General features: G+C 46.8%; 2 protein-coding genes across 4 annotated transcripts; both read left to right on the top strand.

Annotated features, from left to right (window-relative positions):
- Positions 1-1,248: 1,248 nt before the first annotated feature.
- zbtb4 (zinc finger and BTB domain containing 4) lies at positions 1,249-33,762 on the top strand. 2 transcript variants are annotated; one of them, XM_063187152.1, is made up of 2 exons: positions 1,249-1,365; positions 23,380-33,762. In XM_063187152.1, the coding sequence occupies exon 2, from the start codon at positions 23,854-23,856 to the stop codon at positions 29,377-29,379; it is 5,526 nt and encodes a 1,841-aa protein (XP_063043222.1). In that variant the 5' UTR covers positions 1,249-1,365; positions 23,380-23,853; the 3' UTR covers positions 29,380-33,762. The 2 variants fall into 2 exon arrangements, with proteins under 2 accessions (XP_063043222.1, XP_063043221.1); XM_063187151.1 differs by lacking the exon at positions 1,249-1,365 and adding an exon at positions 11,808-12,363.
- A 3,197-nt stretch (positions 33,763-36,959) lies between these two features.
- LOC134437677 (sex hormone-binding globulin-like) lies at positions 36,960-59,598 on the top strand. Of its 2 annotated transcripts, none has more exons than XM_063187176.1 (8): positions 36,960-37,150; positions 37,750-37,841; positions 38,054-38,243; positions 49,372-49,533; positions 49,955-50,114; positions 51,572-51,711; positions 58,989-59,202; positions 59,415-59,598. In XM_063187176.1, exons 1-8 carry the CDS (start codon positions 37,055-37,057, stop codon positions 59,549-59,551), a joined length of 1,191 nt encoding a protein of 396 aa, XP_063043246.1. In that variant the 5' UTR covers positions 36,960-37,054; the 3' UTR covers positions 59,552-59,598. The 2 variants fall into 2 exon arrangements, with proteins under 2 accessions (XP_063043246.1, XP_063043247.1); XM_063187177.1 differs by lacking the exons at positions 58,989-59,202; positions 59,415-59,598 and adding exons at positions 56,084-56,294; positions 56,741-57,054 and having other exon boundaries at positions 36,962-37,150.
- The last annotated feature ends 1,350 nt before the right edge of the window (positions 59,599-60,948 follow it).

The raw sequence follows: 60,948 nt of genomic DNA, 5'->3' as shown, positions 1-60,948 counted from the left end.
AGAAAAAAAAAAGGGGGGGGGGGGGAAATGCACCACTAATGTCAATCCTAAATCTACCATTAGCGTTTCACCCTCAGTGGCTATGAATGTGAAATAGGGTGCATAGGTAGGATAAATGGCTCTGGCACATAGTGTGCCACCGAGGTTGCATCCCTGTACTGTGTTGTGGGATTACTGAACAGAACATGTACATATGCATATTTATTATGCATGTTAACTGAGTACAAAGTTAGAATATTAATTTGTAAAACTGTAACGCCACACTGGTAAGCCAGAGACCAGGGTTCAATTTTGGCCCAAAGGTCATTTCCTAACCCTTCTCCATCTCTCTCTCCCAACCAACTCTTCAGCCCTTGTAATATTGAAGGCAAAAAAAACAAACAAAAATAAAACCAATTAAAATAGATTTCCATAGTATTATTTAGGTGACATTTTCTACTTGGATTTATTTTGCATTGGAGCCAGTTTGAGATTCTTGCCAGCCTTTTAGAAAATATATATAGGCCTACCTTTGCATGTTGATTTGGTTTCAACTAAACAAATAGTAATTTTCATTTTTCCTCTGCTCACTTCATCTTTCTACTGTTTAGGGCCAACAACCTCTAGATAATGTGCATCACCATTTGATGTTTACCATAGAGGCCTGCGATGATTTTAATTTAACGACATTTTGAACACACCTCTAATGACATTTTGGACATTTGGGTTTCACCCACAGTGAATATGAATTTCAAATGGGATGCAAATGTATTAGGTAAATAGCTGTCACACACTGGGCACCCTAGGTTGCAACTCGTGCAAGGCCTGCGGAATGCCTAAATAGAACACATGAAAATGCATATTACGCATGTTTGACTGAAAGCCCAATAGGTATTAGATAAATGTCTGACTGGGCACCCTGGGCTGCATCTGTACCCTGGGAGGCCTAAATAGAACGCATGATAATGCACATTTGTACATGTTTGACTGAAAGCCCAGAAGGCTTACAGATGTAATGGGAGTGTGTGCCTGGCATCTACTTCTGGCTGCATTTAACCATGGGGGGGCTCTCTGCCGGCGGTGGCTTCCTGTGTGTGTGTGTGTGTGTGTGTGTGTGACAGGCGGTGAGCTGGCACATAGGGATGGAGATGTGGGTGGGTGGGAGAGGAGGGAAAGGGGGGAGGGAGGAGGGGGCTCTGAGGCACAGAATAGCAGGCGAACACGGAAGAAAGAAAAGAACGGAGAGCAGCAGCTGAGCTTAGAGAAGAGAGAGCGTCAGCTGCGTAGCCTGCCTCGCCGCAGGACGGAGACAGATGAGAGAGAGGGAGTCCATATTGGCCCCGGGGACCTGGATGCTGCCTGAAGAAAAGGCCATTGCAATGAAAGGTAGGCACCACTTACACAGAGACGACACGATTGTGGGTGGCATCACGACCTGGGTGGTATGGAAAATAAACTTGTCATAGGCACAAGCTTGTGTCTGGGTGGTATGGCAAATAAGCTTGTCATAAGCACAAGCCTGTGACATTTTGGCACAGCGTCATTGCAGTGATTGAATGTTAAATGAGAACTAGGGAACTCCCTGAGCTCGGTGCAGATCAGCTGTGTGACTGTGATACATTACTGATACTAATTTCATAGTGCCAATTGAAGTTCACTGTTCTATTTCAGTGTTCTCTTCGACGGCCAGGCAACAGGCCATGACCCCCCCCCCCCTGTACCGAGCCATTTCCTCCTCTGCCCCTTCCGTCCAAAGGCTATTTTTGACCTCTGAACTTTGAATTGTGCTTTCAGACAAGCGAAGACATGGCGGAAAGGGTACTGCTGGTAGTCATATTACATAACAATCATAGTTTGATAGCACGATGGACTCTTGGTTTTGATCATACATTTTATGATAACAGAGCACTGCAGTCTAACAGTAGTCTAACAAAATTACACAATATGTGATAGAATCATTGTCAGGATAATGGAATATAGATTTAAATCCATGTTGACCCAGTTTCAAATCTCGTGTTTAGTTATGGACCACAGCGGTGGTATGACTGGTTTCTCACAGTTTTTTTTTATTTCCTTTTTTAGGGGGGGTTATAATTCCATATTTCATTGTAGGCCTTTCTATTTGATCTAAATCCAAAGTGATAAACTAATGGGTAATTACAAGGAAGAAAACCTAGGTTAGAGTTGAAGAAAAGAAGAGAACCAAACTAGAACACACCTTAGACTGCTATGAAGCTATAAACAAACGGCAGAGAAAGTAAAGGTGGGGAGTTGTTGAGAGCACTGAGCCACCACCGCGCCGCTCTCTCTCGCTCATCAGAAAACAAGTGAGGCCTTCAGACGTCAGGAATCCCGGCAGGCAGCCGCAGGGATAGGAGGAGTGGAAGGAGGGAGGGGGGAGGAAGGGAATGTCCTGTTCCCGCCACTGTTTGTTTTCATGATGTTACCGTTCTCCGCAGATGTTGTGAAAAAAAGAAAAAAAGATAGCTCACCAGTGCCCTCCACAGAAACCAATCCGGGCCTTGAGCTTTTGATGTTTTTTGTTTGTTTGTCTTGGGGTTTTTTAATCAGTGTATTCATTTTCGGTCTTACTCAGCAGACGATTAGATTAGATCATCTGTGTATAATGCAAACAGCTAAAGGGCAGGGAAGTAAATTTGTCTGTACCTGCTTAGAAAAATTATGTCATGCACCAGTTATAGCCTAAAGGAAAGACCAAACCTTGCATTTATCTTATCTTAAACTGTGTTACACTAGGCCTCTCAAATGTGCATAAAATAAAGTTGACAACAGGGATGGATTTTTTCTTTTTATTTTAAGTCAGGAGTGAATAACAACCTAGTATAGGTCTTATGACAGTGATATTGAGATTGTAGCGTGGAAGCTTGGGCTTCAGGGCCCCCTTGGCTGTTGGGCCCCTGGGCCAAGACCTGGTAGGCCCTTGTCCTTGGCTGACACATTCAAATCCACAATTGTTTTCTCAACGTATTTCATTATACTTTTTTTTTTTTTTTTTTTACTTTTCAGGGTTTTTTTTTTCAAAAGCGTTGTAAACACTGTGAATGATGAACTAATTAACATAACAATAACATGCAATGAGTAAAAACACTATTTTAACACCGTAGACACAGCACAGCTAAAGCAATTTCCATCCTGCTGTGCAGCTGTAGGTTTGATCTTACTCATTTACAAACATTGGTAAATATTCTGTTTATGATTAGGTAGTTCATGAAGTCTTTTTCAAGGGACCCTACCCTATTTTTTTATAGCCTATTATACATATGGGCCTACATGATTTTGGCCAATGACAGGGCAGGCGCTGCCCAGCATATAGTTCATGCTGCTGAATAGTTAACGGTCTGTTCCAAAGGGGGGGGGCGAACTGGGGTGCTAAATTAATTGCACTTGAGTCCACCTCCCCATTTCAATCGGCTTAGTATTAATCTCTGGTCTCTTTGGAGAGTGCCAAGTCGGGACATGGTCAGAGCCACGGCGGCCCTTCTCCTCTCCTCTCCTCTCCTCTGCTCTCCTCTCCTCTCCTCTCCTCTGCTCTCCTCTCCTCTCCTCTCCTCTCGTTCCCTTCTCCTCCTCACTACTCCTCCCATCCCAGCAGAACTGAGTGACTCACTTTCTTTCACCATGGCCAGACCACTCCCCCACACATTCTCTCTCTCTCTCTCTCTCTCTCTCTCTCTCTCTCTCTCTCTCTCTCTCTCTCTCTCTCTCTCTCTCTCTCTCTCTCTCTCTCTCTCTCTCTCTCTCTCTCTCTCTCTCTCTCTCCTTTCTGGTCATCGTCTTATTCAGCATTTTGTTTTGGGCCTTGATCGTACCTGTCTAAGCCCCAAGGCAATTGGCTGGTCACTGTCTTCTTCATTAAGCCAGCAGACGCACACAAGATAATCAGGCCCAAATGCTGGCCAGACTCTTTCTATCCTGTCCATGCATTGCTACGGCAGGACCACACACACACAAGCGCACACACACACACACACACACACACACACACACACACACACACACACACACACACACACACACACACACACACACACACACACACACACACACACACACACACACACACACACACACAGAGTTTTTTTTGGTTCCTCCATCTCCTGGGTGGCTTCTCGTTTTGGCGTGTTGCCATTGTGTCTGACCATCTGCCTGTCCTTCCATTCTTATCCATCATGCTGATGATGATGCTCTGAATAATGTTGTTTTTGGTCTACTTTTCTATGTTTGGGATGGTGGAGGTTTTTTTAAAAAAAAAACGCCAATGAATATCCCTCTCCAAATGCGTTTTGTTTCAGTTCCGCGTGTTTTATAGATGCTCTACCAAAAACATCTGTCTCTCTCGCTCTCGGCATCGACCTTTTCAAATAATCCCATGTCCCAATCTCTCTCTCTCTCTCTCTCTCTCTCTCTCTCTCTCTCTCTCTCTCTCTCTCTCTCTCTGCCTCCCTGACACACACGCACGCACGCACGCACACACACACGCACGCACACACACACACACACACACACACACACGCACACACACACAGACAGACAGACTTTCTATATCTCCCTCTCTTACTGTCGCACTCTCTCCTTTTCTCTCTCTCTCTCTCTCTCTCTCTCTCTCTCTCTGTCCCTCTCGCTTGCTCTCTCTCCTTATTCCGGCTCATTCCATTTTCTGCCCATGCATCTCGGCGCGCATCGCCTTGAAGTGGGTTCTATTTAAAGAGGCAGGATGGGAAAGGCACGGACGGGGTGTTGACGACAGCGACGCTAGTACCAGCAGCAGCAGCAGCAGTAACGGCAGCAGCACTCGGCAGCCATGACTGCAGTAGAGGAAGAGGAGCTGTGGCGCAGATAGGCAGCCGAGACCGGTCTCATGAATAACGCGCATACATGCACACAGCGCATACATACATAAATTACTTACATACAAACACGTACGTACAGTACTATCGTACAGGGCCACTGACAGCTTTGGCCAGGTCCGGGACAAAACCACCCCCGAATCCAATACACACAATGCAATGATGAGGACCCAATTCTGGGCCCCCGCTCACCCTGGGCCCGGGACAGCTGACCCCTTTGTTGGCCCCCTGTCAGCTTCCCTGCGTACATGCATGTGCATAGTGTATAGTATAGCTATACGTACGACTGGATGTTGTGGCCCTTGGGGTGGCCCTCACGGTACTGTACTCCAGGGACTGAGCCTCACTGTGTTCCATGCATGCAGCAAAAACAATCCTCCCCCTTATCAGACAATTATACCCCCCCCCCCCCTTCTACCCCCTCACCCACCCACCACACACAGAGACACGCAGTCACACGCTCGGCCACACGCACGCACGCACACATGCTCGCACGCACCACCCCATTCCCACACCACACTGCCACCGAACGCCATCCAGCAGCAGCACCACCCATCTCCACTGAATGGCGCACATACACAACAGGGCATTCACCACCGCCACTGCCTGCCGCCACCCCCTCCCAACCACCCCAGCCCCCTCTCTGCATGCGCCCCCTTACCACCACCACCGACAGCAGCAGCAGCAACACGGCCAGGATACGTCCCCCCACCCCTCCCCACCCCTCTCCGCATTCTCCTCTTTCTCTCTGGCTCTCCCGGTACAGCATGCCTGAGTAGCTGCCTGGAGATGAAGAAGCTAATTAATTTGATTTAGCCGTTCTTTCCCTGGCAGTGGAAAAACTAGCTCCTCTCCACTCCTCTCCTCTCCACTCCACTCCTCTCTCCGTCTCTCCTCCTCGCGTCCCCCCTCGCCTGCACACCCCTCCACCGCACCATCAGCTCCGCCACCCCCCCTATCAGGCACCCCTCCCAGATGATTTTCCACCAATCTTTTCTCTATGCTTGCTCTCTCTCTCTCTCTCTCTCTCTCTCTCTCTCGTTTCTCTCCCTCCCTCCCTCCCTCCCTCCCTCCCTCTCTCTCTTCTTCACTCTTTCTCAGTCACTCTCTCTCTATCCTTCTCCTGTCTCTCTCCTCCTCCTGCTCTCTCTACTGCCGTTTCTCTCTTTTTTAACAATCTCTATCTCCCTTTCTCTCTTCTTTCCTCACTTTCTCAATTTCCCTCTCTTCCTTTCTCTCTCTCTCTCTCTCTCTCTCTCTCTCTCTCTCTCTCTCTCTCTCTCTTGGCAGTTCTTGTTCCGCTTCCCTCCTCTTTCTCTCTTGTCCTTTTCCCCTTGCAGAAAAATATGGCTCCGGGCTTCGCTCACGGATCATAGAGATTCCTTCAAAACATTACCCGGCCGCCCGTAACGGACCGGACTGTACGCAAGTCCTTCCTCTAGGCAGTCTTTCCTACGACACCCCTTGGACAGCGCGGAACGTTAATGAAAGTCGGCCTCCCTCTAACACCTATCACGGACAATATGTTTATTTTTACTCCTGTGTGTCTTTGCAAGCTGTCCGGCGTAATAGCAGCCCAGCATGTGTGTGTGTGCACGTGTGAGTGTGCATGTGCGTGTGTGTGTGTGTGTGCGTGAGTGTGTGTGCGCGCGCGTGTGCATGTGCGTGTGCGTGTTTGACCACCTTGTGATCACAGTGCTTTGAATTAACCTTTGACCTTTCCCTTATGGTCATTTCCGTCATCTGATGCGCTTACGTGTTCTTTCCACGGTCTAGGCCATAGCGACAACCAAGAATGCTCAAACATGGCTGCTTCGGTAGTGGTGCAAAGGGATTAGTGGTTGTAACATGGAGACAGAATGTTATAGGTCATAGCAACATGATTTTGGTGAAATGTGGCGGCTTTGGTAGTGGGGAAAGTGGTTAATGGTTGTAGAGTGGAGACACAGAAAAGTTAAAGGCCATAGCGACAATGATTGTGGTTGATCATGACTGCTTTGGTAGTGGGGTAATGATTCATGTGGGGAGTGGGGACAGGAGAAAGTCACGGTTTTGATAGTTGGCTATTCTGAATGTCAGTGAAGCTATTCATTTCCTCTATTTATAGGGCCAAGGGCCAAGAATGAGCAAACTCATCCCCCACCATCCTTCTGTCTATTTCTCTTAACTGGACTGCATTCATATTTATATTCATACTCAGCAGAGCAGGCAGAGAACACGTTTGAGCATTTGTTCATGAGTGCTATAATTGGCCATTACTAGCACCAGATACCTGGTTGTTCCGTCACACAGGCAACTGCCGCTTGACGATAGTAACACATGGCCTGGTTGGCTGCAATGCATGAGGCTTGTTCATCCCCAGCCATTCATCCATCCTGTGGCTTATCGCTTGTCTCCTATGTTGTCTCTGTGTCCGTCATGGTGGTGGGGAAGGGGTGGAAGGTTGTTGTTGGTGGTGGTGGACATACATACGTTCTGGACAACTTAACTCAGTTAAACGTAGCTGTTTCTTCCTCACGCTCATAGCTCATGGCTATGTTGTCCTTGTCGCTTTCAACAGCCCACCAGACCCGAAGACACCCCAACACACACCCAGTACACCTCTCCCACCCGACCCTCCAACACCTCTCTTCCCGCTCTTCCTTCTCCTCCTCCTTCTCCTCTAATCTTCCCCAGATACTCACCAGACCCCACACACCCCTCTTTTCCACCACTCCCACCCACCCTCCAACCCTTCTCCTCTTCCTCCTCTCCATTTCTTTCCCCAGATACTCACTCACACTCCCCATCCATTTCTCCCACCACGCCCCTCCAAACATGTAACCCCTCTCTTCCTCCTCCTCTTCTCATCGTTCCCCGAGATACTCACCAAACCCGTCTCACCCATTCACCTCTCACCTCACCCCACCTCTCCCCTCTCTACTTCTTCCTCCTCCTCCATCTACTCCTCTTTCTCCTTCTCCACTCTCTTCCTCCTCATCCTCGTCTTCCTACTTCTCCTCTTCTCCTCCACTTCTCTCCTCCTCCTTCTATATCCTCTTCCTCCTTCTCGTCGTCCTTCTCCTCCTCCTTCTCGTCATCCTTCTCCTCCTCTCCTCCACCTCCCTCCTCCTCCTCCTCCTCCTCCTCCTCGTCCTCCTCCTCTCCACTCCTCTCTCCCCAGATGCCCACCAGGAGGCCTGCTCTGCCCAGCCCCGCACGTCCTTTCCTCTTTCACGCTGCGCTGCCTCGCTGGCCCACTGCTTCACTAAGTGTCTACTGACCCAGATGTCACTCCCCCACACCACCACCACCAACCCCACCCCCAAAAAACTACAAAAAAACATCCTTTGATTAATAACATTCAAGATCGCCTCGAGGATCTAACAGAACGTGTTTTTGGATAGAACTCGAGACGGGACTAAAAAGATGAAAGATGACATCAATTTGAGGACACTGGCTTGGTGACAGGGTGTCCAAGAGGACGAGGAACACTAATCTCCTTGTTAAGTCTCACACAAGTGCTCGTGAATTTTTAGTTTGGGAGGAATGAGTCGTCGATACTGATAATTTGACCAACATTGTCATTCTCAGACGGAAAATGGTTAGCGAATGGTATTTGGAGGGAAATACTTTGCTGCTCTGCAGGCTCTGCAGGCGGTTTTCCATTATGGAACGCCACATCCGACAGCGGAGATCCCTGTTTTGGGAATGTTGTTGATGCTACGATACCTCTGTGAGAGCTTACATGTTATCCTCAGTAACTCTGTTATCCTCAGCACTCCTCTGTACTCCTCTGTTCATTTTATCTGGAGTGCACTTTTTAGTGTTGTTTTTTTATCAATTTTAACCACAATCTCAATATCAACCATGTGCGACAGTGTGCAAAAATGCCAGGTATCTACATCCGTCTCACATGCAGGATATGAATAGGTCTTAATAGAGAGTTGATAACTATATACATGGAAATAATTAAACTGTGCAGTAAATTTTAACTTTAGGGGCGCTAAACCGTTGGTTAGTTTCGAATCACGGATCAGTGGTCTCTAACACACTCTACACCTTTCTCTCCTCTGGAGCAAGAGAAGAGGAGTGCACTGGGAGGAAGGAAGGAAGGGAAGGAAGAGGAGGGGGGGGGGGGGGGGTGGAGCACCAAAGTTCCTCCGAAAGCCAGGGAGGTCACAGGAACAACACCCAATCCCAGCACAGTTCCCATGGAGACAAGGCTGCTGCCGGGCTGGTGTACAATGAGGAAGACTGAGAGAGTGGGGGATACAGAAAGAGAGAGGGAGCGGGGGAGAGGGAGAAAGAGGGATCGGAAGAGAAAGGAGGGAGAGAGGGAGTAGGAGAGGAACGTGCAACGGGTGGTGGGGTGGTTCAGTGGGTTGGGTTGGGAGAAGGAGGTGAGGAGGGTGGGGGGGGGGGGGTAGGTTTGGTGGGATGTTCAAAAATGCCACAAAGAATGGCGAGAAGGGGAAAAAAAGAGGCTTATGAATATTCCAACGGTCACTCTTCCTCTCGTTGCCTCGCCGCTCTTCCTCTCATCTTCGCTCTCCTCCTCATAGTGCCTCTTCTCTTCTCTTCTCTTCTCTTCTCTTCTCTTCTCTTCAGTAGTTGGTTGCAACGGGTAGCCAAGAATGTCCTGTACTATGGGAAAGCCTGATGGGAAGAAGAGGGCGCAGGCATCTATAATTTAAACAGGTCCTGGACCAAAAAAAGAAGACGAAATCCAAGAAATACAAGAACAGAAGAGGTCCACACGCACTTCAGCTCCCTATTTCACTTTTTATTCAAGCGCTTCCTCACGCCAAAGGACGCTTCGAGCCAGCCAACTGCAGCCTGACGATGAAGACCAGTAGGCTCCAAAATGTCACTGAGGTGACGAATGTCAATAAAAAATGCATAATAGGGAAGTTGAACTTTGTGGGCCGCTCGTATCATGTCCAGGATATGTGAGCCACGTCTCCCCACTGAAGAGGCTGCAGTTAGGTTAAAAAGGTTAACATGGCACCTAACATGGCCACAGCGCGTATGTAGGCCCATGTACTTTTAACCCGTTAAGACACTGCATTACAAATTTGTTGTCACCAGAATGGCACTGACCAAGTCGTACCGCATTACTAAAGGCCCTGTGTTATGTTGTAGTAGTATAGTGCTATGGTAGTTACATGTTCAATGACTATACGGCGTTCCACTCGTGGAATGGCGTGCATTCTAGAATCTGCGCATTCGTTTCCATCTAAATATTAAAGGCCATTTTTCTTCCTGGTTGAATCGGTGTTGCAGATCAGTGTTGCCCTAATTGGTCTTTTAGGGCCTTTTTTAAAGGTCTTTTTAGCCTTCATTTTGACAGGACAGTGGAAGTGGAAGTGGAACGAGAGGACAGTGGAAGAAAGACAAGAAATGAGTGGGGAGAGAGAGACGGGGAAGGATTGGCACATGACCCGGGCCGGAATCAAACCCGGATCGCCGGCATAGTATCCTAGTACCAGCATCCTAGTTAGGCCACGGCAGGTCCTGCCCTGGTTGTTCTTAGCGTATAGATGCATTTTGAATGACAACGGTTTGATCCCAGCCACAACCCTCAGTTTCCTGAATTGTGTGGTGCCAGTATAGCTCGCCTGGCCAGACCTTTTATTATACTTTTGAGTGTCACGTCCGAATTCCTTTTTCTTTTGCATTCTGACTTCACCCGCGTAGCAGATGAACACCCAAAGTAAAATCATCCCCCACGAGTGCCCTTGCGCGCCTTAGTAACGTTTCAGGACAGCGGTGCTCTTCTGTTCAACCAGGCCTTGGCTATCAGCAGCTGAAGGACACTCCATGCCCCATGCGCTCCACACAAGGCCAGAGGTACCGCAGGCCAAGAGAAGGGCCCCCGGGGGAAAAGTACCCATGCACCGTATACCCTGAGTGGCACCAGCCAGTGAGAGCCAGAGGCTCGAGTGGAGTGCTCTCCCATCATGACTTCAACCTTGTCCCCCTGCCCGGTGCCCATGGTGTCAGTCAGGGCACGGGGGCTGGCTGGAGAGACGTGAACCCAGTGTCTGGTGCAGCGGTCTCAGTCTCTCTCTCTGGCCCTCTCGCCCGCTTCGCTTCGCTTCGCTCTGCCCCCTTGGCCACTTTGATCTCTCTCTCTCTCTCTCCTCCGCAAGTCCTTTCAACTTCACTTATTAAAGCGTAGTGCTTCCACCCTGGCATTGTCTGTCCTCCGTGTGTGCGTCTCCCTCTCTCACACACACACACACACACACACACACACACACACACACACACACACACACACACACACACACACACACACACACACACACACACACACACACACACACACACACACACACTGGACTCCTAACTGCCTCTCTCTCTCTTTCTGTCTCTCTGTCTCTCTCTCTCCACTCACTCTGTCCTCCGCTCTCTCTCTCTCTCTCTTCCTCTCTCCCTTTATCTCCTCTCTCTCTCGTTCCGTGTCTCCCAGTACCCAAGCTTTTTTATGTTGGCACAGCTCCTGTTTGTTTTCAGCCATTTTGGGGACTGGCAGTGCTCGTAACAAACTGCTTAAATGGCGTCCTCTCTCTCTCTCTCTCTCTCTCTCTCTCTCGCTCCCTCTCTCCCTCCCTCCCTTCGTACTGCCTCTTTCCTTCTCTATCGCCAGGCTTTGTGTATATAGTGTGTGTGTGTGTGTGTGCATGTATGTGTGTGTGTGTGTGTGTGTGTCTGTATGTGTGTGTGTGTGTGTGTGTGTGTGTGTGTGTGTGTGTGTGTGTGTGTGTGTGTGTGTGTGTGTGTGTGTGTGTGTGTGTGTGTGTGTGTGTTTGTGAAGAACAATACTTCCAAATAGAATGAGAAGAGCGAAATCAGAATAAGAGTTGGGGAGGGAGGGTGGGTAGTTTGTTGGGGGGAGGGGGGGGGGGGGTGATGGGTGTTTGCTGGGGTGGGGGGGCAGTTGGGGGGCAGTTGATGAAAAAAAAAACACTTGCTGGAAAAAAGTACAAAAAAAAGCACCCAGAATCATGTGTCAGCGGCAAACTGAAGTGAGAAAGAGGGAGGGAGAGAGAGAGCAGAAGCTAGGCGATAGAGGGAGAGAGAGAGAGAAAGAGAGAGAGCGAGACGAGAGCAGGCAGGCGAGAGTTGCAACGCGAGAGAGAGAGAGGGAGAGAGAGAGAGCGAAGGGGAAAGAGGAGGGGGGATAAAGGGAGAGAGAGAGAGAGAGAGAGTCAGAGTGTGAGAGCCGTTCCTGCCCTCTGTCTCTACACACACACACAGCTCGCCTGTGAGTGCGTGTGTATATGTGTGTGTGAGCGCCTGTGTGTGTGCGCGTTTCTCCCTGTGCTCTCTCTCCCTCACACACACACGCACGCAGACGAGTGCACACAGCAAAAGGGGGTGAGCAAGTGAGCGACAGAGAGAGAGAGCGAGCAGGCAAGAGCGAGAGAGAGAGAGGCAGAGCGAGCAAGGGAGAGGGAGAGGGGAGAGAGAGAGAGAGAGAGAGAGAGAACACACATCGCAGCCGAGATGCAGCAGGAGGTTTTCCGAGGTACGTTGTCTTGTTGTGTGTGCTTGCCTAGCCGAGAAAGAGAGTGGAGGAGAGAGGCAAGCTGGTAGCTGGCTGCTAGATTTTGTATTGTCTTCCTCTTTTTTATTTACGCTGCTAGGTTGCTTTGCCTTCCCTACCACTGAAGTACTGCTACTGCTGCTGTTGTTGTTGTTTTTGTTCAGTGTATGTGGGTGTGTTGAGTGTGAGTGTGTATGTGTGTATTGGTTATTGCGTGTTTGGGGGGCTGTGTGGGTGTATTGGTTTATGTGTGTTTTGAGGGGCTGTTGGGGTGTGTGTGTGTGTGTGTGTGTGTGTGTGTGTGTGTGTGTGTGTGTGTGTGTGTGTGTGTGTGTGTGTGTGTGTGTGTGTGTGTGTGTGTGTGTGTGTGTGTGTGTGTGTGTGTGTGTGTGTGTGTGTATTGGTTTATGCGTGTTTGTGGGGCTGTGTGTGTGTGTGTGTGTGTGTGTGTGTGTGTGCTAATGTGAGCCTGTCTCCCTTATCCTCTCCTGTGTCGCTGGCGAACCACGCAGTTTCTTTTTTCAGGGACGATGACTCGCACTGTAATTCCAGGCTAAATACGCAGAAACTTCTTTGTCATTCTTCAGGGGGAGAAAAAAAAGAAAAAGAGCAAAATACAGAGACGTTCCTTCCTAGTCCTGGCTGATTTGAGCCGCTCCGGGAACGAGATGTTGTGCGCACGTCATAGAACACATTAGGAATGACGTGGGCTTTGTATTTTGGGAAACCTTGTGTGTGTGTGTTTTTTCCTGTGTATTTCTGTCATGGCCTTTAACGGGTCCATTTCAATCAACTTGATAACGACAGCGACAGGTTGCGTGTCGGACTTGCACATACTTGTTTCATGCGGCTTCGAAGAGTCTTTAGAGCTCGAGTTCTCTTCTTTTTCCCATCAGGCTTGGTCCTCTTCCTTCTGAGGCTGCTGTGTCATTAGGAATAGCCTCCTCTCTCTCTCTCTCTCCCTCCCTCTCTCTGTTTTGCTTGGCTGTTTTGGTCGGTCGGCCTTGTTGTGGGGGTTGGGGGGGGGAGTATAGTGGGGTTGGAGTGGGAGGATGGTGTTAGAGTGGTGAGGTGTTGTTGCTAAACCTTTGGAGGGCATACTGACGTCACGCAGCCTTATTGCTGTTTCCTTTGCCCCCCCCCCAACCCCCCCCCCCCCCCCCCCCCCCCCCCCCCCCCCCCCCCCCAACCCCCCCCCACACACACACACACACACACACTGCACTTGCAACCCTGCCTCTTGTTTCTGTAATCAGGTTTTTCTTGAGGGCGAAAGGGGGGGTGTGTGTGTGGAGAATAGGCTCTCTAGCAGACCTTGCATTCCTCTCACCTGCTGTGGCGAGCTCTCTCGCTCTCTGGACAGAACGAGCCTAAATTATGCCCGCTGGCTACTAGGGGTCATAGGTCATCATCCTGGCGAGTCGACTCGGCGGAAGCCAAAAGTATTCGTTTAATTTTCCTTAAAGTTTACATTCGAGTACTGTCCGATAGCTAGCAGAGCACAGCACACCACACCACGACACGACACGACACGACACAACACAACACAACACAACACAACACAACACAACACAACACAACACAACACAACACAACACAACACAACACAGAGGGCAACACACTGTGGGTTAGCCTCGGAACACAGGACAGGACAGGAGCAGACCAGCCTGCTCTACGCTACGCCATCTGCTTGGGCTAATGCGCGGTGAGAAGCCTGACCAGCTGTAACTGTCCCCAAACGCTCCAGCTAAAGGATGTGTGACTGCGTTTGGGGCCATTGAGCGACTCAAGACCGCGGTGCTAATTCCCCTAGACCTGTTAAGCCGAGGCCACACTGGAAATGATTTGGCAGGGCGCGAGGGGGGGGCGGGGGACGACCAAATTACTTCCAGCGGGGTCACCACTGTGATACCAACGTCTGGACACTTTTTTTGTTTGTTTGTTTGTCTCGTTTTGCTCCTTTCCTGTGTCCAGTGGCTTGGCACTGGTAGTTGTGGTGGTGGTGATTACTTCCAAGTCAAGTCAAGTCAAGTCAAGTAGGTTTTATTGTCAATTTCTTTACATGCACTGGTCATACAAAGAATTTGAAATTACATTTCTTGCTTTCCCATACAGACATAGACTAATTAAGGTAAGGACATAGACAGTATAGACATAGACAGTACTTATACATGGACTTAAGACAGTATGGACATAGACAGTGCTCATACAGACATTTAAAGTGCAAGACTGGACAACAGAAGACTTGTAGAGGACATACATTAAGAGGTATTTGTTGTGTTTTTGTGCTTTTCCTAAAAAAAGTCCTTTATAGCGTTCTGACATGGTAATAGTAGCATTTTGAAGAAAATAAATATAAAAAGGTCTGTCAAGTACACCAGCAGCAGTGTGTGTGTGTGTGTGTGTGTGTGTGTGTGTGTGTGTGTGTGTGTGTGTGTGTGTGTGTGTGTGTGTGTGTGTGTGTGTGTGTGTGTGTGTGTGTATGTGTTTAGTGCAGGTAGAAGGTGCGGTGTGCGTCTTGTGTGTGTGTTCGTGTGTCTGTGTGTGTGTGTGTGTGTGTGTGTGTGTTGTTGTGTGTGTGTGTGTGTGTGTGTGTGTGTGTGTGTGTGTGTGTGTGTGGGTTGTGTGTGTGTGTGTCAGTGTGTGTATGTTGGGTTTAGTGCAGAAAGTGCAGTGTGCTTGTGTGTGTGTGTGTGTGTGTGTGTGTGTGTGTGTGTGTGTGTGTGTGTGTGTGTGTGTGTGTGTGTGTGTGTGTGTGTGTGTGTGTGTGTGTGTGCATGTTTTGAGTTAGTGCAGGTTGAAAGTTCAGTCACAAGTATAGTAGTGCAGGTGGAATGTTCAGTCGCAGATATGGTGGTGGGGGATGGGGGGGGGGGGTTGTCAGTGGCCTTGCTGGCTAGAGGCTGACAGGGGGGGGGGGGGGGGTTGTCAGTGGCCTTGCTGGCTAGAGGCTGACAGTGGAGGGAGAGTGGGTTGAGTGTTCAGCATCTTGATCGCTTTGGTGCATTGTGTGCTGCTCGCCAGCCGGGTGGTACGGGAACGGAGGCGCCTGTACCTCTTTCCAGAGGGCAGGAGGCTGAACAGTTTGTGTGCAGGGTGGCTTGTGTCTTTGATGATCATCAGTGCTTTCCGGGTGAGGCGTGTGGTGTAAATGTCCTGCAGGGAGGGGAGTGGTACTCCAATGATCTTCTTCGCTGTGTTCACAACACGCTGGAGTGTCTTCCTGTTTTTCTCCGTGCAGCTTCCTCCCCACACTGTGATGCAGTTGGACACGACGCTCTCTATGGTTCCTCTGTAGAATGTTGTCATGATGGAGGGTGTAGCACTTGCCTTCTTTAGTTTGCGCAGGAAGTAGAGACGCTGATGGGCCTTCTTCGCCAGTGATGTAGTGTTGGTGGTCCAAGAGAGGTCGTCGCTGATGTGCACTCCAAGGAACTTGGTGCTGCTCACTCTCTCCACAGCATCGCCGTCGATGGTCAGTGGTGGCAGTTGTTTTTGGACCCTTTGGAAGTTGACAACAATCTCCTTGGTCTTGTTGACATTCAGCAGGAATGGGGTCACCACAGGGATACTAACCCACCACCCTGTACCCTGGGAAGCTGACAGGTGAGGGACAAAGGGAAAGGGCTGGGGGTGCGTTGGGGGGTAGAATTGCATCCCCATTACATTTTAGGTCTACGTGTATGTGTTTCCTGGAGGGGTGCCTTTCACATGACTTTGTCCCGGGCCTGGTCAAAGCTGTCAGTAACCCTGCACACCCATCCATCCATTTCCCTGGGTATTTTTTTCCTCTTGTTTTGCTGCTCTCCTCATTTAGGCCCAGACGCGGGGGGTGTGGGTTGTGGATTGGGTTGGAAATTTCATCCAGTGGGCTCTCCACTGGGATACTAACCCACCCATCCAACCATTTCCCTGGGTTTTTGTCCGTCTTGTTTCGCCGCTTTTCTCGTGTGTCCCCATACTGTTGTCTTTGGCAGGGTATGTAGAGGTGATTGGGGGATTGGGTTGGAAAGTAACGTCCAGTAACATTTTCCCCCCCCCCCCCCCCCCAGAAAACACTACCCATCCAGCCATTTCTCAGAGTACTTTTTCCCCTTGCGTTTCGCTGCTTCTCTCCACTGTCCCTAGTCATGGTTTTGGCAGGGTGTAGAGTAGACAAGAGTAGGGGCCCTTGAGGCAGCCTTATCTGGCCACCAATATAATTTAATTATATTTTAAGGGGACCTAGTCAAGGTGGGGTCTGTTGTAAAGGTGTCTGCCTTCAAAATAGGCCTAAAGTGCAGGGGGAAATCCTGGTTTGTGTTCATAGTACGGCCCTTGGAGGACTTTATCAAATGTGAAGTGCCCCCTTGAATGAAAAAAGGTTCCCCACCTCTGGTGTAGAGGGAGTGGGGCTATAGTGTGGAAATGACTTCCAGTGGGGTCATCCCCTGGGATATACCACCCCATACCCACCCAACCAACCAACCATTTCCCTGGATACTCCCGCCCCCCGCCCCCTCTCCCGTTTCACTGCTTCCCTCCTCTCCTGTGTCGTCTTCTCCATACCCTTCTCACAGGCTCCTCTTCCCAAGATTCCACCACAGCGATGGGAATTATGGGAATTACTTGCTGGGTTGAAACTTAACAGAGCGTGGAAAAGCAGCGCATTTTACATGGAGGATAGGCTGCACTGGAGGGAGCAGCAAGCGACCCACTGGCATGCGAAATCGCCGTGATGCTAGCCGCTTAGAAAAGGAAAGGAAAGGGAAAAAAAAATGCTGCCACGATATGCTGTAGCGTCTGAGAAGACACGAAAGCATGAAATCCCAAACATGGAGGAGCCGCGTTTGATGTCGCGATGACGTAAACCCCTTTCCGGCTCCTCCATGCCAAGGCACTCACACACAAGCACGCACACACACACACGCATATATATTCATCAACCCAGACATGCATGCACACACGCACAGGCTTAACAACATGCGCACACAGTTATCTACACGCACATACACACACACATGCATATATCAACACACGCACACATGTAAACATACATGTCGACAAGCATATTATACATGCCCACGCCTCCATATATCAACACATGTACACACATAAACATACAAGCAGGCTAGCACATTATACACCCACACACAAACACACTTGCACACTCAACACACACAACACAAACATACAACATGTACACAGACACATATTCACAGATACTACATGCATAAACATGCACAGTGCACATAAACATACAACCATATTACACACACACACACACACACACACACACACACACACACACACACACACACACACACACACACACACACACACACACACACACACACACACACACACACACACACACACACACACACACACACACTCCTTGAGCACACACCACGCCCCCTTCTTCCTCCTCCCTCATCTAGCGTTACTAAGAAATCAGCTCCTCACTTCTCATGTCTTCCATCCAAGGCTGGGCTGGTCATCTGGCGTACAGGGCATTTTCCCGGTGGGCAGACAGTCCTCAGGGGCAGACGCTGTTGTTTTGTTGTTCGTCTGTTTCTTTGTTTTTCCTTATAGGCTGGCCCTCAATTTACATGGGGCAGGCCATTATTCTATCTGTAGGCTCTTGCAGATGGGGGGTATTCACTAATTTGCAGAAAATACTCAACTACATTATAACAACATTGCTATGACATTACCGAGAGTCTTAAGTAACAGATTAAGACATAGCCATTGCAATTTTAGTGACAGTAAGGTTGTAACATAGGCTCTGCGCTAAGGGTTTATACATTTTAGACGGTGGGCTGAGATAGTCATTGTGGAAAAGCAGTGTGAGGGGCCGGTCTATTCCAATAAAAAAAAATGGCTGGAATATTTTTCTATCCCAGACCAGCCATGCTTCCACTTCGCACCCTCTCCAGGCCCTCATTCTATAGTCTACTACATGGAGCCTGTTCAGCTACTCCCTCACCAGCCAGCAGAGCAGAGCCAAGACGGGCCCCCGCCTCAGCTGTGTTCACTAGCCCGGGGGGTTGTGCAGAGTTCAGGTCTCTCATGAGTGACCAGCCCCCACCACCTCCACCTCCACCTCCATCTTCTCTCTCTCTCTCTCTCTCTCTCTCTCTCTCTCTCTCTCTCTCTCTCTCTCTCTCTCTCTCTCTCTCCTCTCTCTCTTGCTTTGTCTTTCTCTCTTTTTGAGTGACCAGCCCCCAGCTCCACCTTCTCTCTCTCTCTCTCTCTCTCTCTCTCTCTCTCTCTCTCTCTCTCTCTCTCTCTCTCTCTCTCTCTCTCTCTCTGCTCTACCTCTTTCTCTGTCTCTCTTTTTTTCCAGAGCCCAACCCCTCGCCTTGAAGGTTCGCCAGCTTTTCTCCCAGCTGCCCACATGGAAACAGACAGGAGAGACAGACAGACAGACAGGAAGAGAGACAGGCAGGCAGGCAGGCAGGCATGCAGGGCAGACAGACAGACATGAAGGGCAGGCAGACAGACAGTAAGGACAGTCAGGCAGGAAGGCAGGCAGACAGACAGGCAGGCAGGCAGACCAGCAAGCAGGCAGGCAGGCAGACAGGCAGGCATGCAGGCAGGGCAGACAGACAGACAGACAGACAGACAGACAGACTGACAGGAAGGCAGGCAGGCAGACAAGCAGACAGGCAGACAGGCAGACAGGGCAGGCAGGCAGACAGGCAAGCAGGCAGACAGGCAAGCAAGCAGGCAGGCAGACAGGCCGGGCAGGCAGGCAGGCAGACAGGCAAGCAAGCAGGCAGACAGGCCGGGCAGGCAGGCAGGCAGGCAGGCAGGCAGGCAGGCAGGCAGGCAGGCAGGGGCTCGCACCTCCTTGTCTCCCCTCCCTCACTCAGCTCCACTCGGCCCCCATGTTTCTGCCATGACTCTCTTGTTTGTCGGCTGCATGGACAGCATGAAACTTTACCCATTTTACCTCCCATCCATGCGAATGCCCATCACACACACACACACACACACACACACACACACACACACACACACACACACACACACACACACACACACACACACACACACACACACACACACACACACACACACACACAGGCCTCTCCCGTTGCACCTAGAAAAGCATATGGGGAATGGGCAGGACTGGAACAGTTGTATGTGAGGTGCTACTGAGATGGGACTGGATTTCCAACAAGCGTTGTTGTTGTTGTTGTTGTTGTTGTTGTTGTTGTTGTTGTTGTTGTTGTTGTTGTTGTTGTTGTTGTTCAGGAGGGCAGCAGCCATTTTTGGGAGATGGTGATTTATATGCTCAAGCATAAATTCTGATGCCTCTTCCACGGCCGTCTTGAAAGCGTTGCCCTCTAAACGTTTTTCAGTTTGTGTACCTTTACTGGAGTATTATTAGTTCATTATTAGCTATGAGCAAAATCCGTCCATCCGTTCAAAGATTATCTCACAACTCCCCCTAAAAAAATAAAAATGAAATAAATAATGATGGACGGATGAGCAAATGATTGTCTCACTAGTCCTCGCTCTGATGCGAAAGGAAAATCAACAAGCCTCGAGAGTACATCTTCCCTGTACACGCTTCATCTCAAGATTCCTTAGAATTAGGATTCTCCAGAAAAAAACAGAAACAAAGAACACACTGTGAGTACCTGTGAGTCACTCACTCACTCACTAGGAAGCAGACAACCGAACGCTTGTTTCCCGTCACTTTACAGTACAGACCCAACCCCCCCCCCAACACCGAGGGGGGCGTGGAGTTGTTTTCTTTCTTTTTTTGGTGGGTGGTGGTGGGGATGTGAAGGGTGGTGGTGGTGGGTGTTGGTGCTGGTGGTTTGGGGATGGGGGGGGTTGCACTGATTAAAGATTGGCCATGCTGTGGCTTAGATGGGTGAGTGTACTTTGGGAGTTGGGAGTGTTGAGTTGAAAAAGGAGAGGGGGGGGGGCATTGTTGTATCTGGTAGGGTTGTGGGGTTATGGGATGGGTGTCTGTCGAGAGAGCGGGTGGGGGGGCAGTGGTCTAGTGAAGCCTCCGTCACGCTTGGCCAGCCTCTTGTATGAAGAACTGTTTGAGTAGAACTACATGCGTCACACACACACACACACACACACACACACACACACACACACACACACACACACACACACACACACACACACACACACACACACACACACACACACACACACACACACACACACACACAGGGAGAGAGAGAGAGAAAGAAGGCATGGGGATATGAGTATGGGGGCGGCACGCATGTTTTTTCACCTTCTCCCTGTCTGTGTCGCGCAAACACCAGATGAAAACGTGACATTTTTAGACCTTGTCGTGTCTGCTTATCTCCCCGACTGACTACCGTTTAGATCACAACAGGTGCAGCGACAGGGCCAGAGTAAATCTCGCCATATGTTTGGGCAGCATGTCGCACACACACATACACACACACGCACACACGCACGCACACGCGCGCACGCACGCACGCACGCACGCACACACGCACGCACGCACGCACGCACACACACATACACACACACACACACACGCACACATACACACACGCGCGCTCCACTCATTAGCATGGGCTTCCGGCTAATTTGTCTGGGACATCCGCACCTTTGTCAACAAGCCTCTCTTCTTCTTCTTCCTCCTGTGGCTTCTTGCCTTTGGCCTCCAATAGAACTTTGTCTTTGTCAACATGGATACCTAATGCTAATGGGGTGGGTGTTTTTTTTTTTTTGATACAATGCACTTCGAATGACTGGGACAGGTGTGTCTGTCTGCAACGCGGCATTATCAGATTGTATATACAGTGCACAACAATATATTAATTAACACAAAAGATAGGCTATGTGTGCGTAATGAAATAGCCTTCAAAATGTTACTTTTCAAAAGGGGTTGTAACTCATTGTTGCTGTGCGCACCATACACATGAAGAGCATGTCGCAGTAAACATGTTGTGAAAAGGGTTTTTCATTGTTTCGTCGTTTAATAGCAAAATGCTAGGTGAGCAAACGCAAAATGCTACATGTGTGTGAAATAACGCCGTTTTGGGAGATGAGTCCAGGACCAGAGGGAGCTATATAATAGTGCGGATGTCTCGCGCATTGTGATCATCCATCTTGGAAGTGGGCATCTATATGCCTATAGGCGCTTTTGCTTTCCGAGCATCAAGCTGCATTGCTTGTAACCTGTCGCCTTGAGGGGGTTGTTTACAGGCGAAAACCCTTTCGCATATATGTTTGTGTGTGTGTGTGTGTGTGTGTGTGTGTGTGTGTCTGTGTCTGTGTTTGTGTCTATGTGTGCGTGTGTGTGTGTGTGTGTGTGTCTGTGTCTGTGTTTGTGTCTATGTGTGCGTGTGTCGGCCAGTGTGTCTGTCTGTGTGTTCCTGTTTGGAAGAGGCTGGCTCGCTCTCTTGTTCTCCCCTCTCTCCCCCCCCCCCCCCCCCCCCCCCCCCCCCCCCCCCCCCCACCCCCCCCCCCTCTCTCTCTGTCTATTTCATTTTCATGAGTCTCCGTCTCTCATGCTCTTCCTCCCTCTCTCCCTTCTTTCCTTCTCCACTTGCTCTATCCCTTGTCCTCTCTCTCTATCTATCTCTTTCTGTTTCTCCCTCTCTCTCTCCCTCTCCCTCCCTCTCTCTCTCTCCCTCATCTCTTCTCTGCAATAACAGTGCTGACCTAGTTTCTGTGTGTTCAGGGCCGCTTGTGGAATTTTACAGAGGCCTGCCTGCCTGCCTGCCTGCCTGCCTCGGTGCCTAACAGAAAAGCGCAGGCAGAAAAGCATGACTGGGGGATTTTTGTACGGTTGCATCGTTATGTACCACAGACCCGGCTGATTAGACTATTTAAAAAAAAACAAAAAACCCGTTCCTCGAAAAAAAGAAGAGGAAATCACATAATAAAATGGTGGCATAAGAGGGTTGCTTTTAGAGTAATGTGTACGCATAGCGCACGATTCTTTCAAAATAGTCCGCCGCATTTTTCCCTCAACGTTGTAATGGAAAGCGCCATTGCTCATTTGGTCGGGCTTCACTGCGACAGAGACGACCGGATGCACAGGACGGAAAAACAACCCCCCTCTCCCCAGACAACACCACCACCACCACCACCAACACACACACACACACACACACACACACACACACACACACACACACACACACACACACACACACACACACACACACACAGTCACACTGTTTTTAATGCTGCACTCACACACCACAATAACACTAACACACACCTAATCCTTCTTCTGTCAAACACACACACACACACACACACACACACACACACACACACACACACACACACACACACACACACACACACACACACACACACACACACACACACACAGGAATATATCTCCGGTTGTCCTTGTGTCGTCTCAACAAGAACAAAATAATACAAACCAAACCACCCATCCCACGAATCAAAAACCAAACCACATGTGTCGAACAAGAAAAAAAACAGGTTGAGGTTGTGATCAAATTGGATTCTGTATGTTTGGAGGTCTGTACTCGGAGAGATATCTTGATTGGATCGCAGCAGCGTTCCGCTAAGGGGGGAGGCGGGCAGACAGGTGGGCAGGCTGCATGACGGACGCGCGGTAGGCTGCATGAATCTCTGGGATTCTTTATGCCGTTTAGCGCTGAGCCAAAATGCAAACGCCCTGCTTGGCTTGGCTTGGCTGGGCTCGCCTGGCACCCCCTTTTCCCCTCTCCCTGCTTCCTTGCCCGCCCCTTCACCCAGTACCCTCGGAGCCCAGTGCCTGCCTGTGATTAGCATAGATCTCTTCTCATTTTCTGCTCTGTCTATTTTTTCCGGCATTGGTCTTTCTCGTTCCCTGTTTTTGATTATGGTACGCAGAATTTTTCAGCCAGCCAGCCATCCAGCTTTAGATTACGGTCACTGATGTTTCTCAAAAATTCTGACCTTGAGATGTGTTCTCTCTGTTTTTTCTCCCATGTTGTTCTTGGCTTAAGCTAATCTTGTTTATCTTGTTATGTGTTTCAGGTTTGGGGGTTCTGCCATGGTGTTCCAGGTGGAGCTATGGCACCCCCATCACGCCAGCTGCTACCCTCCGCCTGAACTGAACAAGCAGCAGCGACCGGCCTGCCACGCCCTGCCATTGGACCACGCTGTCCACGCCGCCGTTCGCACCCGCCTGACTGGTCACGGTGGAGGAAGAGGCTCGCACTTCTGTCAGTTATCGCCTTCCCGCGTCGGCACCAGGGCTGCTGATTTCTCTGTCATCACCACCACCCCGGGGACAGAGAGAGTGGCGGTGGTGGAGCCACCCTCCCTCCAGACCAGGTTGTCACCCGGCCTGCCGTCACACTACCCAGACGCGTCTCACGTGTCCCGGTGTGACCCCAGGGCTGCAGCAGGGCCTCAGTCGGAGGCGGCAGACTGCATCCTCCCGGCTCCCGGCATCCTCTCCTTCGTCTTGGATCCGGGAGGCTTGAGGAAGAGAGCGGGGAGGAGGAGATGAAAAGCAAAAAAGCGAAAGGGAACAGGATGGGGGAGGCGGAGACGGGCAAATGTCGGACGGATGTCGGCCAAACCACAAAAATATCTCTGCGCTTTCCGCTCAGCGCGGGGCTGCCAGTGCCCACCGTGGCACAGAACCACTGCCCCGTCCCTCTCTCCCTCTCCCCCTCCCCGCCCCTGCTCCCCTCCTCCTCCTCCTCCGAGGCGGTGGTGGTGGCGGGGCACGAAACGGCCCGTGGCGAGGGTACAAGGAAAATGGATTCCCTCACGGACAAGCAGCTGCCCCGCTCGCCAATAAAGCACGCCAACTTGCCAGCTGCTCCCTGCTCCTCTTCCTCCTTCTCCTCCTCCTCCTCCCCTTCCTCCTCCTCCTCTTCCTCCCCCATTGATCTCACTGCATCAGTCAGGAAGGACTCTAAATCCACTCCACCCTTCCCCGCAGCTGGCCCTGATCCCCATTTCCAGAGCCCCCCCCCTGGACCGGCAGCAGTGGCAGTGGCAGCGGCAGTGGCAGGGACGGGGTCGGGCTATTCAGGGGAGGCCGCCTTCGGGGGGAGCCTCCTCCCGCATGGCACCGACCCAGAGCACTTGACGACAGAGACAGCACATATCCTCTTCAAGCTGAGCACCAAGGCCTTTCAGGGCCAGGGGACCAGGGAGACAGACAGGAGGTCGGAGCACAGCGGCTCCAAAAGTAAACAAGTCAACGGGGACACCCCGCGGAGGGAGAGAGACCGGTCCGTTGAGCCCGCTCCTCTTCCTCCTCCCTCTCCCCCTCCTCCCTCCTCCTCTTCCCTCTCCCTGGGCCCCCCTTCTCCCCCTACTTCTCCGTCTGCTGCTGCTACCCCTCTGCCTGGCCACGCCTCCCCGGAGGAGGCGAAGCCCGAGCTCCTGTGCGGGGTGTGCCACCGCCTGTTCAGCACTGCCTCCTCCCTCACCGTCCACATGAGGCTGCACCGCGGCAGCCGAGCGCTCAGCTGCCGCCACTGTGGCAAGGCCTTCATCCACAACAAAAGACTGCAGTCCCACGAGGCCGTGTGCAAGCAGGCGCCCCTGCTGGCAGCGCTCCCCGTACAGCCCAAGCAGGAGCCCCTGGACGAGGGGGAGCAGTCAGGGGCAGGGGAGCCAGGAGGAGAAGGAGGAGAAGTAGGGGAGGGAGAGGTGTTGTTGGGGGAGCCACAAGTCGAGCCACCTGAGCTAGGTCTCGTGACCACGCCTGTCCGGCCTGGGAAGAAAGGACGGGGCTTGTTGGGGCGCCATCGGGTCCCCTTTCCCCACGAGGAAGGGCTCCTGAACGAGGATGATCACTTCATCAAGATCGTGGACGGCAACATCATCTACTTTTGCACTGTATGCGAGAGGTCCTACATGACCCTGTCCAGCCTGAAGCGGCACTCCAACGTCCACTCCTGGCGCCGGAAGTACCCCTGCCACTTCTGCGACAAGGTCTTCGCCCTGGCCGAGTACCGCACCAAGCACGAGGTGTGGCACACGGGCGAGCGCCGCTACCAGTGCATCTTCTGCTGGGAGGCCTTCCCCACCTACTACAACCTCAAGACACACCAGAAGGCCATGCACGGCATCAGCCCCAGCCTCATCTGCAGCGAGAAGACGGCCAATGGCGGCTACAAGCAGAAGGTGAACGCCCTCAAGCTGTACCGCCTGCTGCCGATGCGCTCCCAGAAGAGGCCCTACAAGACCTACAGCCCCGCCATGGCGGACGGCCTGCTGCTGCCCCCCGACCCCCTGTCCCTGGACTGCGCCCTCCCCACCGCCATCGGTGCCGAGGAGCTGCAGGCCCTGCTGGCCGATGCCCATGCCACGGGCCTCAAGGCCGACCCAGATGCTTTCCCCATCAGCCTGAGTCTGGGTCAGGATGAACTCAACAGGCTGGCGGCCGCCCAAGCAGGCATGCCAGTGAGCGAGACTGAGAGAAATATGTCTGTACTGCTGGGGCCGGCTGGAGCCGATGGCATGGCTCCCACACTGCTCAAGGGGGACTGCAGCCCGACCGCAGCCGCTGCCTCCTCAGTCGTCACCTATGGCCACACCAAGCCGTCCGTCATTGTGCACGGGACAACGGTCTCGTCGTCTTCTGTAATTGTCCATAGTAATCAGATTTCGGCTGGTGGAACACAAAGTCCTCCGCCAAACCATTCCTCCTCCTCCCCCTCCGTCTCCTCCTCCTCCCCTCAGCCTAGTGGGAAGGCAGGGGGGAAACCTTCTCACCGCTCATCAAAGAAACGCGGACGGAAAGAGTACACAGATATTCCTAAGGACACAGACAATGCCTCCGATTCCACGGCCGTCTCTGAGAGCCAAAAGTCAGGGACGACGAAAGGTCACCACAAAGCGCGCAAGTCACACAGCAAAAGTGACGGTCACTCGAGTAGGTCATCGAGTCATGACGCTACGTCCGAGACCAAGGGCAGCGGGCCGGTGTGCCAGATCACCGTGCGCATCGGGGAGGAGGCCATTGTCAAACGGAGCATCTCAGAAACAGATCTCATGAGGGACAAAGACCTGTCGGCCTGCAAAGCCAAAAAGGGCAACAACGATGCTTCCACAGCTGAGGAGCAGAGGGAGAGGGAGGCCCGCCACAGTCATCATCATCATCATCGCCACAAACACCGCCCCCATCGCAGCTCCAGCAAGGAGGAGGCGGAAGGAGAACCCCGTAAGAAAACCCCCAAAACACAAACCAAGGTGAGGGAGTACTACTTCCGCCAGGAGGTGCGGGAGGAGCAGAGTGATCAGGAAGGACAGGATAACCTCTGGCGGCCGTACTACTCCTACAAGCCCAAGCGCAAAGCACCACACGTGCAAAAGGTTAAAAACTGGCAACGTAAGCAACACCACAAACGGTCTCTCAGACGCCTGCAGAAAGGCGAGACACACACAAATCACACAGACAATCGCACAGAGGAGGATGAGGGGGAGGGAGATGGGGAGAGGGAGGAGGAGGGGGAGGAGGAGATGGAGGTGGAGGAGGGGCCAGGGGACGATGGGGTGGAAACAGAAGAGCAGGCACTGAAGACAGAGGAGGAGGACAGTGACATCACAAACCAGGAAGCAGAGAGTGTTGTAAATGACAGAGACACACCCTCTGCTCCTTTGAAAGACACTGTGGAGGAAGAACAGCACCAGCCCACACCTGTTGACTCCCCTGTTTCCAACACAAGCCCTGTGGTGGATACTTCAAAGCCACCCACCGCAGACAGACAGGAGCCGCTCAGCTGGTCCGTGGGAGGCCAAGCGGCGGAGTGTGGCACCTGTGGCCGGTGGTTCTCCAGCGTGAGGAAGCGTGACAAGCACGAGCTGACGCATCTGATCGAGTTTGTGTGCATGCTGTGCCGAGCCTCGTTTCACTCCCAGTCCAGGCTGGAGGAGCACCAGAGGACCCAGCACCCCAAGCCGAGTCCCAAGGCCATACCTGTCATGCCTGTTCTTCCCACAACAGACAGAGCTGAGGCCATGGAGACAGACGCCAGTAACACTGACCAGGCGGTGGGGGACATAACTGCTGAGGATAGGGACGCTGCTGCGGTGGTAGCTCGACTGGCTAGGAGACAATTTTTCAGGAACGTCTGCTCGCAGTGTAACAAGGTGTGCAAGACGGCCACGGCGCTCAGTCGCCACATGCGAAGGCACGAGCTGAGCAGCCCCGCTGTGGCGGCGGAGGCTCAACCGAGCACGCCCAGTAGTAGCGCCAGCAGCCCAAAGCTGTCGGCGGCGGCGGCGGCCAGGAGCCAGTCGGCAAGCGAGCCGCAAGAGACCAGCGGCGCCCACCACCACATGCAGCCGGTGCCAGTCATTAACTACACAGCATTAACCACGCCACGAGACCACCAGGAGAAGCAGGTGTTGGCTGAATGTGTTAAGCCGCCGAGTCTGAGCCAACCGTGTGGTGAAGCCGGAGCCGAGAGCCAAATGGGGCTGTCCCCTGGCGTCCCGGAGGCTGCGCCCGTCGACAGAAGTACACCTCGGGTACAAAGCCCGCAGCGGAGCGTACAAACAAGCCCCCCTCTGAGTCCGCCGTGTACGAACACAACACTCACATCATCAGACATCAGCCTTGCCAGCTCCACGGCAGATGGCCATAGGTTTCTACCACCGCCGCCGCCGCCGTCTAATCTGCACAGTGTGTTAGTGCTAAACGAACCAGAGTGCTTGGATTACAGAACACCTGAAAAGAAAAGCCAGGACGCCCTCGAACAGAGGCAAAGCCATCCTGTACAGAGACCAAACAGTTTGTACGCCGCCTTGCCAGAGAGGCTCCAGGCAAAAGCTGATAGCAGTGCTTTAAGTATACCCCTGACGACAGAGCCCAACCGGCTGGCAAACGTAGAGTGCGAGAGCTCCTTAGAGACGGAGACACAGGGTAACAGGGGGCCCCTTGTGCTTTATGCTGATCCACACGAGGCCCAGGATCTCAGGGTGCCTCCCTTGTCTTGCAGTCCTTGCGACAACGAAGCACAGGACCTCTCCATGCCCACCATTCTGGCCAGGGAGAGGGAGAGAGAGAGAGAACGAGAGAGGGAGAGGGAGCGAGACAGAGAAAGAGAAAGGGAGAGGGAGCGAGAAAGAGAAAGGGACAGGGAGAGGGAGAGGGAGAGGGAGAGAGTGCAACAGACTGCTGCTGCGCTGTCCAACTTCCAAAACGAACAACAGCACAGAGAACAGGACATGACTCTGCTGGTGCCCAAAGAGGAGCCAGTGAGCCCGGCGCCGTCTCCAAAGCGCTCCGTTATTCAAACCACTACGACAAGCAACACACTGCAGCAGAGGCACTCCAAGTCGCCCCGCCACTCCCCCTGCTCTGCAGACCTGGCACGGGCCAAGCAGGAGGCGGCCCACCAGCAGCAGCATCAGCAGCAGCAGCATCAGCAGTCACGTCGCCTCGGCCGGCAGGGCCTCATGCTGCCAACCAGCTCCACGGTGGGCGGTGGCAGTGACCGCCCCTCCGCCCACGCTCTCCTGCTCCCCAGGGTGTCTGAGGCGAAGCGGGAGAACGCTCCCTCAGGCGCCCACGGGGCAGAGGCCCAGAGGGGGGAGAGCAACAGAGCCGGCGGGGGCGGCTATCCTACCGTCCAAGACTTCCCCTTGCCCCTGATCATGCCCGCCGGGGGCTATCGCTCGGGGAAGAAGCAGCAGCAGCAGCAGGAGGAGAACCTCCTCATGTCGTACCCCGCCGGCCCTCTGCCCTTCGCCGCCGCCCTGGGCAAGATGGTGTCCCCCGGGGACCTGGCCAAGCTGCCCCTCTACCGTGACCCCTACCCCCTGCTGTGCGCCCCGCAGCTGCTCGCCTACCCGTACAATCTCGCCACGCTGCCCATGGCCCTGAACATGATGGGGGCGGGGTCCGGGGACAAGGGGGCAGAGTCGCCCCTGCCCTTCCTGCCCGCTCTATTCAACTACGCCGCCCCATACGCGGGCATCTCCCCGCACACCTTGATGGCCCACCCCAGCCTCTACGGGGCGGGCAGCGGCAGTGGCAAGAAGAGGGACAGTGCCAACCCATAGGAGAACGTTCCAGAGCCCGCAAGGAATATATATAAAAAAAAAATCAAAAACAGAAGACCAAGGCCTTTTGGCAGAGGACATTACTTGTTTTGTTTTTATTTTTTGTTGTCTGTTTTTTTTGTTGCTATTTTGTTGCTCTTTGGTAAAAACTAACAGCACTTGACAGTCCTTGCCGCTCTTTTTTTTGTAAAAGTAGTCGAGACCTAGGCAATTGTAGAGTCAGTGGGTAAAGGGACAAATAGGTCTTCTTTCGGAGGGGGCGGTGAAACGTGAAGAGAGGAAGGGGGGTTATGAGTAGGGGGGGGGTATACAGTTTGCTCTCCCTCCACTTCCTCTTTCTCTCCTCCTGGTCAGATGTGCCTGCTGCACACCACTCCTTTAGTCACATCTCTCTGTAGAAAACTGTAGAGCTCGATATGTTTGTCTTCTCTGACTCCTTCTGTTAATAACTACGATTAAAAAAAAAGAAATAATAACAGCTAACAGGGTGTGTTTTGCAAACGTTTAGTTCAGTATGCTTCCCACTGTAGCCGAATAATAATGATAATATTGATATACTGCATAATAATGATGATAATAACAATAATAATAAATAATGATGGTCATTATATGTCACCTCAAATGGTGGATAAGAGTTTTACAAAAGGAAAGGGATGAGCTGGTTATGTCTTGCAGCGCTAATGGGGTCAGACGTTAGAACGATGGTGAGAGGATGTGACTGTACTTTCGTGTGTGTGAGTGAGTGAGTGAGTGAGTGTGTATGTGAGTGTACAAAATGTGTGTGCATGCCTGCACACTGATGAGTGGCTGCCTGTGTGTACTGATTTTGCACGTACCAGTCTGGTGTGTGCCTATTCACATATGTGGCTATTCTCAGCTTATGTAGGTCTTGATCCATTCCATAAAGGTCTGAGGTATGTACTATATGCGATGAGCGCCAAGTAAGTCATTCCTATTTTAGGTGGGTTTGCCTCTTGTAGTTTTTTAAAAGTGTCTATTGTATTATTAGATGGATCCCTTCCACTGTCAGACTGAAACAAAAGCAGCTGAGTGGTGAAAACAAGTCTGTGCCTGATTGTCAATTACTGATGCCTCTAAAAAAAAATACTAACGATCACCTCAGTGGCTGGGGGACCCAGATCTATGATGATGACCGAGGCCTTTTTATTCAACACAATAATCTGGATCAATCAATCCGTTCTTATTATTACTCATATAGGGTTACAGGAATCCACAGCTTCAGGACATTACGTCTTGAAGCTAGTACACAAGTATAGTTTACGTCTTGAAACTGGTACATCAAGTTCTCTCTCTCTCTCTCTCTCTCTCCCTCCCTCCCTTTCTCTCTTAGTATTCATCTCATTTCTGAGGGTTTTTACCAAAATAAACACATAGCCTAAACACAGTGTCGACCTTATAGTTATAGTGGCCTTTCGTACCCCAGCTCCTCCTGGTGTCCAACCAAAGACACTCGTTTTTTTTATTTTTTTTATTTTTAACTCGGCTGCGTCTGATAGCATTCAAGGCAGTGGAAAATGAGAGAAAAGAAAGGAATATTTAGAACAAGAAACCTTGGCTTAAAGGTACCTGACATAGGTTTTAACTGTGACAATTTCACTGAATAAAGTAAGTCATATAGGAAAATCTGACAGCACAGATGGATTGCTTTCCCCTCCTGTTTGTTGAGAGCAATCGAGGAATGCCCCTTTATTAAGTCTAACCTGACCCACTCTGCAGGTGGCAAAGGCAGAGGAGAGGAGGGTGTTCTAGAGGATTCTAGAGCCATGGGCCAGGCTGTGCCTCCATTAGCCGTTAGCTGGCTAGCTAGCTAGCTAGAAACGGCAGCTATAGCTCCTCTGCTCTCTCTCTCTCTTTCTGTGGCGCAGCAGAGGGGACAACAGGAATGACGTCAGTGGATCCTCACACTGTCTCACGTAGGGGTTGGGCTAAACTAGAGTCCATTGTACTGGAGTTCCCCCATAGATGCCTGCTGGGAGTGATTTTTTTCTTTTTTTGATTTCTTTTTATGTATATCTCTGTGATTTTTATACAAGGTCATTTGTTTTGTTTGTTTGATTTTTTTTAAAACCCCTTTCGGTAGACAGAGAAAGGATTTCTCCGAAAAGGGTTTTTGAGTATACATTAAAAAAAATGATGAATGTAATTTTAGTCATGGGAGTTGATGAAGAACATAAAGAGAAAAACACTATGGTAGATGGAACAGAATCTGTTTTCTGACTTGAAAAAAAATATAATAACATGTAATGAAACCGTTATGAAGTCTTGGTATATATATATACAGTAGTCTTAGCAAACATGACGAGAAACTTGGGTTCAATATTCACACAACGCATGAGTAAACACTTGTCCACAGCTACATCTGTCCTCCTGTCAACACCGTCTCTCAGCTCTCCCTACTGGAACTTCACACTACTTCCTTAGTTTTGTTGTTGTTGTTTTTTAGAAATGTTTTATTCTTTACCTTATCACTGAATCATTTTGTACCACTCCCCCCTTTACACCCCAACCCCCGACAACCAAGATTTGTTCTGTTTTGTTTTAAAAATGTAATCTAAATACCAAAAAAAAGAACAGCTGCCACTTTTTTGTTGTCTGAATCAGTATGGAAGCTGTCCAAATCTCTTGTCCACTGTCCGGCACCCATCTCCCCTCCTCCTCCATATCCCTCTATTCCTCTGCTCCTCCCTCCATCTATCCGGCACCTCCACTTGTTCTCCACTCCCTCCGTACCGTGCCCCTCAGTCATTTCCAAAACATTTTGCTGCCTACCTTTGAAGTGTGTGAGTGCGTTTGAAAGCGAGTGATGAAACCGCAACACTGTTCGTTTTCTGGAGGGTACAAAGCACAGCCTGACCAATTGGAGAGGCCGACGTGGGTTTGATTGGGTGTGGTTACAAGCCTTTTGTATGTGTGTGTTTGTGTAGTGTGTGTGAGTGTGTGTGAATGTGCAAAGAATAAAAACCAAAACAATCACCATATCCCTTTGGGGTCTGCCCTGTTTTTTTTGGTAGGTTCTGATGTTTTGTTTTTTTCTTTGAAAAAGGTTTGCCTACCTCCCTCCATTCTGTTAATCTCCTATTGAGAAAACAGCAAAACACACTAACAAACAAACAAACAACAATAAATGGTGTGGGGAAAGTTATTTTGTATGATTAAAAAAAATACAGGACAAACCATTTCCATCCCATGTTTTCGCCACGTTGGATTCACAAGTATCTGATGACTTGGAACCTGCCAGTTGGAGAAAAAGAAAACAAATTTGATTTTGTAATAAGTCTGTGATTTACGGATGATTCTTTTAGTAAGTCTTTTGTTTTGGCAATGGAATTTATGTATGACCCTGCGGAACGGAAGGCACACTGTGGTAACTTAAGGCATCAAACAAGAGTGTTGTCTCCTTAAACTCTTCAAAGAGGTTGGCTTTAGTTAAGTGAGCGTGGCTAAGTTGTCTGGTTTTGTATAAATGTTCATGTGATATACTGTGCCATAGTTTTAGAAGCCTGCACTAATAGGGGCTTTAAAGAGTATGTGTTCTTTTCATGACTTTGTGTTATATTATTTAATGCAAAGGCTTGTAGCCAAGAAAACACCCAAACAAGTCCACAACTTTATTTTTTTAATATGACTTCTCTTGTTTGTCCCCCCCCCCTTCTTTATCTCTCATTCTGTCTCTCCCTCTCTTTTTCTCTCTTTGTCTCCATGCTACAATCATATGAATAAAGTATTAACCTGACGACCCAAGTGAACGCCAAAATGCGTCTTTGTCCAGTAGCATGTAGCCCACACATAGTCTAAACAAGTGGTTATTAAAGTGGGTTGAATTGGATGTTTGAACCTTTGAGGAGTACCATCACAAATATGTGATTAGAATTTTGCCAACATTTTGAGTTGTCATTATGATGTCATAAGGACTTGGCCATTTTTTTTTAACACAGACCTCTATGGGAGCTGTAGAGTGTTCCAGTAAAATTCTAGAAGAACTGGGAAAAAGTCCTTACTCCTCAAAGGTTAAAGTGGGTTTAATTTGATGTTTGAACTGCAGTTTGCTTGCCTGGTTAACACCAGACCTAATCACAAGTGAGATTAGGTCTGGGGAGTTGCCTATTGTAAATTCCGTATGGGGCCGGAATACTTGGCTATTATGACACACTGCCCTGCTCTCTGATTGGGCAGAGAAACTGTTAAGGTCGGAATGCTTGGCCATTATGACACAGATCCCATGATCTTGTACGTTATGAGTCATCCTCGCCATACTGTCTTTCAGATCGAAACGATTGTGTAGAACTAAAGGCAGTATGGGAGTTCCCAGGCTAGCAGTTTGCCAGTCTGTTACTGTTTAAATTGATTCTCATTTCATTCCACAACTATAGGAAATACAGTTACACAGTGGGTCCACATTTAACGATAGGCCTCATGTGTGCATTAAAACTACTGTTCATAACCGCAGCCGTAACCGCAATGTGTGGTGCGATTGTGAGGGCTCCCTAGAAAATTGGCTTTTTCATTGGGGGTCCAGGGGGCTCAAAAACGTTTGAGAAGCACTCATCTAAACTAAAGGACGCAGGCGTGCGGTGCCATTGATAACATCCAACACTGCAAAGTCTTTATAAGAAATGCTCTGGACTTAAAGCAAAGAAACTAAAAAACCGAGTCCATTAAGCTCTGATCAGATCTGTGTCCCACACAGCTCCATCTGGCAAGAGCCAAGCTACAAAAGAAGCTCCTCTAATGTTAAAATGTAGAATCCCATTAAATGCCATAGTTTGAGCAAATATTTGTTGTCAGACACAGACAGACAACAATGTTCCATGAGACTAAGGCTCAGGATTAGGAAGATGAGGTGTGTAGACTCCCTGTATGCAGTCAGCATTTTCCCAGTATTTTGTCCTTGAGTATAACTTGTTACACCACACGCGCAATTAAAAGGTGCCCGAAATAGAAAAAAAGACATAGACTACATTTTGAAACAAAATGTTTCACGTGTGCACAGTCTAATAGATCTTAAAATGTCAGTGTCCCAAAGCTTGGGCAGGTTTCAGCAAGGATCTAAATGTGCAGAGATTTTGTATCAATGCTCTGTCCATAAAATCAATATGCAGAAACGGATTTCCTATCTAGTCAAAAGGCCTTCCTCCTCCCTAACTCATACCTCCTTGGCCTAAAATGTTTAGCAAAATGGCCACCTAGTGGTTAGCTGATGCAGTGAGTTTGGAAGCTATGCAAAGCACATACTTGCAAAACACACTTCCAAAGCACACAGAGCACATCCTTGCCCCATACTTGTGTCATTTCTGCACATCTAAGCACACCCAAAAACAAGCCTTGGATGTTCCAGCTCTTCTATAGATTATAGATTGGTGCCACTCTGTGTTAAAGGGGGACCTGGTATTCTTCCACTGAAGTAAAATAATTTCATAATTGACTTTCTTTAGTTGTGAAAACGAGAGAGCGGTTAACCCTATCCAGACCGGGCTTTTTTGGCATACCTGGGACCGGGGGGGGGCTCTTTTGACCCCCCCCTCATAACTTAGGAACCGAATGGCGTATGGCCACCAAACTTGGAGGGGATGATCTTCAGCCAAGGATCTATGAATGACATCAGTTTGGTGTCATTATTGGATATTATGACGTCATTATGACATCATTTCCTGATTTTATTGCCCAAAATGTCACCTTAATGTATTTTCCATCTAACTTGGGTAATGCATATAAATTTTGGTTATTATGTGCATCATACCACTTCAGATGTTCACAAGGGTGTCTGATGCTAATGAAAATGTAAAAAAATATGAAAAGTGATGATGATGAGACTTAGATCAATGATTTTTGGGCAGGTGTACCTGTCAGAAAACCGTTGCCATGGCAACGACAAAAATGATAGCCCTAATCTTTTGGCATCACATTGTAGCCAACTTCATTTTAGGAAAAGTCACAAAGTTTCGTAGTCATAGCTTTAGTGATTCAAGAGTTACACAACATCAAAGTTGGTGCGGGCACTTTTAGCCCCCCCCCGGTCTGGATAGGGTTAATGGTCCTTCAGATGAACTATGCCCCCTGGGCTGGCCTCTAGCTTACTGGATATGTGACAAAACATGCCACCTTTTTCTTACACTTACACTCCCATCCACAAGAGGTTGGTAGAGATTAGTAAAAAACATGTTAAAATGATATTGGCATTTTATGACAAGAATAAACTGTAGGGTCTATTGTAGTGTTGATATCCTATTTGCGGTGTAACTTCTAAGAAAAAAATATTTCTGAGGTACTAGTAAAGCATTTAGGCCTACTGAAAAAGAGCATAGAATCCGTTAACACTAAATGTGCGCTCTTGACAACAGCCTAAACAACACCCTGTGCCAACTCTCGCAGACGGTTAAAAATCCTCTGTTTCCCAGAACCACCCACTCACACACACACACACACACACACACACACACACACACACACACACACACACACACACACACACACACACACACACACACACACACACACACAAGCACGCACACACACACGCATGTAGGCACGCACACACAAACACAGATGCATGACTCAACGCTTTCAACGTTTAACTGAAGTGCAAACACAGAGACATCAAATATTTTGCAAAGGTCGTCTGGTTGGCAAACACTCTCCGCAGCTTCAACCCCTCAGGTCGGGGGAAAGTGCAGGGGCCACACTATCTAATAGGCCCTACTGACTGACCACTATTTTTTTTTTTTTAAATATTTTTTAGGGGCTTTTATGCCTTTATTTGATAGGACAGTCTGAGATGGTGACAGGAAGCGAGTGGGACAGAGAGACGGGGTGGGATCGGGAAACGACCCCGGCCGGATTCGAACCGGGGTCCCCGAGGGTGGGCATGCAAGCCCAAGTGTGGGGGGCTTAGCGCGCTGCGCCACAGCGCCCCCCTGACTGACCACTATTGATGCACATCTGTCTACAAATTCACAGCAGCAGGTTATAAAACATCAGCTCTCCACCTTCTGAATGGAGCAAATCAAACTAGACAGAGGTGTAGAAAGTAAACAGAACTGCTCTTACAGCGTATCTACCTCATTGGGCACAGGAAAACTATACAACGACTACCTGTATAAACTACTATGTAAGATCATGTACTACAGTCAAAGACATGGAATACAATTGTATTCCATCTCTTTGCTACAGTGTTGTAATTGCAGTATCAGTATTTGGATACTACTACTTCTACTTCATTTGAAAACAGATAAGAGTCCACATCTATGCCCTACAATGGCGTACATGTGTATGGGGCACAATATATAAGGTGACAATAAAAAAGTAAAGTGTGATTTAATTCATAAGAATCTAAAATAAATTTCACTAACCGATTAAATATTTGAAAATGAAAAAGGGGGAGGAAAGCGTTCCTGGAATGGTAGTCTTTCTCTCATTGACCTAAAAAAAAACCATTGACACAGACAGACAGACAGACAGACAGACAGACAGATAGACAGACACACCCACTCACACACACACAGACACACACCCACCCATCTCCACCTCCCACCGGGCTTCTGACCTGACCGTATTGATTCTCTTCTCGTGATGCCAGTATATCAGCCTGGGGCCATTGAGTGGTCGTCTCTGGTCTCTCAAAAGTTTTTGTGGCTCTTGCACACCAAGACAGCGCAGGATGGGGCTCACCTGGGTAGCACTTGGCATGGTACAGTTAGTGGTGATGCTATGTGTTTCACCAGGGAGCCTTGTGGTGGATGCAGCGACTGAAAAGGTACATTTATAATACAGTGTTATTGGCCGGGGGACAACATAATCAACGCCAGAGCACTTTAACCCCTTAGGGCAGAGCCTATGTCATAACCTTACTGTCACCAACATTGTAATGGCTATGTCTTAATCTGTTTCTTAAGGCTCTCGTTAATGTCATAGCAATGTTGTTTTGATGTAGTTCAGTATTTTCAGCAAATAGTTAATAGGCCTGCCGGTTACCCCATCTGCACTCAGAGGCTCCAAGGACTACACTGTAAAACATTGCAAGCCAGTTAAACGTAAAAAAGTAAGTTGCCTTGCTGCCTTAAGTTTGTAGGTCGCAACTTGAGACTGAATTTGAGGCTTTCTCAAGTTGAGCTTACAAAGGCAGCGAGGCAACTTAATTTTTATGTTTAATGGCTGCAATGTTTTACAGTTCTCAATCATTCAGGCTGTTGAAAGATATTGGACACGTGATCCATATTAAAATAATTAAAACACGAATATGAGAAAGCAGGGAACTTTTGCTAATTGTTATGTGCCTCAGTGTATATCGAGATAATTATTTCACACCATTTAAGAGTTTTAATATGGCTGTTGTCTTTTGTGCAATGGGGAGAGATTGATGCTGGAGGACTCATCAATCTCAGTAACAGAGAACAAACCTGGGCGCCTTACATGACCCTCAGTGCCCCCTTTTCTGAAATCGAAAGGTCAGCCTTTTTTTTCATTATCTTTTTCTTTGTATGGTATTTTGTTTTACTTTTAACTGGTTTTGTTTTAATCAGTCCATGCAGGTCTTGTCAACAGTAATAAAGACATTTCTCGTCAGTCAGAGAAATCATTGTTGCCTTTTTTTGCGGTGGACTTTAACAACAACAAAAAAACACATTTTAAAAGCTGTTCTTCTATCTTTCCTGGTCAGCATCACATCCCATTTCTTGTTTCGGACCTACGACCCGGAGGGCTTGGTATTCTACGGCGACTCTAACGATGGGAAAGACTGGTTTGTCCTCTCACTGCGAGGGGGAATACCAGAAATGCAGTTTGGCAAATCCACCATGATGGTCACTGTGTCTGGTGGCCCGAAGCTTAATAATGGCGTCTGGCATAAGGTAGGCCAACTACAATATGATTCACATATATAACTCACCTTAGCATATGGGATCCAAGTTGGTTTTGTTCTGTTGCTGTGTTCCGTAAGATAAGACACTGTAAATTGTTGTTATATGTATTGTATATTGTATATTGTATATATTATGTATTGACATAAAATATGTCTATTTTCTGTATGTGAGTGTGATAAAAGTCAATTTGATGTTGACATACCAGAGATGCATAAAGAAAAAGTAGAAGTATACAACACTAGTACATAATATTACAAGGACCTAATTATTTATTACAGTGTTCACTCCACTGTACCTAATGAGTACCTAATGAGGGTTTTCACTTTTACTTCTACTTCTATTTCATTCAGCATTGCTGAAGAAGGCTGAAGAAGCCAAAACGTCTGTCAAGTCATGCTAACCACTAAAATAAAATACACTCGAGAGTGCGGCTTTTCTACATAAAATGTACAAATCTGTTCGCTTGCACCCAAAGATCTTGGTTTGGAAACAGTTTGGAGTTGAGCGCACTTTTTGAAAAAAAAATATATATTTAGCGACAAAGTTAGTAGGGTTGTTCGATGTGTTCAGCGTTGCTTCAGGCCAGGAGCAATACAAATATCGTTTCTAACAATTTTGGTTTGAACTTCAGCACAACCTTTCTGGCCTCAACCAGCAACCCGAGGGAGGCCGGTTAACCAAGCTGTTTGGGAAACGTTATTTGTTATCTTCTTGGTCAGACCAACATCTCGGTACGAGATTTGAAAGTCGATGATAATCAGGCAACTAAATTCTTGAACTAAGTTCCATTGATTTCCATGGCCATACATTTGCAGAAAAACCCGCCCAAATGCCCTGTTTACTTGTTTTTACCCCCAGACAATCATTGTAAGCAGTCCAATTGGGTGGGAAACCGCCCAATCTGCCAACACTGAAAGTTAGCCTGCCTGTCGCCATCTCTTCAATTTCAAACAAGTATATCCAACGGTTCAACGAGACGGTTTAAGGATGAAGATATACTATATTTCTGTCACTGGCCCCACTAGAAAGAGGAAGAGAAGAGTGGTCTGACTGCTAAATCAGAGGAAAGAGTGCTCTGACTGCTTGTAGCCCCGACCCAGAGAGCTGGGCCAGCATACAGAGGCATTTTATAGTGGTTAACCCCACCCTCTGAGAACTCTGAGCTCATGACCCGAAAGCTTTGTTGTCGCCAGGCTACCAGGGCAATGACATCTTTGCAATATGACGCAATCAAGTTGTATGCAGATGCATAGTGGGCAGCCGTGGCCTACAGGCTTTAAAAGAGAAGGTCTTAGTATGATAAGGGTCACTCTCTCCCACTGGTCCCCATTGTACCGTCAAAAAACGTTCAGTTCCACAAGATGGGGATCGAGGGAAAGCGATGCCTAGGACCGTGTTTTTCAACCACTGTGCTGGGGAACACTAGTGTGCAGTGAGAGACCATCTGGTGTGCCGGAGAAAATTATAGAATGTCTGTACATTGTTAATATAGGCAATTTTATTTTCAGTTAACATTTACAATGGGGCACCTAAGTCACGCCCTCTACTTCCTGGTTCATGGGGCAGGGGGAGTCAAAAAATAATTACAGGACTTGAAATGTGTGGTTTTTCGACACAAATCCAAACCTCGGACCTCCACCTATGCACCACAAATCCACCACGACTCGCCTCCTTCACTTCCATTCAATTTTTTGCAACTTATTACCCCATGAACCAGGTAGTAGAGGGCATGACTTAGGTGCCCCATTGGTGGTGTGCCTTTTGCCTGATTATCATGACTTTCAAATCTATTCGAGACTTGGTGTAATGTCCCTGTAAATAATGGCCTTCCAACAACTGCTGGTCCGAGTTCATGTAGTTTATTTATCCTCAAGTTCAATGTACATAGATCCGGTACCACCGTAAGGAATTGGTAGCATTTACGGGTGCATTAGGCTCTGACTGCTCTTAGAATGTTCAAATCACAACAGCGGCAACAAAGAAAACAACAGAATTATAGAACCAAACAATAGAGCAAAACAATTATAGAACCAGGGCTACTGGGTTCTTTACACTCCCACCAAATTATAAGTTTTAAAGGGTGAGAGACAAACTTTAAAACATAATTTCAATGACAAAAATACAAAGATATAACAGTAACATTTTTTTTTATTTTTTTTTGGTAGCCTTTCTTTCTTTTGCTGGCTTCGTTGTGTTGGTTTTTTTTTTTTTTTTTTTGGAAGCCTTCTTTTTTTTCTGGCTTCGTTGTTTTCTTTTTCTTTTCCTTTTTTTTTTGGAAGCCTTTTTCTCTCTTTTTGCTGGCTCCTTTTCTTTTTTTGCAATGATCAAAGTGTTCGAGTTCTTCTTTCTTATCAGTGTGTGTGTTTGTAAGGGCAGCGATCCGCCTCACCCTTGTCGAATTGCAGCAAGTCCAGTACATTTCTGGACTTGCTCTCTCCTGTGTGTGTGGTAGGCAACAGGCCATTGTAGTCAGTGTGCTGTGTATTGTCAGGTGCATGCCTGTGAGTGTATCGTCGTCTGAGAAGAAGTGACGCGGCTGAGCTTTAGCTAGGTCAGCTCGCCATCTCTCCCACCGTGGCTTCTCCCACCGTCTTGCTGGTTGATGTTTTGGTGCAACTTTGACAGTGGAGCAGTCATTCCAAATGACAAATGACCCTGTCTTCACTGTCGACACTGGCCACCCCATCGTCCACGTAGTCTCTGGTGACGAAGTGTGATCCCAGTGGATGCGAAGCTGGCGCGATCTTGGAAGCTGCTCTTAGTTGTTGTAGCTTTTCTGATGCTTCTTTATACTTCTTCTGTGCCAATCTAATCTTTTCTCTCTGTAGTTGTAACACCAGTTTGTATTCGTCGTCCGATAAGTCCTGTTCCAATAGTGCGTTGAATTTTTCTTGTTCTTTCCTTTCATCCTCTATTTTCTCCCTTCGTTTCTGTTCTTCCACCAGTCTCTCATTTAAGCTTTTCAGTAAATTCTTTGTTACACTTTCACAAGCTTCTGCTTTCCGTTTTACTAGGCCTACATTGTTTATGTCGTCTGTTTTCGTTTTCATTTCATCAAACATGTTCAGAATATCAATTTTTCCTTTCTCTAGTTCTTCTGAGAGAGCTACCATGCGTTTTTCAGTCATCTCATGCTTAAAGCGATGGTTCGGAGTAGAATCACCCTAATGCCATTTGAACCGTGACACCCATCCACCTTTACACCCGAAGTGTTTTCTGCCGCAGGCTTACATTAACAGAGTTGCCGTGTTATTCGATGTTTATTCCGGATAGCTTGAATCAAGCGCATATGGATCCTGGGCACCGTCTCCAAACTTTCCCCACAAAAATAACATGTCATGACACCAAACTTCTACAGTATAACAAATGTGGTTTGTACTCACAAAAAGATGAATTTGAAACTTTGTACATATAGTTTATTAGTAACAACACACGAGACGATTAGCTGCTGCTAAACATCTGTCGACGTCACTTCCTCCAGCTGGGACTGTCCACTTATTGTAAGGTTTGTGTTTTAGTCCACAGCCAGGATATATGCACGAGTGTGGCATCGTCTTCTATTTATTAAACGTGGTAAAATTTAAATCCGAAGTGGTTAATTTCTAGTTGTAGCGCAAGCTGTCTTTTTGAGTTTTCCGCCTTCCGGACTCACGTGTATTTGTTTCCATCAACAAAGTCCCAGCTGGAGGAAGTGACGTCGACGGATGTTTAGCAGCAGAAAAGCTAATCGTCTCGTGTGTTGTTACTAATAAACTCCTGGACTATGTACAAAGTTTCAAATTCATCTTTTTGTGAGTACAAACCACAGTTGTTATACTGTAGAAGTTTGGTGTCATGACATGTTATTTTTGTGGGGAAAGTTTGGAGACGGTGCCCAGGATCCATATGCGCTTGAGTCAAGCTATCCGGAATAAACATCGAATAACAGGGCAACTCTGTTGATGTAAGCCTGCGGCAGAAAACACTTCGGGTGTAAAGGTGGATGGGTGTCACGGTTCAAATGGCATTAGGGTGATTCTACTCCGATCCATCGCTTTAAGTTCTTGTTTGGTAGTACGCGCTGACACCTTCCACTGTTCAAAAAGACTACACAGTTTCGTTTCTGTTTTGTTTTGTTCTTCTTTACAGTATAGCATTTCTTCAGTAGGAATGTGTTCACGTTCAGAGCGTCTAACTGAGATTAGGCCTAGGCCTACTACATCATCATCCTTTGGCATTTCAGCAATTTCAGCAACTTGCCTGATAGCCTTTTCCGTGTCCATCTTGCGTTTTTTGAGATTTTGATCTCCCTTTTCTGTCTGTGCGAGATGACACTTGTCCGATGTGATGTTGTTTTCCTCAATCTCCGGTGACCATTACACTTGCGTCGACCCTGGTGCTCGCTGTTTCTTTGCTCTGCGACTTTGTTGCGATCATCCAGTCGGGCAGGTGTGGATCAATTCCTTACTGTAATGTCCCCGTAAATAATGGCCTTCCAACAACTGCTGGTCCGAGTTCATGTAGTTTATTTATCCTCAAGTTCAATGTACATAGATCCGGTACCACCGTAAGGAATTGGTAGCATTTACGGGTGCATTAGGCTCTGACTGCTCTTAGAATGTTCAAATCACAACAGCGGCAACAAAGAAAACAACAGAATTATAGAACCAAACAATAGAGCAAAACAATTATAGAACCTGGGCCCGGTTGCACAAAACACCTTAAGTTAAGTATTTCCCTTAAAGTCTGAGTTAAGGGTCCCCTAAGTGAAAGTCAGTTGCACAAACACCCTTAAAATTTCCCCTTAAGTTTTCCTTAAGGGTTTCCCCTTAAATATTTAAGAGTTTCCCTTAAAGTTAAGAAATCCCTTAAAGTTCTTTAAAATCGTTGCACAAAAGACCTTAACAACCAAGTTAAGGGAAAATATCTGAGGGACCGATATCGTCGCCTTAAGTCAGACATGGCCGAGTTTATGCACATTCAGCAACGTGATCAACGGATTCAAATAAGAGTTTTCCGCGACCGGGAGAACCCAATGGATAGGCACGCTTACCGACGAACCGTTAATTATTAATTATAGATTTGATAGACAATCCATATATGAATCCGACCGTCTCGAATTGGACCATGCTACAGGAGTTGTGCTCTCCCTGCCGTCTTGCAGCTGATGATTGCGCCAGGCACGGCGCCAGAAAATCAGCTTGGGCCAGAACATTTTTGGGTGGCACTTCATTAGACCTATAACATCAAGTCCTCATAACAAAACGTCTAATTTTTACTCGAATATGTGCGTATATTCAGTGTTTCCTCATTGTGAAGATTCTCGGATGAAGTTATGGCCGCGGGGTTAGGGTAGCCCATTCATTAATTTCCTCCCTCACAGTCTCGTCCATTGTCCCACCATCACCAAATGTTTGTATTGCTCTCAAACCCCACATTTATTTTGCTAACATGCATTAAGATGACAATGATCAATGATCCTTGCTGTGTTAGGCCTAATTATGACACTGGAGTTGTCATACTGGAGAGAGACACACGGCACTTCTCCAGTGCTTGCGCCATAGCCTAGGCTATTATTATAATTCTTAAAATTCGCATTACCGCTTGACACTTCCAAAACAACGCGGAAGAAACTAAAGATAAATGGAATGATATCACAAATACAAAATAATGCATGGGGAGTAGAGCCCACGTCTTAATTTGTAAAGAGGGAGGTCGCGGAGCGTGGAGTGGCTCCGGTGACGAGAGGCGGGCGGGGCACATGTTGCGAACAACGCTCAGGTGCTGCCTGCGATATCCCAAGCACCCGGCTCGTGTAGGCTATGCATGCAAGAAGATGTCATTTCAACCGCAACAATAGGTGCGATCGAGATGTGTCAACGCATGCATGCGCATTTAGACAGCAATGCACCCTGGATGGGAAATGCTGCATGACGGTTAGATTTCCTGTCAAACTTCGAAATTTCGTCGACGTTGCGTTGACGAGGTGACATGTCACATGGTGTAAAACTATCGCGGGATGAATGCGGCTGCAGTCAGATCTTGCAACCTCTGCAGTTGCTTATCCCCTTCAACGCTCGTCGGCGGACTGCCTCCGAGGTCACGCGCCCATGAACTGGTTGGTCAACAACTCACTCACGTGTGTATATGGGTCTTGTCTCACACCTCTACACAAGTTTGCGCAGGTCCCCACTTCAGCTCCTCCTCACTGCCTGTCCCCCACTCCTCACACGTGGTGTGTTAGTAGAGCAAACCGGTGCGAGCTCATCGTCTCGTTCATATTTGTGGCCGACTGCAAATGCGCTGTATTTAATAACACCCACATCGTGACAACAAGTTCTCGCTGACGTCCGTTGCGCAACGTCGACGCTCGCAATGAAGTCGTATGGGCTTAATACTACGATCAGAGCACACAATCACACTTTGAACCACAAACACATAGCCTAGCCTATGCACGCACACAACTGTTGGAGCACAGTATTCCATAACCAGACATCTGGTTCGACAATTAAGCCATGGACATAGGCCTATGGCGTTGTTCATTCCTCGCTTGGACCGCAAGGTTTAAAAAAAAAAAAAAAAAGATCTCCCCCACTGTCCTCTTCACCATATTTCTCGAGTTTATGGTCGCGGTGGTCTCTTCCCATTGTTGCTGCTTCTTCGCGGCCGTTATTTGAGGGTTGAATTTGCTTTTTATTATGTTTTTTCTTTTGTTAAATTCCTCTAATAATACCACTTTCTCTTCCTCTGACCAGTTTGGCTTTCTAGCCTTACCATTGTCCATGTTTAGGCATATAGGCCTAGATAAATAGCTACAGAATGGTTAACGATGTTTTGAGAAGAATATTCAAGAATGACTTAAAAAGTTTCCTTGGAAACAATAGAATTCTACCGTTGTAAACTCCTCTTTACTGTAGTAAATCCCTTAGGGCTTTCCCTTACCTAAGGGAAGGACTTAAGGCATTCTGTGCAACCCCCTTAAGTAGATCCCTTAGCTAAGGGAAAATGAGCCCTTAAGGGTCACACTTAAGGGAGAAAACTTAAGGTGTTTTGTGCAACCGGGCCCAGGGCTACTGGGTTCTTTACACTTGGTCTGACCAAGGGCATAACAACAAACATTCTTAAACGGCATGGTTGACCCATCTGTATAAAAGACCCACCTCCCACCTCTTGCTACTGGTCGAGGGCAGAACAGGCTGAGCCAAAGTTTGAAACAAACATTTCTTAGTCCCTATGGGGCACCTAAGTCACGCCCTTCTACTTCCAATCCGTGGGGCTGGAGCACTCAAAATTTTGAATTGGAGTTAATGGAGCGAGTCAAGCTAAATCCTCATCCCGTTTGGCATGTGCTCCGGATTTCACATATGATGGCAGTGAATTTGAAAGGTTTGGATTTGCGTCGTAAGACCACTCATTTTCGACACGCAAGAAACGTTATTTAACTTTTGTGCAAAACTGTGTTAGAGACTACACGTGCGCCTCGCATATCTGACGTGAACCGAGGCACAGCCAACCCTACTGCTACACCCCGGCTTAAGTAGCTGGACGTCGGACATGCGACGTCTGTTGTGTAGTCCAAATAATTACATATTTTTGTACGCACACAACTCAAAAATCGTTTGCCAAGTGAAGTCAACAAGCACACCATTGGTTGTCATTAATTCTGAGGCACAGCATATGAGTGATTCTACGATTCGCCTGCGCTTTTGGCAAAAGCAAAATGTCAATTATCAGTATTTTTTTTCAACTAAATGACCTAGATGCTTACATAGTGTATATATTTAAGTTTCCAAACAAACAAATTGCCAAGCTTAATCTTAAATCATTTGATAAATACTCTAATGAAAGCGAACATTTGCTTGATTATTTTGTCAACAGTGTTATGGACAAATACTATGTCATTTCAAACATATATAAAAATACTACAGAGTTGAAACAACATACGTTTGAAAGTGCTTATGTCCCTTAGCAATAATGTTGTCATTAATCTGTACAATGTGATTGTTGAGCTTCATAAGTAGGAATTTATGATTCACTGTGATACAGACTGACACATTTTTCATTATAAATCCCTGTAACGTCTGATTTGAATTTAGTCACCCTCCTTACACAAGACTTCCTTCTCCAGAGATAATCCCTAGTGTCTGTTCATAGGATTTTCCCAACACATAAGGGAACAATAGCACAACAACACTTTCAAAACAGTCAACCGTGTTACTCAACTGTGTTACGGTCAACAGTGCAGGGGAACAAGTCGGCACTTTCTTAGGGGAAAAAACAGAGCAGACAAACCCATCTCCCTAGAACACACATTATTTTGTTTGTCTGTCTGTCAATATGGAGATAAATTGGCCAAAACATACTCCTCCTCAACTGTCATAGCTAATTGTAACACCATTGACGGTAACACGGCTTGACATTTCAGCCATTTTTATGGTGTTGTGCTAACTGAGGACCTCAGAAGTTCCACCACAACACCTTAATCAATTCATGTATTTGTACGCTTTATCTGTGTTTTTCTAATTCAGATTCTTATGAATATGTTGATAACACAGTTGACAGGCAATTTTCCCGCTATGAGAACATGAAAAAGAATGGATTAAATTATGGAAGGATGGAGCTCAAAACTTACCAAAAAGTCTTCCCATATCCTGCCAAAGAGGTTATGACATCACGTGATGTTATTTGAATGACCTAAGACCAAACCATTACTGATTTATGGAGGGGGTTTCAGACCGTGACACGGTTAACACAGTTTTCGTGGACATACACAAAATGGCAAATTTCATGTATAATGAAAAGGACAGTGGTCTTTGTAATATATTGACATTTACTGTGTGGAGCTAGACGCCTGTATTCCCATGTTACATTATAACAGCGGCATCTGGTGGCACTTGGCTAACTCATATTCCCCGGATGTGCAATGTGTGGGCAGTCTGTCATATGGAATAAACAAGACCAGTCACGTTCGTAGTCTGTCTTCTGGAGTGATTATTATACTGATATGGATATATTGTCAGTCAGGTAATTGAGAGAACCCAAATATATGACAGTCTTTCTGACAGTTTTGTCATATTGTGGTGATTACTGTGAATCAACATTTGCAATGGTCTTGGGCAAAACAAGTTTCTTTACATGCTAATATGAAGACTGAATCTTACATTTGGACAGGACGACATGAAAACGCCCAAAACCAGTATTAAATATTCATTCTTGCTGAGGGAAATAATGCCATGTCTAATACTTTCTGTATTATATGAAAGATAAATGTGTGCTAATGTCCAAAACATCATTGGATGCAGTTAATAGTTAGTGGAATTGGCAAATAAAATCCATGGACGAACCCAGACGAATCGTAGAATCACTCATATGTGTGATCGACGGGGAAATGCGAGGTGGATCGGAAAATAGCTTTGATCAGTCCATTACAGCCCAGTCAAAAGTTTTTGCGTTCCCAGCCCCACGAGCCGCCCGGAAGGGGTGGAGACTTAGGTGCCCCATGGAACGTCTCTGCTTGAAAAACATCACTGCCTTGAACACACCTGTACCCAGGATGGTTGGAAATGCTCAAAGTTGATTAGTTCCTGACAAAGTGGGTGGAGTTTCCCGCTGTGGAGGGAACCTTAGCCGAATGCTCATGAACAAGCTCTTTTCCTGAGCGAGGCGAAGGTGTTGCGTCACTGCGAGGGCGGAGCCTGGGTAGTGTGCCATGGCACTTTAGGCTTTTTTACTTTAGAGTTCTGCGAACTGTTCTGGCTTCATAAATATTCAAAGTTGGTGGGGAGTGACGGTACTGGTTTGGTACGCGTTTACGTAGCAGAACTCTGCTGCAGAGTTCTGTAGGCAGCTGCGTTAATACAGTGGTCATGGTCAAGCTTTCACACCATGTTAATAACACAAGCGAAAGAGTCTTCATCAAAACGATAACAGTTACTCATTACTCACTGGCACTGGACTGTAGATTTTAGCCGTAATGCCTTCCCTATGTCTAGCCAAACCAGGAAGCAAATAAATGAATAGACGTCCCGTCGTCCAAAACTACTTTTGGGGAGATGCTTATCATAATTTCACAGCGTGCACACTCTTCCTCTCTCTAAGTGAAATCTAATGAAAGTACCTCACTCAGTGCCTGCATGTTGCATTCGCAATGTTATCAATGGTCGCACTGATTTTCCCCTTTTGTGGCAGCTTGCGTCCGTCAAAGGGGAGCGAACTACCCCTGTCTAAAATACTTCTGATCCCTCGCAATTGTCATGATCTGTTGCCGTAGTTAGGCTATTAAAAGCAAGTTTTAAGAAGGAAGTGATCATCAAGGCTCACAAAGGAACCCAATAGGCTATAGAAACCCACACTGACACTCTATTGCTACATACAGTCACGATGAACAAATTAGCAAACATATGCTCCGTAGTAGACCCCACATATGAAAATCGATGCACATTGTGCAATGAAACTGATTGAATTTCATGCTCGCGAGCTTTAGTGTGCACTATGAAGAGTTTTTTTTTTGCACGTTGCATGTTTATATTGAGCTCTATCGCACGAGATGCGTTGTGTTTCCACGAAATTAAATGAATCTATAACGGTAGTGGTGCCATCACGATAAAGCCCCGTTTTTCGTGGTTGGGCCACACTTCCGCGGCCAATGCATTTGAATGTGCTGTCCGACTCGTGGTTGATTTACGATTGATGGACCCGTCTAGAAAAATGTGAGGAAGAAGCAGAGTGTAGGTACGGTGTAGAGAAGCGGACATTGCATTGGAAAACACACTGTCCAACGTAATTTGTTTTAGCCTACTTCACAGTATGATGGGGCATACATGCTAATGTATAACTTCACTAATAATCTTTGCCTAATCAGTTTTCTGACTGTCGGAATTGGGCCATCAATCGTAAATCTACCACGAGTCGGACAGCCCATTCAAATGCATTGGCCGCGGAAGTGTGGCCCAACCACAAAAAATGGGGCTTTATCGTGACGGCACGACAAACGTTATAGATTATCGATCAGCGATATGTGGCCACGTGACAATATAGCGTGCGATACAGTTGTTATATTTCTCCTGTCTAAACGTCTAATGAGCCCTTTCGTTGGCGTTACCCCTTGCTTACACTCTCCTGTGTTTACCTGTCGCAGTTGGAGCTGTACAGCGAGGGGGAGTTTGTGGTGCTGAAGGTGGACAACAAGCCGGAGCTGAGGGTGGGCATGCACCAGGACAACCCCGGGCCCAGCAGGGAAGGCTTCATCCGCCTGGCCCTCGGGGGCCTCCTCATCGACCAAAAGAAACTTCTCATCCCGGTACGTCTTGTTGCCAGGCCTGGACTGGTAATCTGGCATGCAGGACATTTTCCTGATGGGCAGACAGTCATCAGGGGCAGATGCCTTTGTTCTTTTTTTGTTTCAAACTTTCCATTAGAGACCGGCTCACAATTTCAATGGGCAATTTCATTGGTGCATCCCATCATCATTGTAGTATGGGGGTGGAGTTTGGTCTATGACAAAAATGCCCGGGCCGGTTTGTGGTCCCAGTCCAGTCCTGCTTGTTACGCTCACAACTCGCACGTCACCTGGGTGAAGCACAACATGACAGGAATGGAATGTAAGCTAGAGTGAAAAATAAAGTACCCAATGTAGGGTAGCGAGAGCAATACCACTCCATTTCGAAATCGGCCACAATTCTCCTTTAAGTCCCTGCCTGCCTTCCTTCATACTGCTATAGATCAACCCCCTGCTGGATGCATGCATTCGAGACGGCCACTGGCTGAGCCTCAGCACTCCATGGGACATCACTCCAAAGAAAAAGGAGATGCCCTGCTCTCCTGACATCAAACCTGGCAGCTTCTTCTCGGGCGGTGGGCTCGTCGTCTTCAACACCTCTGGTGAGATTTGACGTTTTTGGTCGAAATAAGCTGCTTTGTCTAAATGAGCTATCCATGGATGGATTACTGCACAGGCCTACAGGGCCCAAGCCCTGGGGGCCATGAGTCAAGGGGGGTCTGAAAGACCAAGCCTTTTCATATCGTATTAAAATCACACTTTTCACTAGCCTAGAAATCTAGACGCCCAGCGGACGCAAATTGAATTTGCTCCCAGGGACAGAAAGTAGTGGTCGTTTAGCGAAGTTGAAAGTCGAAAGTTGACCAGGCCAATCAAATCATGAGGAGTGGAATCAGAGGACAGGCTAGTGACAACAGAATATCGTACAAATTATGTGTTGCTTGGGAGGGAGTTACAAAATGTTCAGAGAAATATGGCGGCTGTTCGTGCGACTTCCAACGTCAACGTTTTTGCTTAATTTAAATATCCTGAGTGATTATAAATGCAGTGGCTGCCATGGATTGATGTAAAAATGCACAATGAACGTATTTGACACAAATAGGTCACTCCAGATTGCCATTTGATCACTCGATGTTTTAAGCTAGCCGGCAAAGCTAATAGTTGGATTTTACAGAATCAGACAGTCACAAGGGTGATACACTGTGCTGTGTGTGAATTTGTTTTAAAAGTAACAGCTGCCCCGCTATGTATCTGCTGAAACTATTGCCGACCACACCCTGTAGTTTGCTGTGTGAGGATTCGACATGATTGTTTTGTTTTTTTTGCGCCATCCTATTGTGTGGCGTTGAGTGCAGAGGAAATTTGACAGATAACTGTTTATCCCACCCACGCTGCCACCGAGCCTCGCTAGACCCCTGTACAGCTTTTTAGTGTAGGGTAGGTTTTTAGCTTACTAGGCTAACTTTTCACAACTGTATTTTCACATTTTTGAGGGAACATACCTCAGAACACCCAGCAACATTAGGCCTCTAATATCTGCCCTAAAACCCTGAATATTTCTGTATTTCTGGGCCTTTCTTGTTGGCTGGCTCGGGAGCCATTAGAGTCCATAATCCGTCCCTGGAGCTACCACTAGCTTGATTGGTAGGTCATATGGACAGGCCATTATTTGACAAGATGAATTGTGATGATTCACAATCATTTTATGGAATCATTTTCTTGATAAATGAACCTGGGTATAATTTTGGTGTTACCAAAATGGCAATGTCAACATCATAATGTAGGCTATTACTGAAGACTCTTTGTATGTAATGTAGAACTATTCCAGGACTACTACAGTGTTCCCCTGTTGGAACAGCATTATGAGGCCAGACATAATATAGTTATGTAGAATAGAAATTAATACCAATACTACTATGCTGTAATACTGTATTTCAATGTAAAATATACGCTGCCTTTGCGACAATTTATCCGTATTGTCGTGAGAATCAAGAGTTACATGTGGAGTTACAGACTGCTGAAAAACCATCTGAAAAACGTGTAACTTTCTCTTTCACAGCATTTGCTTTTGATTCGTTAAACGAAATTAACATAACTGTCCTTGCCTCTTCGGACAAATGGAATGGCACAATTCTTTCCATGTGGTCCTACCACACAAACTCAAGAATTGTAAGCGTGGGTGAAGATGCCGAAAACGAGGTAAACCCTACTACAGAAACACATTTTATTAATTTAGTTTATTTGGGATGATGGTGTTTGGTAACACTTTATAATAAGTACCCCTTTTTAGGCATTACTTAAGGGTTAGTTAAGCCTTATTTTACCATTAGTTAACCCTTAGTGAATCACGAGTTAATCATTATGTAAGCACTATTTCTCATTTCCTAACTATTATCTACTACCGTTAGTAAATGGTTAGTGTGTGCTGATATAACGGTTCGCTAAGGAAAGTTGAGCCTTAAATAAGCCTTATTTTAACAATAGTTAGTCGTTATGTATGTGTTATTCCTCATTTCTTAACTATTATCTACTACCATTAGTAAATGGTCAGTGTGTGCTGATGTAACGGTTCGCTAAGCAAAGTTAAACCTTAGTTAAGCCTTATTTTTAACATTAATTAACCCTTAGTGAATCACGAGTAAGTCGTTATGTATGTGTTATTTCTCATTTCTTAACCATTAACTAATACCGTTAGTAAATGGTTAGTGTGTGCTGATGTAACTACTCGCTAAACAAAATTAAGCATTAGTTAACCCTTAGTGAATCACGAGTCAGTCATTATGTATTTCTGTGAAATGATTAAGTACTGTTAATTAATCATTCGTCTATGGTGATTTAACCTTCTGATAAGCATTAGTAAACCATCATTAAAATGTCTGATAACCCACCTTTATTTATGAAAAAAACATTATCTCTTTGTTGTCTCCTACCACCTAACCATTAACAAGTACTATTAGGCATGTATGGTAACGGTTTGTAAACTCTTGCTTTAGCATCAGTGAAGTCTTATTTAACCCTTTTGTAATGGCTAGTGTGTGATGACTGGTAGCATGGCAAACAGTAGGCCTAGGCCTAAGTTGAGGCTCATGTGACTGCCCCTGATGGATGTTTCTGGACATTAACAAATGACTTGTTAAGCGTTGCTTATGCATTATCAAGGAATTACGAACCATTACTTAAGTATATCTGGGGAACTGATCTAAAGTGAAAACCTGTTATGGCTTTACAACACATTAACGAATGACTTGATAAGCATTGCTTATGCATTACCAAGAAGTTTCAACGCAATAATAACGCATATCTGGGGAACTTTTTAAGTGAAAACCTATCCATACTTTCCAAAACATTAACACATGACTTGATAAGCATTGCTTGTGCACTATCAAGGATGTATAACCCATCAAGTATGTATAACCCATGTATATCTGGGGAACTGATCTAAAGTGAAAACCTTTCCATGCTTTCCAAAACGTTAACAAATGACTTGTTAAGCATTGCTTATGCATTATCAAGGAGTTACAACTCATTACTTAAGTATATCTGGGGAACTGATCTAAAGTGAAAACCTTTCCATGCTTTACAAATCGTTAACAAATGATTTGTTAGGCATTGCTTATGCATTAACAAGAAGTTACAACTCACTACTTGCGCATATCTGGGGAACTTTTAAAGTGAAAACCTTTCCATGCTTTCCAAAACGTTAACAAATGACTTGATAAGCATTGCTTATGATGAAATAACACATACATAACGACTTACTCGTGATTTACTAAGGGTTAACTATTGTTAAAATACGGCTTATTTAAGGCTTAACTTTGCTTAGTGAACCGTTATATCAGCACACACTAATCATTTACTAACGGTAGTAGATAATAGTTAGGAAATGAGAAATAATGCTTACATAATGATTAACTCGTGATTCACTAAGGGTTAACTAATGGTAAAATAAGGCTTAACTAACCCTTAAGTAATGCCTAAAAAGGGGTACTTATTATAAAGTGTTACCTGTTGTTTGATTGTTAATTAACTGGGTTGTGAGCAATGTTATCAAAGAAAATCAGCCATACACAATGACTTCATGTTTAGTATGTTAAGTCTTTGACATGCTTAATTTGCAACCTTCAATACATTCATTTAAGTTCTCATGCCTCCGTCTAAAGATACCAGAGGCCTACAGAACAGGTCCTCAGTTGTCTGGCTGTATGTGTGCGTCACAGATTTTTGTTTTTATTTTCGCGAGACATTTGAATGGGTTGACGTATTTTCACCAAGTCTTTAAAATAGGTACATAAGTGATTACATTTTGGGGACCAGTGCTTTCAAGATGGCCAACCTTTTGTTGCATGCTAACGTTTGAATGGGTGGAATGGGTGAATGGTTTGGTGTGCCAAAGCCAATCAGCAAAGGTAAAGCCATGATGCCGTCCATTTGTAGTCAGTTTGTAATTCAACAGAACATACTGTATGTTGTGACCAAATTGGGTACCTAAGTCCCTCCCCTTCCGGGCAACTCACGGGGCTTATGCAGCCATCCCCAGCGGTAGGAGCTTCCCAATATGCAACCAGGAGGCAGCTACCTCCCACTTGAAAGTGTTTCAACCAGCAAGTCAAACTATTTCTATCACTGTGCACTGTCATTGCTGTGTTGGCGTCACGATTTTGAAGTCGGGGTACTTCGATTGTCCCCCAGCTCGCAACTTGAACATTCTGCTTCAACAGACGTTCATTTCAGCATGTAGGACCACCGTTTGGGAATGCGGCATTCCAAAGTCAAACATTTTGACTGATCATCATTTGGACAGATCAAACCTACGTGTATTTTCCGATCCACCTCGCATTTCCCTCTAGATCACACATACTACTGTGTGACAGAATTAATGATAACCAATGATGTGATTGCAGACTTCACTTGTCAAGAGATTTGTGAGTAGTGTGCATGCAAAAATAATGTAATTATTTGGACTACACAACAGAAGTTGCAAGTCTGACGTGCAGCTTCTTCAGCAACGGGACAGCGCTAGGACTGGCTTTGCACCTTCAGCCAGTGTTCATGTCAAATATGTGAGGCGCATGCTGTAGTCTTTTACCCAGTTTTGCACAAAAACTAAAATACCGTAACCTTTCTTGCCTGCCGAAAATGAGTGATCTTACGACGCCAACGGTTGCATAAGCAAACTTCAGTTCGATGGTAAGTTTTGAAATTATATTACCTAACCAAGGCGATTGGATTTAATGCATTGATGGTGTTGTTTAAGGTTTTTTTCATATATTTTTAGGGGCCTTTATGCCTTTATGTGACAGGACAGTCAAAGATGGTGACAGGAAGCGAATGGGACAGAGAGATAGGGAAGGATGGGGAATTGACCCCGGCCGGACTCGAACCGGGGTCACCGTGGGTGGGCATGCAAGCCCAAATGTGGGGGGCTTAGCAAGCAATAGCAACATCGTATTTATGTTGCCGTTTGACACAAAATGATCAACCATGTCATCCCTACAGCCTATTTTTAACACCCTCGACAGTTTGCAGGGGTTCGCTAATCGCGTGTTTGCACTCACACCTTATTTGAAACTGGTCCCCATTCATTTTCGACCGCTCGTGGGAACTGGGAAGCCCTTAAATGCTAACAAGAAGGACTACAGTCTACTAGGTTACATGCTTCCGGGTGACTTGCAAACTCTATAGCAACTTTCGCTTATTTTTTTGGCAACACAGTTAAAGGGTGTCATCAAGTGTACAGAACAGAGACTGTCTGTATAAGAGACGGAACACTCCAATAAGCTTCCATAGGAATGAACGAGAGCATTTGGCTACGCAAACATGGCGTTTGCCGGTGTCCCTCCCACCTGTCTGGAAACAAGAGCCAATTGCTTGCTGAGCTGCGGCTGTCATTTATCCAATCATCTCGCTGCCTCAACGCGTAAGCTTTTACGATTGCCACAAACAAAACAAATGGAATGGCACAATTCTTTCCATGTGGTCCTACCACGCAAACTCAAGAATTGTAAGCGTGGCTGAGGATACCGAAAAGGAAGTTCCCTACTTTAGAAACATTTTATTCATTTCATTCATCTAGTTTATTTGGAATGATTGTCTTTGGTTATTAGGTTTGTGAGGAATGTTATCAAAGAGAATCACTGATCTCACACAATGACTTATTTTTCAAATCCTGATTCCGTTTGGCATGTACTGTGGAAAATAGATTTGATCAGTCCATTACTACGGAGCCCTTAAAGGGACTAGTGAGAGTAAAAAAAAAAAATGTATTCCTTGTGGCCACCAGAAACTGTCTTGTGCGCACCCGATACTTTCTTGTGGCCACCAGAACAGTTTCAGTTGGGCACCCGAAAGTTTCTGGTGGCCACGAGAAAGTGTTAAAAGAACAAGCCAAACAAATCTAAATGCTGCAAGATCAGGTGGTGTCCATAAAGTGGAATGCACCACTCTAATAATCCACTCTCTGACTTTATGCTTTAAGGGAACAGGCCACCGTATTTCCTTCACTCAGTGTTGCAATATGTAAAATGTCAAAGTATATATCCATTTTGATTCGTATTATTTTTTCTTGTTTCAGAGACTATATTTTAAGGTAGATGTAGGGGACATGGCCATGACAGGATATGGCGATAAGGACTTCAAGAGTTTCCAGATGACCATTGAAAAGGACTCCATTACCATTGAATCACGCCTGCAGCAGCATGTTACTCAGAGAGGCAGAATTCCCGTTAATGGTATACTGGAACAGTGGAAAGAGGGAATGCCTCTCTCATTTGGTGGACTATTAGGTCAGTAAACTCTTTCAGTTTCTGCTTATGATCTCATAGGTCCACTGGTCAACCACACAAGCACCGTAGGCTATGGACAATTTAAACAACAGTTGTCAAACATACTGTATTAAAGGCTCCACATGCTTTTTTGTGCCATTTTAAAATACAATGCACATAAATATCACCTATTTTGCAATAAAATAGTGAAGAAATATTCCGACGTGTGCTAGAGAAAGCATTGCCAGAATGTCTGACAGACAAAGCATGCTAACTGACTAGCTTTGGACCACCCTGTCTTCCACTGCCATGAAGGGATTCACAAATTTGTGGAGTTGGAAGATATGTGGCCAATGTCAAACATACATGATCATTTGTTTGGTTAAACTTTAAATCAGTTTGTTCATTGGCGCATGATTATGTAAATGCCAGTTTAACATGCATACTACTGTCGTTTGTTTTTCAAGGAAAGGGTGGTGACCACGACGGCTCTGCCTACATGGGGGGCTGTTTAGATGGCATTTTCATCCAAGGACAACAACTAGACTTGGACCAGGCCGTGTTCAAGGATCCATCTGTGTCTTCACATAGCTGTCCTGTTTGAATGCATGAACATGTTTTAAAAATAAATCTGAATATTTTGTCAATACTACTTTTTTGTCTACATAGTATTCTTAATTTGAATAATTTATTTTCGTACATTACGACGAACACGTTAATTAAAACTATTTCAGTCACTGTATATAATCTGAAAATAAAGATAAAGCGGTAAAAGAATAAATTGTTGCCCATGTCTTTGTATGCCATGAGAGAGAGCACTGATCAACAATCTTCACCAGCAGCAATCATTACAGCGAACACATAGACCAAGCTAGTCTGCCTGAGGGGCTTATAGAATCATACAGCATATTGATTCCAGAAGAAATCCCTTCTGCCCAAAGCCTTGAGCTCTAGAGTCTATGTTACAACCTTAATGTCACCAAAATTACAATGACTAAGTCTTAATCTGATCCTCAGACTCTCTGTAAATTCAATGTTGTTACGAGTAAGTTTGGAGGTGATTGCAGCATTCTTCCAAATGACTGCTTACTAGTTTTGATCAAAACAGCCTCAAAGCACACTTTCCTCTTATTTCATTAGATCACTCTCTGAAATTTGGATTAAGCATGTATGCATACATCTCGCAGGAGAGCGGCTGTCCACACGGTGGACCGATCATCAAAGTGCTTCACAGGGTCAGTGGACCACTGCACTCGAGAAGCTACGAGATTACATGGTGTATTGGGCAAGGTTGCTGGCCGTGGTGCTGAAGAACTGCCACGGCAGAGAAATATCTATGCAGTAAACATTCTCAAGCTCGGGAGTACGGGGTGCCACTGAGAGCTCGGAGAGTATCTGGGCCCGCAGATATGTGTGAGATCTGACAGACACCTTGCCGGCGGATGATGGTTGGAGAGCAAAGGAGCGAGTTGAATTGAGAGGAAGCTAGGGCAAGATGCTTGACGAATCGATAGAACAGCCGTGCAAGGGAGGCGAAGGGGGAGGTGGTGGGTGCTAGCGAGAAAGAACATTTCTGACTGAAGACAAGTTCGCGGAGAATAAATGCTGTATAGTTAATTAAGGGGCCCTCCAAATTTCAGTGCGCTGAAATTTCACCGAATGACGGCAGAGCGGAGAATGAGATGCAGCTGGTTAAATAGGCGTGTCCATCTTTCCAGCTGAATTCATACGATTGACAATTGAGCTGAGAATAGAATGCAGGTGGTAATTAGGCATCCCAAATTTTATTACGCTTCTTCTGAACTTTAGTTTTTAACAAAACGTTAATTTAGATAAAGACGTCCATTCACTGCGATTCAACATCTCAAAAAGCCTATTGTGCTACCCTTTAACATTTATCAAATTTGCTAAAAATACAGTAGTACAAAGGAACAACAATACAAGAGATACCAGAGGTATATCTCTGCAATGCCCCAAACCTGGGATTAGCTCACCAATTGTGGCATTTGTGCCAATTGTGTGCTTATTAGTAAATAGCACACAATATTTGTTCAAAATAAAACACACACACAGACAAAAGTCAGTCATCATGAAAGTGAACTGGACTCAGTTCCTGTACGAGTGTTACCACACAAGATTTGGCGCAAATGTAACAGAGGCCAACTAGCAGAGTGTGGCTTGGAATGTTAGTAAACCTTCCTCCTGATGCCTCATACAGTATCGGAGCAATGAGCTATAGGACTGTATAGGACTGGCCCTTTAGCTCAGCGGTATCGTGCTGTGACTCCCATGCCCAAAGTGGAACGTTGACTGGAGGGTGGCGAGTTCGAGCCCTGAGTGGCGGACTTCACAGGAACACCTCAGTGACACAAACCTGTCCAGCTTTACCACACAAACAAAAATTGGCCATCTGGAAAGTCAGCAATTTTTAAAGTGTTGGCCCTCAAAATGTTTTAATCAGTTCCTGTACCCTGTGGAGTGTTAGCCCACAAGATTTGGTGCAAATTTGGTGAACCAGTTAACTGTCAAAACCCGCCGGCGGGTTTGAAATTCCATAGAATTCCATTGTTGTAGAATTCGACTGAGCACTAAAGTGCATCACGTTGTGATTTTCCGTCTATATTGTATGACTAAACCAAAATGACTGTACACATGTGGTGCCTCTATGGATTTTATAAATAATATAGACGCCTTTGTATTCTTTTCCCTTTTTAGAAGTTACATTGTGAGTCAAAATTAGGGGACATTTCCATGGAGGATAACTTCGCTAAGGACTTCAAGAGGTTTCAGTTGACCATTGGAAGAACAGCCATAACCTTTGAATCACGTCTGAGGCCGGGTCTCTTGGGGGGATCGAAGAAGACGACTTTTTATGGTATTGGGCAACAGTGGAAGGAGGGAATTCTTCTTGCCTTTGGTGGGCTACTAGGTATCTAAACTCCTTCAGTTTCAAATTAGACATACTATTGTTAAAAGCAGCACAGGAATCGAAACATAGATAGATCAAACTAGCTAAAAAATGCAAGGAAGTTGTGTTAGTACAAAAGAAAAATACTACAAAAGAAGAGCGTAATTTTGCAAAGTTGGGGTCTATTATGCAAGTGCCAAAATTGAATATGCTACTGCCCTCGTTTTTTATAGGAGCAGGTGGTGCACATAACGGTTCTACATACCTGGAGGGCTGTTTAGATGGCATTTACATTCAAGGAGAAAAACTGGACTTGGACCAGGCTGTTTTCAAGGATTCATCTGTGTCTTCACATAGCTGTCCTGTCTGAACGCATGAACATTTTTCAAAATAAATCTGAATATTGTCTTCTACTAATTCTGTTTTCGTCTCTTCACCAAAAATATAGCTAAATAAGCATAATTGATTCATTTGATTTCATTAATTTACAAACACCAATTTGGTAAAGAACCCTAAACCCTAGAAAAGCTCAAAGTTGCCAGGAGTTTACGTCACAGATGACCTCACATGGGCCACCGACACCACCGGTTCACTGGTCAAAAAAGCACAGACATGGCTCAATTGGCTGGGTACTCAACTGCTACACCAGCGACCCGGGTTCAAATCCGGTCCGAGGTCATTTGCCAAACCTTCCCCGTCTCTCTCTCCCTGTCATTTCCTGTCCCTCTGTAACGGTCCTGTCACAATAAAGGCATAAAAAGCTCAAATATATATATGAAGAGTTCAGATGCAAAACCCCCTAAGTGCCTTTTCAGAAAATAATCTTAATTCATTTTTATTTAATACAAAGCTATCAAAATTGCATATTTTTTCATTTTATTTATGTAATATAACTATTAATATGTATTATCAAGTACATGAATGTAAACCAAAACAACAACAGGGTTCTCTAAAAATATAGAAGTGCAGGTCTTCAGAAATGGAGTTAGGGGGTTTTGCATCTGATCTCTTCATATATATATATATATGAAAGCACAGACTCATCTTCATTTCCTAAGCACGATGACAACTCATCACCAGAGGCGCATCTTGTGACCAGGCTAGGCAGGCAGCCGCTTGGGGCCCCCAAGCTTCTAGATGGTGAAAAACAGCTAAACTTTAAACTGTAATAGCGGCAATTTGTTTCGAATGTTCATTCTTTTGCTTGGGGCCCCCACTGTCACTAGAATCGCCTCTGCTCATCACCTATACAGGGATTCTATGGAGCAATATCTGTGTCTGACACGACGGCTGGTCAGCTGCAGACAAGAAGGGACTGGTGGTTGGAGAGGAATACAGAAGATCACAACTCATACACATTGTTCAAAGAGAGACATGACCATCAAGGACACCAATCACGGCGCGAGGCTCTAACGGTAGGGTATTGGGCTGCTATGCCGCCGACCCGGGTTTAATTCCGGCCCAGGTAATTTGCTGAACCTTCCCCGTCTCTCTCACCAAGACGTTTCCTGTCTCTCTTGACTGTCCTGTCACTAATAAAGTAACAGAACTGGGTTTTCAGTCTGAATGTAATGTTGGCGTACAAATTGATAGAATGATTATTTTAAAAAGTAGTCAGATCCTAAATTGTGAAGAGGCACTGTGCAGTACAATCTGTTTGCCATAAAGAAATCCCTTTGATGAAACTGTCCTCTGCATGAAACCACCTCTACAGTAAACATGTCAACAGGTAAACAGCCAGAGGAGTGGGCAGGAACTCATAGGGAT

The sequence above is a fragment of the Engraulis encrasicolus genome, chromosome 21 (genome assembly GCF_034702125.1).
Source record: "Engraulis encrasicolus isolate BLACKSEA-1 chromosome 21, IST_EnEncr_1.0, whole genome shotgun sequence".
In the NCBI taxonomy this organism is placed as follows: Eukaryota; Metazoa; Chordata; class Actinopteri; order Clupeiformes; family Engraulidae; genus Engraulis; species Engraulis encrasicolus.
The sequence above is the reverse complement of the archived record's forward strand: the minus strand, read 5'-3'. Positions and strand labels throughout refer to the sequence as shown.

Coding starts and splice junctions, on each gene's coding strand:
- zbtb4 (XM_063187152.1), top strand. CDS start 23,854: ATGAAAAGCAAAAAAGCGAAAGGGAACAGGATGGGGGAGGCGGAGACG.
- LOC134437677 (XM_063187176.1), top strand. CDS start 37,055: ATGGGGCTCACCTGGGTAGCACTTGGCATGGTACAGTTAGTGGTGATG. Junction 37,842..38,053: donor CCCTTTTCTGAAATCGAAAG/GTCAGCCTTTTT, acceptor TTTCCTGGTCAG/CATCACATCCCATTTCTTGT. Junction 51,712..58,988: donor GTGAAGATGCCGAAAACGAG/GTAAACCCTACT, acceptor TTCCCTTTTTAG/AAGTTACATTGTGAGTCAAA.